General features: G+C 30.8%; 7 protein-coding genes and 1 long non-coding RNA gene across 13 annotated transcripts; 5 read left to right on the top strand and 3 right to left on the bottom strand.

The window, feature by feature from the left end:
* The first annotated feature begins 3072 nt into the window (after positions 1-3072).
* On the top strand, positions 3073-3683 carry LOC114195844. The gene is made up of 2 exons (XR_003606584.1): positions 3073-3375; positions 3491-3683. It is a non-coding gene; the product is annotated as an uncharacterized LOC114195844 (long non-coding RNA).
* A 25977-nt stretch (positions 3684-29660) lies between these two features.
* On the top strand, positions 29661-33840 carry LOC114163845 (allantoate deiminase 2). Of its 2 annotated transcripts, none has more exons than XM_028048203.1 (12): positions 29661-29978; positions 30942-30986; positions 31243-31346; positions 31418-31502; positions 31589-31705; positions 31909-32018; positions 32104-32209; positions 32315-32401; positions 32642-32884; positions 33006-33131; positions 33228-33389; positions 33479-33630. In XM_028048203.1, exons 3-12 carry the CDS (start codon positions 31294-31296, stop codon positions 33599-33601), a joined length of 1212 nt encoding a protein of 403 aa, XP_027904004.1. In that variant the 5' UTR covers positions 29661-29978; positions 30942-30986; positions 31243-31293; the 3' UTR covers positions 33602-33630. The 2 variants fall into 2 exon arrangements, with proteins under 2 accessions (XP_027904004.1, XP_027904003.1); XM_028048202.1 differs by having other exon boundaries at positions 29891-29978; positions 30895-30986; positions 33479-33840.
* A 6947-nt stretch (positions 33841-40787) lies between these two features.
* LOC114164806 (haloacid dehalogenase-like hydrolase domain-containing protein 3) lies at positions 40788-44591 on the top strand. Of its 2 annotated transcripts, none has more exons than XM_028049575.1 (4): positions 40788-41000; positions 42854-43141; positions 43434-43640; positions 44005-44591. In XM_028049575.1, the coding sequence occupies exons 2-4, from the start codon at positions 42884-42886 to the stop codon at positions 44296-44298; spliced, it is 759 nt and encodes a 252-aa protein (XP_027905376.1). In that variant the 5' UTR covers positions 40788-41000; positions 42854-42883; the 3' UTR covers positions 44299-44591. The 2 variants fall into 2 exon arrangements, with proteins under 2 accessions (XP_027905376.1, XP_027905375.1); XM_028049574.1 differs by having other exon boundaries at positions 42778-43141.
* A 3506-nt stretch (positions 44592-48097) lies between these two features.
* LOC114195945 (cationic amino acid transporter 5-like) lies at positions 48098-50066 on the top strand. Its single transcript, XM_028086397.1, has one exon. It carries the CDS (start codon positions 48174-48176, stop codon positions 49944-49946), a length of 1773 nt encoding a protein of 590 aa, XP_027942198.1. The 5' UTR covers positions 48098-48173; the 3' UTR covers positions 49947-50066.
* Positions 50067-50873: 807 nt separating this feature from the next.
* On the top strand, positions 50874-54493 carry LOC114163273 (pentatricopeptide repeat-containing protein At4g20090). Its single transcript, XM_028047487.1, has 2 exons — positions 50874-52960; positions 54083-54493. Exon 1 carries the CDS (start codon positions 51020-51022, stop codon positions 52952-52954), a length of 1935 nt encoding a protein of 644 aa, XP_027903288.1. The 5' UTR covers positions 50874-51019; the 3' UTR covers positions 52955-52960; positions 54083-54493.
* On the bottom strand, positions 52967-56237 carry LOC114163274 (cationic amino acid transporter 5-like). Its single transcript, XM_028047488.1, has one exon. The coding sequence runs from the start codon at positions 55900-55902 to the stop codon at positions 54130-54132; it is 1773 nt and encodes a 590-aa protein (XP_027903289.1). The 5' UTR covers positions 55903-56237; the 3' UTR covers positions 52967-54129.
* Positions 56238-57261: 1024 nt separating this feature from the next.
* On the bottom strand, positions 57262-60905 carry LOC114163796 (mitochondrial amidoxime reducing component 2-like). Of its 4 annotated transcripts, none has more exons than XR_003599425.1 (8): positions 60630-60905; positions 60372-60521; positions 60013-60192; positions 59095-59186; positions 58950-59014; positions 58604-58798; positions 57893-58031; positions 57262-57810 (listed from the first exon to the last, which is right to left on the bottom strand). XR_003599425.1 is itself a non-coding variant. In XM_028048121.1 (8 exons), the coding sequence occupies exons 1-8, from the start codon at positions 60745-60747 to the stop codon at positions 57679-57681; spliced, it is 951 nt and encodes a 316-aa protein (XP_027903922.1). In that variant the 5' UTR covers positions 60748-60895; the 3' UTR covers positions 57315-57678. The 4 variants fall into 4 exon arrangements, 1 of the variants encoding a protein (XP_027903922.1); XR_003599426.1 differs by having other exon boundaries at positions 58696-58798; positions 60630-60904; XM_028048121.1 differs by having other exon boundaries at positions 57315-57810; positions 57893-58003; positions 58696-58798; positions 60630-60895.
* A 990-nt stretch (positions 60906-61895) lies between these two features.
* Positions 61896-65085, bottom strand: LOC114163795 (mitochondrial amidoxime-reducing component 1-like). Its single transcript, XM_028048120.1, has 8 exons — positions 64826-65085; positions 64586-64735; positions 63518-63694; positions 63144-63232; positions 62999-63063; positions 62752-62854; positions 62333-62443; positions 61896-62260 (listed from the first exon to the last, which is right to left on the bottom strand). The coding sequence occupies exons 1-8, from the start codon at positions 64962-64964 to the stop codon at positions 62129-62131; spliced, it is 966 nt and encodes a 321-aa protein (XP_027903921.1). The 5' UTR covers positions 64965-65085; the 3' UTR covers positions 61896-62128.
* Positions 65086-65604: the final 519 nt, after the last annotated feature.

Here is a 65604-nt window from a genome sequence, read left to right as displayed (position 1 = left end):
TCAAAATACGTGGATTTAGTTCTTTTAATCAAATTTTGTTGGATTTATTTGATGTTTCGTATGCATTTCAGGATTGTTTTTAAGTTGTTTATACTATTTAACACATTTTTGCTTTAATATTAAGTCAAATATTATTATGAAACACACTTGAAATGTTAAATAAACTCAACAAAATTTGATTAAAATAACTAAATCCACATATTTCGAAAGATAAATGACTAAATTAGTTTAAAATTTTGAAATAGACTAATTTCAAAATTCCCTTAAAATTAAGGGACAAAAAATATATTTAACCTATCATTTTGATACAGTTCTTACGTAGCTTATTTGGGTTAGAAAATGTAGTTTTGATATGATGTTTGTTTGTGATAAGATGGCATCACGCGTGCATACTTTAAACAACAAACAAATACCTCTAATTCACTTTCACACTTTATTCATTATTTAGTGACTCACTTCACATCACTGTGAAAAAGAGAGAAACAAACCATAACATAAAAAGTTTTCCTTATGTCATCTCCAAATGGAAACAAACCACATAAATTTTAAGATATTTTTTATTTTAATACTTGTTTTTTTTTATGAAATATTTATCTTGAATTTATTAGTTTGAATGTAATTTATGAGTTCAAAATACTCCTCTAACTATAATATTATTATTATTTTGTAATATAACTAATTATGTTAATTGTAAGGGTAGTTCTACTAATAACCTGTTAAAAGAGATTATAACCAATCTAACGTTGTGGGTTATATGATGTATTAATTACTTCGAATTAGATAAAATCGCTTAGAAATAATCATTTGGAAACTTAGACGAAAAGCATGAATAACTTGTAAGTTCTTTGAACTAATTAAAGATAATACGAAGCTTAAAGAGATAGATGATGTTGTTTAAGAGTTTGAGTAAAAAAGAAGTTAGCTAAAGTCTATAAAATACAAGTTCCACCTGAATAAAAGTAAGAAAAAAATACTTAATTAATTTACGGACATCATAATCCTAAACATTTTCTTTCGACTTCTTATAATTATAGTCCTTCTAGATATACTTACATTCTTACCGTTCATAAATAATAGTTTAACCATCAAAGAGTAGCTTTCACGATCAAATAGTGAATAGTGATATGTGAGATTTTTTTTTCATTCTTCATGTTGCAAGAATAATGACTCTGAGTTGAAATTTGTAGGACTTCTAAAAATATGAAAGATATGACATATATGACAAATATATGAGATTTATAGAATAGCTTGTATTTTATTGATATATCTTATATATAAAATAATATATAACATAATATAAATATAAAATACTTGCAATATTTTATTTTAATTTAAAATAATAACTAATTTTTAAAATTGAAATATATATTCAAAATAAAAATATTTTCTAAAATAAAATCCTAGAATTTTGCCTTATTGTTTTATGAATTGACTACTTATTGTGTGAAAAAAAAAATCTTCTATATTTTTTCTTGGTTAAATATGTTTTTGGTTATTGAAGTTTCAGTGAATTTTAAAATTATTAAAATTAGTTCCTCTTCGAAAATTTATATCAATTTAGTCCTTCATTTTTAGAAATACGTGAATTTAGTCATTTTTACCAAATTTTGTTAAATTTATTTGATATTTTAAACGTATTTTATGATAATATTTGAGTTAACATTAAAGCGAAAATGTGTCAAATGGTGAAAACAATTCAAATACTATCCTGAAATACGTTTGTAATGTTAAATAAATTTAACAAAATTTGATTAAAAGGACTAATTTACTCATATTTAAAGATGAAAGACTAAATTGGTCAAAATTTTTGAAGAATGAGTAATTTTAAATTTCATTAAAACGTGAGAAACAAAAATATATTTATTTTCTTTTTCTTTTTCCTCTCAGATGTGAGGTGAATGATTTTTTATTTTTTTTTTTAATTTAGAAAAGGTAAAAGCAATTGTGAGAGATAGAAAGTTTCATGAGAGGACGTGCGATTGCGTAATTTTCTTTGTTTTGTGCAGCCAGCTCGCTCTTTTGACTGGGAGATAAAATAAATTTGTGCAGTATAGATATTTTCTTTAAATATTCTAATAAATGATGTGGCTTTAATCAAAATTATTTTTTATTAAAATAAATTATTTTATTAAATTTTTAAATATATATTTTTTTTAAGTTTTCTTTAATTTGATTTTACGTTTAAAATAAATTTTAAACATAATATTTAATAGCTGTGTGTGTTTTGATGTGTTTAAAGACAATGTATGAAGCAAGTAAAACTGAATATAATTAATTTACAAATATAAGATTGAAAATAATTAATTTTATTTTATCTAGTTCAATTTTTTAATTGATATTCTTGTAACATTATATATTCTAAAGTTTCCTTATAATAATTTGGTGTTTATACAGTCTATGAGTATTCATCAAATATTATATATATATATATATAACTAGAAATAAAAAGTGTATTTACATGTATTATTGCTACTAATTTTATCGTTATTGTCCTTTTTGATGCCAATGTCATTTGGTCTCTTAACTTAATCAAGGGAAGAAAATTCATTCCCTTATTTTATATTGAGTATGTGCACCTTTCTCAACAAAAGATTCTTCTTACTCCTTCAAATAAAAAAAGTAAAAAGTACCGAAGGAGAAAAACAAAACCATTTGAAGATTCTTTCTGGTTTATTTTCATCATGTATGAGACAGACACATGCCAATATATTTCTGAAGGTGACAGATGCCAATATTTGAATGACTTTGATTGTGTTTATCACATTAAAAATTCTTAAAATCTCTCGCCTCTTCGTTCATTCCAAACATTAGTATTGGAAGATTAATTAACCTCTTCTTAATCAGACCTAACTTCTAATTAAATATTCCTTCCAGATTTCAAAATCAGATCTCAAATTATGCATGTCAAACTTTACGTCTCATCTCTTAACTTTAATTACTTGGTATACCTATAATAATTTAAAAGTTTTACCACTGTCATTTTCATAAACACGACCAGTATCTATGTTTTTTACTCTGATGAACACTATAAACAACTTGATGTCGGAATTGTGTTGTATTGTGGTAAGCATCATCACCTTCCTTACTTAACTCCCTCCAAAAGCAGAAATTTGTCTTTCATATACCTGGTTTCAGCACGATGAACATTTTGTTCTTGGAAGTGAAAATCATGTTCACTTTTTTCGCAGATGTTGTGCTTGTAACAAGATAATGGTTATGTTTCTCTTTTCCTGATTCATGGCTTTCATCAGGTGGTGCTGTCCCAGGAAGCATTCCCTACAAGAGCTTTATATTTTCATGGCCAAAGGAATACTTTTCAGAATGATGAGATTGTGGTTTTGCTGAATGGTGACCACTGTTTTTGTGACTCTCATGGTATATGATTATGTTCTTGTAAAGTAGGGTAGAATATGATTCATGTATTATATGTCATAGTTTGCATTCAGAACATGCTTCTAACCCTATTTGCTTCATCGGACATGGTTCCTAGGTTGATGTTGGCAGAAGATAACTTCATCTGTGGCTTTCAGCATTTGTCATTGGCAAACTCATCAATTATCAAATCTGACAGACAATATTTGTATCTTATAAGGTAATGAACTAAAGTTAGAATCCAAAATCAATAATATATATTTTAAATCTGTTAAAGATAATATTTTTAAATATTACCCGTTTTGAAGTTTTGATAGTTTTGTCACAGTTTTACTTTTAAATTACGTATATCAATAGAAAAATATATAAATTATTTTTAACTTTTCTTCCAAATGATATGAAATATTTGGATGTACACTCAACCAATAAGTATATTCCACTGTGCACAATAATGAATGGTACACTTGCAACAACTGAACCAGCAATTCCCATGTTTTTTTTTCTCAAGTGGGTACCTCCACTTTTATATGTTGGCTAAATTAAAAAGAATAAATATAATCATATAATGATTTTTATTAATGACTCAATAGTAAACAAAAAAAGAAACACTATAGAGGAAATAAATTGTGTCAAACATCTCCAACGTGTAGCTATCTATTTGTAAATGGCTTGATAATATTTGATCAACTTTAATAATATATTAAAAAAATTAAATCTAATTTAATTTCATAAAATAAATTTATATATACACTTATTCACTGAAACTTTACCTTTTTATATGTCAAATTATTTCTTGAAATTTTGTTAATTTGTTTTCCACGTCATACATCATCAAGATAGATAATATATATCATCATCCCCGTACACTTGACATTATCTTTATTTTCTTATATGAAAACAAATTATATTCTAAATTGCACGAAAAAATGTTTAAAAATCAGGCTTTATTGTTTTATATAATAGTTTTAAAAAAATATATAAAGACAAAGATGCAACAAGTAGGAACCAAAATATATAGGTTTTGGTACATACTAAGATTAAAGTGCAGAATTGATTCCAGAATCTATGATGAACAGTTGACAATCTGATATACCAACCATCGATTATTTTAATCGAAAGAAAGGAAAATTAATTATTTTACTTATGGATGTTGCTTTTAAGTCGGCAGATATTTTTTTTCAATGGCAAAAGTTTGATGGTCACTGTTTAGAAGAATGCAGTGGACCATTGTGTTAAAAAAGATACAGAAAAAAATTATATTTAACACAGCACATGTGAATTTTATCATTATTTTTTGTTTTGTGCTTTTTGTGGGGTCCATGATGTTTTTTTATATAAAAAGTTTGAATAATAAAAAAGAAGGGAAAGTCCGTGATGAGGCACTAAGCATTCAAGTTGGATTGGACTACTTGCACAGTGAGCTCACAGACAAAAAGAAAATTTAATCTAAATTACTGACAATTTGACGAATCAAAAGGGTCCTAATTGTGTCTTCTAATCTTAAAAATTATTAACCAAAGAATTAAAGGGCATGCTGCATTTGACTATGGTCTTAGGGCTTGGACCTTTTCAATATTCTCTTGCATAATCAATGAGACAATGGAAAAAATGAAGATAGGAAATCAAATAATTATTATGAAAAGATAGTCCACTATCTATCATTCTCGTTGATCAATAATTAATTTCAACTAGAAAAAAACACACGAGTTTCCATGAATATTTACATTTTTATCGTAGAAAAAAAAATAAATGTATGAAGAAAAGGATTATATAGTATTGATGGTATATAAAATGTTATAATAGGTGTATTATATATACACAAAGTTAATCCTAGAAGTCACAAGTAGATGAATTTATGTTACATCCTCCTCAAACTCACAATATTACAACTAAATGCATTGAAAGTTTTCAAATAAAAAACGAAAGCATAAAATGGAGTGTGGCATGATAAATTTATCTGTAATCTATAGAGCCGAAGGAACAAATGATAAAGATATAGTGCCAAGTTGAAGATGATAACGACTAAAATGACGATCTGTTTCAATATGGTTGGTTTGCTCATGAAAACAGAGTTGCAAACAATACGAATAATACTTTTATTGTTAGGCGAAAAATCTTTCGCATAGACACTCATATCTGCAAGTAACCAACACAGTCAAATAATTTTACAAATAGTCAAATTCATGGTGCGATCGAGATGTAACATCTTGTTTCTTACTCTTCCATGATACAAATGAATCACTAAGAAAAATACACCACCCAGTAATGAATTTCTAATCATTAGGATTACCATTCCAATCTGCATCATAATAGATACGCAAGTCTAAAGATAACGTAGAAGAAAGCAAAAGATATTGAAACTAAGTGTCTCAAAGATATCTGAGAATACGAAGAACAACACCCCCAATGAACTGTTGTGGGAGCTAAAACAAACTAACTAAAAACATTAGTAACATGTGCAATATCTGGTCGAGTCACACTAAGATAAACCAGACTCCCAACAATAGTTTGATATAAAGTAGAATCAGTCCAAGGAACACCATTCGATAGGAAATATCGTACACTTGTCTCAAGAGGAGTATCAACAATCTTCTTATCAGTAATTAAGCTGAGCACGCACAAATAAATAAGTTATATACTTAGACTGAGATAGAAGATAACCTTTAGAAGAAGAAGTAACCTCATTACCCAAAAGTAACGTAATACACACAAATCTTTCATAGAAAAACGATATAATAATGCAGTTTTTAAAGATGCAATTCCATAAAAAATCATCACTAGTAATAATCATATCATCAACATATGAGGATGGCAAAATAAGTCATGCATTGGGTTTCCTAACAAATAATGCAAAATCATGATGATTAACAACAAAACCAAAAGATACAATTACTCTAGAAAACTTTTGAAACCAAGCACCAAGTGCTTGTTTAAGACCGTAGAGGGCTTTTTAAAGTTTGCAAACTTCACCAGATTTGTGCGAGACATGTGGTGATATGTAGACTTACTCATGTAGATCCACATTCAAAAAGGCATTCTTTAGATCCATTTGAAAAATCTTCCATTGAAAATTAGAAGCAACAACAATCAAGGTAAAAACAATAGTCATCTGTGACATGAGCAAATGTTTCATATAATCCCTGCCATACTCTTGGATATATCCTTTAGCAACAAGTTTAGCGTAATACCTTTCAACTAAGTCATCTTTTTTTGTTTTGATTTTGTATACCCAATGAGATCCAATAGGACCCTAGTGGCAATGCAACAAGATCCCATGTATGGGTCTAATATAGAGTAGTAAGTTCCTCAGTCATAACATTTAGCCAAAGTGGATCACAAATGACCTCTTTATAGGATGAAGGCTCATGAATATGAATGAATAGAAACAATAAAAGCAGCAAATGAACTGAAATAAGAGGAATAAACAAAATCTGGTAGTTAAGTAGACTTACGATTATGACTATTTAGAAAAGATAGTTTGGAAAACCTGAGTAGAATAAAACAACTATTGGTTTCACATGCTAGACATATATATATATATATATATATATATATATATATATATATATATATATATATATATATATATATATATATATATATATCTGTGTGTGTGTGTGTGTGTGTGTGTGTGTGTGTGTGTGTGTGTGTGTGGTTAATAATCATTCTTAAGCATTAACATATTGATCATTAATGCAAACATAATAGTAAAATTTGTTAGACATAGAGTTTTTATCATTTCAGTTTAAGCTTGTCTACAACAAAATCGAAACATGTTACTAACAATGTGAATGTGAGAGATAGAAATAGGAATAAATTGTTTATTGTTTTTACTTTGAGTGGAATTGTGAAATCCAATCCCGGTGAGGATTTTATCTTATATTTTCTTCAATCAAGCTATTTGTTTTCAATGTGTCAATTTTTGTTTATATTTTACATCTAAATTTTACATTTAATTTTATTTTAAACAAAAAATGTTTTGTTCTTCGTGCCTTTATCAGTAAACAATGTATTAAATTTAAATCATATTAGTCCTTGTGGGAGAAGATATTTGGACTTGTCCACTGTATTACTTGTACGATTTGGTACACTTGCCAACACGTAACATCAATTGAGCGTCAATCGAGTGTGTAACAAAATTATTGACCCAAGTGATAATTTTAGAGTTATCAACTTCCTATCCCTCTAAAGTAGTAGCATATCCATTGGCTTGGTGTCAATCAGTTTTGCCTTAACACCTGAAATATAATCCTCATGGACTTTCCACGAAAAAAGTTTTTCATAACATAACTTGAGTAGGAATACTTTTTATCATCCAATTACATACTAATAGGACTGAAGAGAATAATCTTTACACGTCGTTATAACAGATCGAATACAAAATAAAAATGTGAACCACACAACGGAAGTAACGAACAAAACATATATAATACATTCAATATTAGAGGATTGCAAATACCTTAAAATGGCATAAAGAACATGGTGTAAGACCTCCAAAAATGCCTCAAAGTAAAAAATAAAATTGTGATCGGGTGAAACCTGAAAAATTATAAAAAAGGCTTAGGGCTTAGGGGTTAAGGTTTAGGAAAGAAAAACTACAACCAAAATCTCTTATCAATAATAAAATTTGTGAAATAGACATAAGGCTTAGGGTTTAGGAAAGATGAACAACTGCATAATTCTTTCTTAATGATGGATTGTTTGAGACTCTTAATACCATGTAGAAAACAAATAAATATATGAAGAAGAGGATTATCTAGTATTGTTTGTATATAAAATATTACAAGAGTTTTGTTATATACAAATACAAAATTAACCTTAAAAGTCACAAGTAAATGAATCTAAAATATGAGCCTATGCTAACATTTACTATATTAAATTAATACAATTCAAGAAAAATAAGAAATAATATTGTAATAATGGTTAAAAAAAATACTTGACGGTTATTTTTTAAATAAATTAATTATGTACCCATAAGATTGTGAACTTATGTATTTTAGTAAATAAATAAATATTTTTATTTATTAAATTGTATTTTGTCACTCAAATATAAATTTTAAGGATCAATTTTACTATGTCATCTAGCAATCAATTTGAATATTTTTAGAAATTCAGAAATTAAATTTGTATATTTCACTTTTTTTAAGGATTAACTTAGACAGTTAAGGAATAAGGGTTTTTACCACGTCTTAAGCGTCATGTATAAATATGTTTCTCTCTTACTAAAATAAAATATAATAAAATCAGAAAAAAAACGTGTAAAATAATATGACAATACGATAACTAATATAGTTTAATGAAAACAATGTTTTGATGTAATATTTTTAATAAAATACTCTTACTAGTCCTTTTTTTTTATTTTATTCTTTATACACTATCATATTCTTTTACATGGTGAAGTAATCAATAGTCATATAATATATGACTTTAAAAACGATTGTTATAATATAAAAATTATTTTTAGATAAAAAAATTATGATTGCATAACCATAGATTAGCATTGTTCCTAGTCAAATCCCGGCTACGATTCAAGCTAGTAAACGAGAGAAAAACAGGATTCAAAAATAATTCACTAATCATGACAAATTAAGTTCTCTAATCAGATTAAGGATTCTAAATTCGGGTCAGTCAAAATTTGACCATATTTGTCTTTAAAAGTAAAAATTTATGATTGTTTCTATTTTAACACTTTGATAAATATATGATTTATATTTTATATGTATCTCTGTCTATATCAACAAAAATATTTGTATGGGTTAAATATTCATTAAAAAAATTTTATTATAATAAAACTAATATAATACTATCAGAAATTTAATATTAATCAGACATATTTGTAATTAAATAAATTTTATAATAAAATATTGAATGAACTAAATATATTTTAATAATTTAAAATATATAAGACAAATATATGTATATTTTTATTTCATATTAAAAATTACTATTAACCACCTCTCATCATACTACTAAAAAAATTCATATTTCCTACGAATTTTGTTTTGAATATTTTTTTTAGGAAATACTTATAAATTTTATTATGAAAAAATTTGTAGGAAATTGCTGCCAATTGTTTTGCAAAATATTTTGTATAAAACACTTTTCACAACAAATTTTGCAGGAAATACTTACGAATTTTATAATTTTGTAGGAAATAATTATTCACGAAAAAATTACTTGCTAATTAAGATTCTTAGCAAAAATAGCAGAAAAAAATTCCTTTTTTGCAAATTTTTTTAACAAATTTGCAAAAAAAATTAATGTAACATAAAAATTTTTAGTAGTGTCAATCCAAATACGTTGATATTGAGACAAGATAAAGTAATAAGAGCTTATTTATTTTTCAACAAGAAAGTTGATAAATATTTCTTATCAACAATAATATTGTAAAAAATAAATTTAATTTATGTTCTAAATTTTTGTATTATATTTGTTACATTTAAAAGAGCATAGATATATTTAAATTAAAATTCATCAATGATTGCACGATTGTTTAATTTAAAAATGATTAAATTAAAGAAAAAAGAGAAGGTGCTCCCCCCTTTTGGGGAGAAGTTATTTGTAGCAGCACAATCTAATCCTATGCCCCTTTTCAATAATATAATCTAATCTTTGACCATAAAAAGCTATTATGCACTAATCTAATTATTTGTCTTATTATTGGACAATCTTTGTCTAACTCCAATTACTTTCACTCAACCACCTTTTTCACTTTACAATGTTCCAAGTTACTTTTATTATTCAGCATAATTTATTAAAAATCTCAAATTTATACGAAAAAAAATATTTATAACATTTTTTATTACAAATATATTTTCATCAATAAAAACAGAAAAATATTGTTTTAGAACTCATTCAGACTTGTTTTGTCAGGTTAAATTTTAAAATTTGGATTAATTTAGTCGTTATTCAAACATCACTAACAGAAAAGAGGTCTTTTATGTCCGGTATTTTTTCTTTTCTTATCTGGTTCAGGTCATACGTAGTAACGTTAGTCGTAAATTTATGTTTGACTATAAAGTGAACGTAAATTTACGTCTGACGCAAGAGAATAGACGTAAAGTTACGTGCGATAGACTGTAACCATACGTAAAATTTGTCAAACAATCATGCGTAAAAATTTACGTCTGACGCTGTGTATCAGACGTACATTTACGTCTGTTAATGCACAATCAAATGTAAATTTACGTCTATTAATACACAATCAAATGTAAATTTGAAGTTTTTTTTTTAAATATTCGTTTTGTTTTAGCATAAAACCAACACTTGAAATCCATAAAAGGTCTAGAACAAGTTTTATCTTTTAACTTACGAAATTAATAGTACAATTACCAAAGTCAAAGTACATATAACTAATTATTAAAAACACATATAAAGTGAAGGGAAAAAACTCCTAAAAACCTAAGTTTCTTGCAATTTTGTGAGCAAATAAGATTAACACTCTTTCTTTATCTCTAACATGTCATCCTTTGTCTATGGTGAGGCATCATTGAAGGCCTAAAACAATAATTATATGTTAGTATGTGTGAAGTTCTGCAAAACATACAATTGATAAGTTATAAGTGTTTACAAATATACCTTTATCCAATCATCAACAATTAATTCTTGCCCTAATTATAGTTTTAATCCAATGCATCACATAATATCCGCATTTAAAAGAACTATTTTGCCTGTTACACTAAAATAGCAAAGAGAGAAATTATTCTAACATATAAATTGTATAAATATTAATTAACTTATAGATGTGACTCTTAACATTTGGAGTTATAAATTGAACATTTTTTGATCTCTTGTTCAGTAACTAGTTTAATGCTGCCATAACTCTGGTTAAATTGAAAAATGTTAGTCATAATTGTTATATAGTAATTGGATGTTATGGAACTTATAACATTACCCTTGTAGATAGTCCTTCATGTCATGGTTGGGTTTCTTATGAATGGAGCAAAAGCAAACAATTAGGTACTCATCAAGAATCATCACTATTAACTGCCAATGAGACCTACAATGATTCAGAATTGGTTAATTCATTAATTACCCTAACTTAAAAGTAAAATCTTATTAAGTAAGACTAACTCTTCAATGTATGAAGCCAGAAAATACTCCTTTGTGAGGTGGCAATCCAATCTACCATATATTTTCTGGATTGAACCTTGGTGTTGCTAGACAATTGAATGTTTTGGGCTCAAAAAATCCATACACTTATCGATTTTAGAATTTGTTAATTGATTTATGATGTGATTATTATATAATCAAACTAAATTCATAATCATAATTATAATTAAAAATAAAGTGAGTCTAAATTTTATATTAGATAATAAAAAATCTTTAATTCTTTTTAAGGTGTTGTGTAAAAGACTCCTACATAAATTTGATTCAAATTTAATTAGTGTTTAATCTCTGCTTAAAAAAAATCTCACAACATAACATATTTAGTATAATTTATTAAAAATCTCAAAATTAGAAAAAAATAAGATTTATTTTTTTATTACAAATATATTTTCATCACTATATTTCTAACATTTTAATGAAAATTTTCAAAATAAAATATATATTACGTAGAGGAATATAAATATATTATATGCATATACAAAATTATTTATATCACTAAACTCTTTTTAGTCATTTACAACTTAGTACTTCCACTTGCATATTATTTTATGCTCTCATGTAATGCACAATCATAACATATGAAAACTTGCAACCACACAAATCATAGTAAGGTATTGCTAAAACATCATATAAAAAGCATGTTAGGATCTCATATCTTAATTATCAACCACATAAAGTCATTCAATGAAGATAAATAAAATCACCAATAACAACATATTCTACTTTCAGAAGAGTCGGGAGTTGAATCAAATTTAAATATGCACATATTGTATGTACTCTCAGTAAATTATGGCCTATGTCTTGAGTCTACTTAACCTCATATTTCAATAGATAAGTCTTTATCATATGACACTGTAAATTCAAATAGCATCTACAACATAAGATATTTTTTCACATCCCCTCTCCAAAACATATAAACATTTATCAACTCTCATCACCTAATATCCTCATTTATGTGAGTATGATAATTAGTATAGTAAAAATATTATCTTTCAGAATTCCTATTCAATACACCTCCTATAATAATTCAATATAATGAATTATGACATAATTCATACTCTGGTGAGCTTCACATACCTATCATTAGATTATGGTATAACTTCACATCTTAAGTATTTTCATCTCAAAACAAAATAATTATATAACTTTCACAAATATTTCCTTAACGAGCATATATACTCACATAATGAATATATCATCTAAGGAGTGTATCATTCAAGGGAGTACTTAGTTCACTTAACATTTGGTTTCCTTTGAACTTTTTTTTATTTCCATAAGTATATATTTGTTTAGTGAGAATCTAACTTACCCACAACAAAGCCCTACCCAACAAAAGCCCTACAAAATTCACCCAACAAAACTTATCTTTCTAAAAATAAAGTTAAGTTACATCATAAAATATAAATTTAAAAAATTAATATTTTTAAAAAATAATTTCAATTTCAAATGTATAAATAAAAATATAAAATTAAATTTTAAACAATTAGGTAATAATTAGTATTTTTCTTACCAATAACTCTGATTATTTTTATTTTCTTAACATCTAAAAAAAATTAAAGAACAATGTTGATTTGTGAATGGTTATCATTCACAAGTTGAATATCATAAATATTATTTATCCATCGATAAACATATAATTAAAATATTTCTTGTTTGTGGGTATCTATTAATAGATTAATTCAATATTTATAAATTTTATGAGAGCGATTGAGTATCAATTTCTTTAACATCTTTAAAGTTATATGCCTTCGTATTCGTACCTGTACTACTCGATTAACAAATACATGATTAAAATACTCTTATCTATTATTTATAAATATCCATTAAAATTATTCTTTTAACATCTCTTTTATAAATATGCTAACTCTTTAAATTAAAAGAGAAAATTTTAAATACTGATTTTTAGTTTTGATGTTTCAAAGAAGTAATTAAAAACCAATAAGATATATTTTGAACCACGGAAAAACCTATTGAATGAAGTCGAAAGCATTTAAAAAAGAAAGAAAAAAAGGATTTTGATGGAAGATTATGTATGAATAGTGATAAATAAAAGCCCCAAAGAGAGTAATTAGTCCCTTTCAAATGAAGGATAATAAAAGGTGATGAGGATATGAATATGTGGAGGCAGAGGCACATGAATCAACACATGCCACTCTGTAGGTCCATTCGTATCTTTCACACCGATTCTGCTCCTAAACAACACATTACGATGCCAACAATCTTTTGCATAACTTACACATGAACAAAACTATTTTTTTTTAATTATATCATTTTTTTATGTAATAAAAAAAACAATACACTGTGAACCAGTTATGTCCTTTTTAATGGTCCACTGGTACCTTTCCTCAATAAAATATTATAAAAAAATTTCTAAGATAGCATGATAATAATAATTACTCTTTAATTGTTTTTTTCTTAATGTGACCGTCGAAGAAAATAATATATAAAAACAATACACTGTGCACCAGTTATGTCCCTTTTTCTTGGTCCGGTCTACCTTTCTACAATAAAAAGTTATAAAACAAATTCTAAGACAGCACGATGATGGTGATGATAATAATAATAATATTATTATTATTTTAATGTAAATATTGAAAAAAATAATTTTAATATACTGTGTAAACTAACTTCATATGTAATTTACGTGTGATTTGTTATATCATTATTAAAAATTATCATATTACATACAAATTTTTTTATAAATTCTTTAAAAAATTGTAAAAAAAATACTTTTATCTGTTTTTTTTTTATGAATTTTAATTGATAGGTAATTCCTTCATAGATAATTATTTTTTATAAAATTATAAAATTTATAAGTATTTTTTACAAAATTTATTGCGAAAAATTTTTTATACAAAATATTTTGTAAAAATATTTTTTTAAAAAAATTAAAATAAAATTGACAGAAAATATAAATTCTTTTAGTAATGCATATAATATAAAAAGTTTTGAATTTTTGAGTTTATAGTCATTATTTGAAAAGACGTACCAAAATAATCTTTCATGGAATAAAAAGACATTAACTACCAAAATAAACAAAATAAACGGACGAGCTTACGTTACGAACTTTGAACAGTACCACTTTAACTTATATTGATACTGATAATATTGTATGTAACACTCTATTTAATTAATAATACTAATTAAAGAAAACATCACACATAATAATATAATAGCATAGTCCTGGAGTATAAACATTACACTACTCCTTACAATATTCAAGGCACACTATGATGCCAAAAATAAGATAAGATACAAAGTTCAACAGTAATCAAAATCAAAATGAGATCTGAAAGACTAAGCAATACATGGGTCGTAGCCCTAAGAAAAGACATAATGAGTAGAGCCTAAGTCCACATGACTAAGCAGTGGAACCTCCATCACCATGTTGGCCACGAGGATTTCTCGCATCTGCTCACATTAATAAATTGATGATCATTGCAAGAAGAGAGAACCACACAAGCAAGACATACAACAAACAAAAGGGTAAGCTAGAGTAGAAAATAGGTTATCATACTGTCACATACAATTTCACAGTCCAAGATGCATATGTCAACCAATCATGTTATGACTTTCCAAACAATACACTAAGACTCAAACACGACTCATCCAGATACATATAATTAGTCGGATTCAGCGGATGCTTGCACTTGTGGTGGACTTCCCTGCTCTATCGAGCTGCTCTACCGAGCTAAGTGTTACGATGTTTCATCCCCACACACAAGGTTAGCCCTTAATGAGTTTCAGACCTCCTGCTACTTTCACCATTAGAGTCAGTACGCTTTATGTGAGACTAACTGACTCTTTAGAGTGTCAGGATGCAACCTTACCTTGAATCCTTACTAAATTATATAGATGGGGCACCAGCATGAACTCCCACTAATAGAGGTCATGGAATTACGTCCCGACCAACTGAGGCACCACCATGAGATCTCACCTAGAGATTCATGGAATTACGCCCTAAACTAATGAGGCACCACCACGAAACCATCGTGGAATTACGTCCTAACCATAACAACAACTTATTCCAACAATCCACATAACATAATTATTCATACCCATTCCATGTCACTTCCATAACCAACCATACCATACACGTCACATGCTGAGATCATGTCAAACTCATCAATCCAGTCCATACAATCAGAGATTTCATGCATATCCACATATTTCATACTTTGAATGGGACTAGTCAAGTAAATCATGCAACCAACAACTACAACAAAAGAAATATCCAATCCTCCAAACTCATTGTTGTCAACCTTGCTCAAGCCAGTAACTCTCGCTCAGGCGAGGGGATCCCTCGCTCAAGCTACCAACTCTCGCTTGGGCGAGTTTTCGAGCAGTGGGCACCTCGAGTTCTCACTCAAGCTAACCCATATCGCTCAAGCGAGATTGCTCTCGCTCAGGCGAGAGATCTTCGCTCAGGCAACCACTTGAAACAGAGGAGGGGGAGCCATTGTTATTCTCCCTTAGGCGAGATGCTCCTCGCTTAGGCGAGAGCTCCTCGTTTGGGCGAAAGACATACTCGCCTAAGCGAGTTTAACAGGCCACTCATGTTTTCCACGTGAGTACCATTCCAAAAACACGGTAGAGACATACCCAACTCAGATTTCATGCATACACAACATCAATCAAGCATTTAAAATACGATTCAACAATAAAATAAGCCTTATGCTACAAAACTTAAGGAACCCTAGCTTCCCTTACCTGAAAAAAGCTAGCAAACTACTTCGACCCTAAGCCCACAAACGCAGCAGGTCCCAAAGCATATTTGAGAGCTGGAAAAAATGATGGACAGATAGGGAACGAGGCTATACTGTTGACCCTCAGTTGGAATCACAAAAACAAGCTAGGAATGGAAAAAGGGGAGTGAGATACAACTTATGTGGAGTCGAAAGAGTTTGAGCAAACTTGACGGAGGCTAAGAATCAAACCCTAGCAGAGCTTCTGTTGAGAACAAAGGATTTGAGAACTGATGTTTTCTGTAAATGAGATGGGAGTGAGAGTGTTAGGCTGGTTTAGGGTCTTTGGCTCCTAATGGACTAGCTCTAGGCCCAACTAATTTGGGACAGTCCTTTAAAAATAAGGAGCAGAAATGATTGTATTTATTACATTGTAATGTAAGCCTCACTTTTCTTTAATAGTAATGAAATATTTATATTATAATAATTTTGTTGCACTCATATATAAATTATTTTTTCATATATATATATATATATATATATATATATAATATGTTTCATCACAAGAGTCATTTTCATTCTTGCAAGTTACTAAAAACATGTGTGCAAGATATAATACAATATTTTTGTTGATTTGAACTATGTTATTACTAATAGATACGATATCTTAAAGTATATCTAATAATTTTTAAAATAAAATAAATAAATTCATTTTTTAACCTTAATATTGTAAAGAGTATCCATAATGTCAGGATTACTAACCGGAAACGACAACTTTTGATTTAAATATACCTTACAAAAACTAAAAAGTACTTATAAAGATAAAGTAGATCTCTATTTTATATTTTTACAAAACTTTCTTGTCAAATAATGCAATTTTTTTCCTCAATGTTTCTTTCCATCAAGAAGATATTTGTGCTTAGTTTATATCTATTTTTTATTTTCTTTATATTTTAACTTTGTTTTATTCATAACACCGGAAGAATTGCAGTTTTGGTTTGTTCATTGGTAAAAGGTACAGGATTAGGTATGTTTCAAATTTAGGTGCATATTATATTGATTTATTTTATATTTATTAAATACAAAATATATTACATTTTTATTTATTACATGTATATATTTAATTAAATTATTTTGCATTTATTTAAAACTTTTATCTTTCTAATTTTTTTTTGTTATTTTTCTTTAAGATATTGATTAATCTATTTATTTTATAATTTTGAAAACTATAAATAATATATTTTCATCTTCATTATATTAAGAAGATCTTACAAAGCTCTTGTCTACATAAGTGAATCTTTTGAAAAACAAGTTAGCATTGCACCTAACAAAAATCTTTATGGGCTTATTTTGTGTTGTAAAGAAGGTTCTCATTTTCACTTCTACCAAAATATCTCATAAAACACAAGTCAATGCCAAAGATCTCTTTAAGGATGTGCTAAATATGTTCCATACCAACACAATTTTTAATGTGCTCCATGTCAACTTTAGAAAAGTTATTTGCCTCGTGTGATCTTTATGATTTTAGTGCACATAACTTCACAAGAACATTGTTCAAATACTAAGTTGTTCTAGTTAGAAATGTTTGAGGTTCAAACAATACTCACTTTGTAGAAATTGCGAGGAGATGGATGAATTGACGAGATATCGATGAAGATGATATGCTTTGATCACAAGCTCGATTTGTTGCTTCTATAGTGAAAAGTTAGTGTCAGATAACTTCTCAGATATAGCATACGAGAAGATAACCGGAGTCGAAGACAAAGAAGCCATTGGAGAAGGATGAGTCGTGAGCTTAAGACCGATGCCATAAATTAGGCTTCACACTCTAATACCATATTAGAATTAAATCTACTCTAACATAGAGAGAGGAAAGTAGGGAAAAGAAAACAAGCAGAGAATATAGGAAAGATCTTCTTATTATATTATAGACCATAATGTTATGCTTATGCTTTATATATAGAGAACATATAATAGAAAGGATAATAATCTCTAGGACTGAGTTGTCACAGTGGTTATAACCGTATAACAAATATAGAATCCAAATCAAAACAAAATTGCAAAATATAATTCTATATACTCTAACAAAACTTGACCAAGTCGGTTAATAACTTAATATATATGTATTTATAAATGAACCAATAGAAAAACAACTTGTGTAAACATTTTTTATCTTTTTATATTGCATGTTATTAATCTTCTTTTAACTTAAAAAGGAGAGCTCGATGAAAAATAAGTTTTTGAAAGGTGCGTCTAGTGATCTTTATTGGATGATACTTTTAGGAAAAATCACTAGACAAGTCATTTATTGAGTGTAAACTTTGCTTGTTAGTGCCTATAAGATAAAGCTTTACGAAGATATTTTGAAACAAATTTAAAATACAATTCATCCTACCCTTTTTTTTCAACCTTATTTTCACACAAATAATACTCAGGTTTATTAATTAAGAGTAACCAAGTTCTAAAAAAATACTTCATGATCTAACATCGCTCAACCACCTAGATAGCTTATGCCTCAACATTAAGAGCATTAAAAGATGTCTTTACACCTGCATCTTCATCTGCTCACATTAATAAGGTGATCATTGCAAAAGACGAACATAACGCATATGAACGACAAACAAGAGAATGTAAACTAATTTACAAAATGAATATCATATTAAAAGAAACATGTTCTATCACATTACAATGCACTCCAACTAATCATACATATATAAACTATATAATCAAAGACTCTTATAAACTCAATTATTCGGATTTACACATTATTGTATTATGCATTATTGTATGCTTCTTTGTGGTAATAAAAGAAGACTGCTTGACCTGAGCTGCTTTACTTGAATACACACAAGGTTAGTCTCTTTAACCGTCATAGGAACACGAGGTCGTTCTTAATGACATGATCTCCTGCCCCTCTCCCCACATAACTCATTCTACTTTATGTGAGTCTTAAATGGGTATTATAGTATCGGGATATCCAATACTAACTCCTTAAACCAATGCATACACAAAAGGAACACCACCATAAAATCTCCCTACAAGAATCCTGGAATAACGCTAAACTCATACTTTCATCCACAAACATGATTCCACATCAAATTTCAAATACCAAACATCATGTTTGTGATCAATTACAATCGCCATATATTTCCATACATGCTCATAACCAATAACAAGTCCATCATCATCATAGTTTCAAACGTCATTATACACATGCATATTTGTCAATGAATCCATCAATAATTCTATAAGCAACCATATACCTTTATTTATTAGCAAACCAAAACCACAAATAAAAAGTGTTTTTCTAAAAAGGGAAACTTAAAATAGGACAAACATAAGAAACTAATTTTTCCAACTAAAGACCTCTAATTAAAGATCTCACCGGTTAAAGTAACAATTCATGTGTCTAGGATTTGCTGTCAAAATTTTATCTCGATTAAACGGTTAACGAAATGAGAATCTCATTTTTACCAAGATGACGAAAACTAGAAAACTAAGGTAGCACCCGACGTTAGAAAAGTGGCGCCCGAGACTATAACCCCTGGAACTCACTGACTTGCTAGCGCCCTATGATCCAGAAGTGGCACCCAGTGCCCTAGGTCAGTGACATCCGACCTTATTATAAAATTTGTACTTCTCCTTTTGAGTTTGATTTGAGTAATTTAACACTTTGAGCTAAGTCTCAATGCCCAAACACTTCAATTATCACAAAACTCATATTTTTGGCGCAATTAGTGTCAAATGACCTAATTCACTCTCAAAAGGGGTATTCTCAAAGCATATTGATTAATTTCACAACATTTCACCAATTCAAATTAAAGTCATAAAGAATTCTACATATTACACATATTCAAAATCAAATCAAGCACTTACACATACAATTTAATTTACAACTTTACAATCACACATGCAGTTCATCATCACAAAGCTAGAAAATACAAATTCACAACTTAAAACACCATATTCACAGTTCATAGCACTAATTAACAAATCTCAACATGTAAAACTAAAATTAGCTTCCCTCACTTGTAAAATACAACCCAAACAACTCTTGAAACATCAAACTACCTTTAACCACACAGGATGTTCTATCTATACATAGAAAGATCTCAAGAACGACCAAGACCTACTGTTATGATCAATGATCAATAATGACTTATATAGAAGATTAACAGGACACATTTAAGCAAAAAAACCTCACATGCAACCAAAACTAGAAGAAGACCAATGAAAAAATGTTGAAACTTAACTTACGTGAATGAAGAAACTGATAGGTCCAAATTGAAAAGCTCACCGCGAGAATCACTTCTATGGTCGTAGATTTATTTTCAATCTGTGTTTTATATTACAACTTTTTAATATTAAAATAATTGAGTCTCTTTGTAACTGCTCATCTCTAAAATACTATTTCCTATAGTTTTATATTTTTAATTAATATATCTAACATTTTAAAATATTTTTAATAAAATTTAATAAAAGAAGTTACAAATAAATAAAAATATAAAATAATTAAATTTAGCCAAACCAACAAGATATTCAACCTTTTTTTTTCAACGAACGTCTGTTTTTAACATGTTTCAAAAATTTCAAACAAATATAAATAAATTTATAACCAATATAATCTATTTATTCATAAAAATATTATCTTACTTTTAATATCAAATATTCCACAACCATAATGTGTCATAGAATAAATATTATGTAGTATTACACGTAACCTCTTTCCCCTAAACACCTCCATAACCCATCGCATATCTTATCTTACACCTATTAAAAGTGAAGTTCCAAATACTAATATAAGTGCCATCGATTTTCACCGATTCAAAGGTCAGAACCAATTCGTAACCAATGATCTTCCCTAATATAAAAACATTAAATTAGTTAAAATATCATAAATATTTGTGTCCATTAATTTTACTAATATACATATATTATGTAGAATTGAAGAAAATAAAATTTATCAAACATAATAATATAAAAATTATTCGCTTAATCTAATCACCACTAACGGACAATTTTTTACACCAAATAATTAGAAAGACATGACCAGAAACATTGTTTTCAACAACCGTGCTTGGTAATAATACAAAGAGAATACAAATCACTATTTTCTTTTTCTAAACAATAATTTCAACTTTAATAGATAGCGCGTGAGAAAATAGTTAATTAATATAAGAATCTATATCATAAACATGATTAATAAGCTAAGAAATTGTAAAAAATATATTAATTGCATTCTTTATAGAAAGGTTTCCTAAAACTAAAAATTATAAAATAGTGTTATTATCATTGCATTTAGTTATTGATACATTAAAAACATATTTATTGTCGCTACATCTTATGAGTGATAATTATAAAGGATCAAATTTTATGCCCAGATTTTTTCACTTTTATTCAACTATAAATTATTTTAAACATAAGTTTTTGACGTATTTGACATAAAATTCAACAATCTTATATGCATGACCACTTCTATTGATTAATAATGTAAATATTTGTATAGTTCTTGTGATTTAGATTAAAATGATAATAAAGACCTTCGCCAACACATTCTCTTCTAGCACCGCAATACAAATTCACATGATTTATTTAATTTAGGAATGAGACTTACCAATTAATAACAAGGTGTATAAGAGTTTAATAATAACAAATACTACTCAGTCATATTATTTAATATATACTCTTTATTGTTGTCTTAAATTTGTTAAATCCTTTTTTTCCCTCCTTGTTTTAAGTCTCCATAAAAATAAACAATAATTGTTTAATAGTACAATTTATTTATGTAACTTTTTTACCATTAGTGTATCATCTAACTTCTTTTTATAGTTTTTCTTTTCCTTTTTGAGAAAAAATTGGCCAAACTTTATTAAAAAAACTCTTTGAAAAATAGCCTATTCTCGTTAAAGAAATATAAAATAATACATTTTTTTACATAATTTTATATATAAATTGGATAAAAAACCAATATATCATTGTAACTCATCTCCTAAGAATATATATATATATATATATATATATATATATATATATATATATATATAAATATATATTCTTTTTTATCCAATTTCATTTTTTCAGTTTTATTTCAAATTATTATTTTAAAAATTAATTATTTTATAAATAGTTTATTTTTAATCATTATTCTAAAAACATTTTCTATTTTTAACAATTATTTTAAAAACTTTTATTGTATACATATTTTATTTTTCTAATTTCACATTTAATAACTATTTTAAAAATTAGTTATATGTTTTTTATGATCTTAACTTAAATTTTTATGAGAAATAAAAAATGTAAACATGTTTAAGCACGATCTCGTCAGTGTATATAATTGTTTTAAGTATATAATTATTTCCTAAGACAATTAGTTTTAGATAATTGAAACTTTTTATCAAACAAAACTTAGTTATTGTAAAGAAACTTTTAGGTAAAAGCAAATTCTTTTGATCTTAAATTCTTTTTTTTTTATAAGTTAAAAACTCATTTTTATCTCTTATATGATCAATATTGTTGTGTTACTTTTATTACCTCTAAAAGGTGGCACCTAAAAAGTTATTTTAGGCTTAAGAATATAACCGTACTCACTAAAATAGGAAATGTTTTTTTTAAGGAAAATAGAAAATGTGATAGAGAGAAGGCAGAGGTAGAGAGAGAGGAGGGTTAGGAGAGAGAGAGGGGTTCAGAGTTCTTGCCCAGCATAAGGGACTTAAAGACTCTTTTATAGAAAAACTTTGAAACTTGTAACTTGTTGAACCGGTTTTCAAGTGACCGGTTACCTAGAGTCTAAGTCATCTGGTGACGTGGTCTGTATTTGAACGTTGTGTGTTTTTACCCTTCAGTCTATTACCTAGTTATGAGTAAAATTATTGTGTCACAGGTAAGAACACTTTACTGTCCTCTTTTGGAGACTACCGTGGAAATCATGTCTTCGGGATCTTCCTCAAGTATTTGGTCTGAGTCTTCATTGTCAGAAGGGAAAGAAGATCCAGGAGTTCCTTGTCCGTGGCTTCCTGTTTCTTCATAAATTTCTCTATATATCCTTTCTTTTTCAAATCTTTTAACCAGTATTGGACTGACTTCTATAGGGAAAGGATGAAATTTGTTTCCCATAAACTTTTTCCAGTATATTTTGGTATTTATGGTTTCTTTTAAAAGGATATATTCGGTATTATCCTTTCTGGAGAAATTCCAATTTGACCCTTCAACGTAAGCTTTCCAAAGTTGGTACTGGTATAGCTTTTCTTTGTTGAGTGATAAACCTTTCAAGAGATCGTGTTCTAGATGGACATGGGCCTCTGGACTTGATTCTGTGAATAGTTTTATGACATGTGTTGCCACACTATCAGGGGTTGTGGCGCTTTTTGGGGAAGAGGTGATTTGTAAACAAATATTGGTCATATATTCTGCTTGTATTTCATTTACTACCGAGTTTATCTCCTGGGTTAGAGAGTTGAATTTTTCGGTAGGTGGGATAAGAAGTGTTTGGAGACATCCTGCCTCTAATAATAGTGAAGGACATATGACTATGGCTCTATATAATTGATTTTTAAAGGTTTTTAAATCAATTTGAGCCTTTCTAAAAATGAATTTTATTTGGCATGTGCATTTTGTGGTTACTGTTTGCAATAGTCTGAAGACTCTTGGCATGGTGTTTTTGTGTCAAAATAAGTCTGGGGTTTTACAAATAATTCATTGTAATTTTGCGTTTCAGCATGAACTTCAAACAAGAACTCTTGTATGACTTCGAATTTTGCAAGGAAAATGTTTGGGTTCATTTGTGGTGAGAAACTACAAGAGGCAGCATAGGTATGTGTTTGGGTTCTTGGTTCAAATGTCAACCCTGTTTTTATTTTTTCTTCATCAATAGTTCCCAGCTTTAAAGCCATTTGGGCTTCTTCTAAAGAATTAAAGCCTTTGTAAGTAGACCAAAATTGGTCTTGTTTTGCCTCAGAAAGGTCTTTGAAGGAAGTATAAACTCCTTTATTTGGCCCTGTAATTAGGGCATAATGTGTAAATCCTTTCCTAGAGGGAGAGGATGGTGAAGTTAACAGAACTCCTTTGTTATCTGCATTGCAGAAATTGTATAGTGCGCTAATGATGCTTTGTTTCACCTTAGTGACTTGGTGTTCATTTTGGACTGTGTATTTTGGAATATTCCATATATTGTCAATTAAAACATTTAATTTGACATTTGTGTTGTCTCTACCAGGAAAATGGTAGGTATTTGTGAGTATTGGCAATTCTTGTTTGTCATACTTTGTGTATTGTTCCACCACAAAGGGGGACTTGATTGGTTTAGGACCTGAAAATCCTTTCTTTGTGTTTTGTATAAATTCCATTTTGGAATATTTGTACCTGCAATATAAAAGCAAATGAGTTAAGCAATAAAATGTCTGAGCATTTGTAGCTGATACTCCAAAACTCTGATGTTAGCTTTGTAGGAGGTAAGTGTAGAATAATATTGGAAGGGATTTTGTTGGCATAATTCTGTTTTTCATAGCCTTAGGCACGATATCCTTCTTTGAAACCTTTTTATTTGTTTAGTGATTTTAATGACAGGATTAGGGCTAAAGGCAGGACTAATCCCTAGTGGTTGTATTTGTATTCTGACCCGAAATCAAGGAGGGATTTCAGGATCTTGAATTTGAATACGCAAGATATTCATATATTATGTCTGTATAGTCTCACTTTTGTATGATGTACCTGGAAAGGATATCAGCAAACATATTGTCAGATCCTTTGATATGTTCAAAATTTATCATTTTTCCAGAATTTATGTAGTCCCTAAAAAGTAGCCATCGTCTGTGAAGTTTTTTGTCATTATTTATTTGGTTTTTTCCATAGGAAACGATTGCTTCACAATCAGTTCTAATGGTTATTTCTGGTTTATTTATCAAAAATAATTTAAATGCTTCTAAGGCGTGTATAATTGCATTGACCTCATAATTAGTGCTGGTCTGATAAACTTGTGGTTTCACAGTATATTTTCCAGAAGCATATCTGCATATTTGTTCATTATCTTTTGACAGATATTTATTTTTCTTCCTTTTTAGGATAGCTCCCCATCCTGCTTCACATCCATCACATTCAAGTACTAAGTAATCTGAATCTAATGGTAATTGTAAAGTAGGTAATTTATTTACCTTTTGTTTTATATCTTGAACCAATTTTATATCTTCAGAATTAAACTTTCTTTCTCCTTTTAGCGAAGTTTTATTGTATAAGGGGCATTGTATTTTCCCAAATTTGGGATAAAACTCCTGGCATAATTTAAGAGTCCTAAAAAATATCTTAGGGTTTTTATGTCTTCAATTTTATCAGGAAAGTCTTGAATTTTCTTAGAAATGTGAGGTTGGAGTTTTATGGTTCCATTACCTATTTCTGTTCCAAGGAATTCTATGAAATTTTTACAAATTTCCATTTTTCCTTTTGATATAATTAAGCCATATCTTTCAAGTTTGTATAATACTTGTTTCAAATGGAGATAATGATCTTCTTTTGTTTTGGAAAAAACTAGTATATCGTGTATATAGACACATGTAAAAGTTTTGCAGTCATTGAAAATGTTATTCATTTTTCTTTGAAAAATTGCAGGAGCATTTTTAAGACCAAAAGGCATTACATGCCATTCGTATAACCCTTCAAAACAGGAGAATGTTGTCCATTTTATGGATTCTGGTTCCATTTTTACTTGATGGAATCCACTTTTGAGATCAAATTTTGAAAACCATTTTGCATTTTGAATACGATTTATAAGAATTTCTTTAGACGGAATTGTATATCCATCTTCAACTGTATTATCGTTTAAACGTTTATAATTGTAAACCATTCTAGATTTACCTCTTTTTTGTTCGGAAGATTTATTTACTATGAATGCAGGACTCCTATGAGGACTTTCACTTAGAGCTATTACTTTTAGTTTCAGAAGGTGGTCAATATGCATTCGACATTCTTCCTGTTCCCAATTATTGAACTGTATATCTTTAGTCTTTATAATTAAATCAGGGTTGATTATGTTTAATTTACAAGTAATAGGATCACGATCCCAAAATTTTGTAAGATCTTCTCCTATTATACTAGTTTTATTTAACCTATCCAAAATCTGTTGGATATTATCAAAAGTGATTGTTTTGGGTATTTTTATGGATGAAAAAGAATCCATAGTGTCATCTGGATAGTAATCTATGAATTCTAAATCTTCTTTCATACAATCACATTTTTCTGAGGATTTGGTGCTTGTACATGAACATTCATCAGTGGATTGTTTTGTATAGCTGTCTCCACTAATTATGGGTGACATTTGTGTTTTATCACTAATAATGACATAATCTTTGTTTATAGTGATAGTTCTATTATGGCCTAAAATAAAATCTAAACCAATAATCATGCTTTATTTTGAAGGGACTAAATTTTCTACACGCATGGTTTTAAGGTGTATTTTTTGGCCAAATAGGTCACAATTTGTACTAAATTGAAGAGAAATATTGTTTATTTCTTCATCGTTTATCATTACTACTCCAGACATAGTTCTTGTTTTTTGTATATGTTTACTTTTAGTAATCATATATGAAGGTACTTTTGTTTTGCAGACGACTGTCTCAGAACATCCTATGTCTAAGAAGGCCTGTATAATTTCTTCTTTAGCAGGGTTTTTGTTTTGTTTTGGAAAATTTAATTTTACTAACACTTTAACAGATATTAGTTGTTTTTCATTGCAAACTAATGGGATACATTTTGTGGTTCCTATCATGTTATTTAGTATGTTTTTTGAGATGATACTTGTTCCAGAATCTTGGATTATTTGTTCTAAAAGAAGAATATTTTCTTCAAGGTTATTTATTCTGGTTTCTAAAATTGAAGTCCTAGTATCAATTATGTTTTTATCTTTTATGTTTTCTTTTTGTTCTAAAAAAATTGGTATTTCTTGTATTTTTAGATGTGTTGTAATACATTTTGTACAAAAATTTTTGTAGCATAAAGGACAATGAGCCCTTTGTGATTTATGAAAATATTTATCACAATACTGGCAGGGAATAAATGTTGGTCCTGAAAAGTATTGTAATGTATGAGGACATATATTTGTTTCAGTTATATTCATTAGATAATATCCAGAATCATCTAATATTGCGCCCAATTCATTATATTTGTCATTTAATTTGAAATCATATTCTTTAGGGTAAATTTGGATAAATTCATTATTTGTGAAATCATTTATTAAGTCATAATTTTTGGGTTGTTTTTCTAAATTAATTTCATCATTGTATTCTGTTATACTAACTACTGATAATATTTCAGAATCAGTAGATACATCTTCGTCAATTGGAAGAAGATTCATGTGGCAAGATTTGATGAGCTCTGCTTCTTTTGTATAAATATTTGCTATGTTTGGACAATCTCTTGAGAAATGTCCAGTTTGGCTACAAGCATAACATTTTAATGTTTGTTTGTAATTTTTATTTTCTCTAAATTTTCTAACGTGCCTGTCAGGGTTTAGAGTGGGTTTCCTAGAATTTGAGGATCTTATAGTATTCTTGTGAAGGCCTGGGCTGGTAAGAATTGTGTACCATAAAAGCTAATGGCTTCTTCTAATGGTCTAGTGTTTATTCTATACATAGAAGAAATATGATTACTTATTCTTCCTATGAAGGTTATGTCTAAATGTAGATTTTCACCCATCCAGTTGGGTCCAAAACCTATCGTTTGTACTTCTAAGTTTATATGATTTATAAAATCTTGTAAAGTTAATGTGAAATTTGGAGCAAGATAAATAAGGGAAAATGGTTGATTTAAATCTACTTCTAAAATCCCTATTACACTTTGTGAATCATTATTTTGAAATCTTGAATCGTGTAGAACTATCAAGGCTCTAGCTCCAATCATATGTCTGGCTAAGGATCTGACTCCAATGGTAATTAATCCCATGTGGACATATCTTCCTTGTTGATTTTGTAATTGTCTTCCTGTTTGTGGAGATATTAGAGGGATTATCTCATAGGTGTTGTCAGGGAGATGAAAATCTTCTATTCTCCTATATCGATAGAGGTTTGTTCGTTCAGAACTTAACCAACCTATGTTGTATAACTGTCTAGGATTTAGAGAATCTATCTTTGAGTTAGATCCTATATCTGTATTTTGTTGTATATCTACTAAATCTTCTAATCTTCTAATGTTAGTAGTTCTTTGTCTATTTAAAAATCTATCTAAGATTCCTGGATGTTGTATAAGATTTTGACTTCTAGTCTGATGTTCCCTTAATCTTCTGGGGGTTCCAGGGAATCTTTGTGTGCTACTAAGTTCTGTTGTACTATTCATATTAATATTATCAGTTTGTGTTTGTGTAGACGTATTGGTTTGTGTTATCATTACAAACTATTATCATTGTTTGAAGAAGGTGATGTGTTGGTACTTGCAGCTTTTGAATCTTTTTTAGTTGTAACTTTGATAAATTTCTGTGAATTTTTAGAAGTTGTTTTTATATGTGTATGTGTTCCTAAAGATAGTTTTGATACTTGCTTTATAAGACCATCTATGTCTTTGGACAAGTTCGTCCCTTTAGTAGAATCAATCATATGATTCAATTTTCTAGAAACTTCTTCTAGAAGAGCTATTATAGTGTTATTTTGTCCTATAATGACTATGTGTACAGGGTCTACTTCTGAAGTAGGTTTTTTATATCCTATCGGAGGAGAGTTTGTAATTTTTTCAACAGCAGTTAGGGCTGATTTGTAGTCGGAGCCTAGAAATGGCTGTATGTTATCCATTAAAGAAAATTTTAAAACAAAAAAACAAGAAAGCAGTGTAGTGGCAGGAAAACAACAGTAAGTAGGCAAAGCGGAAAAGCAGTAATAGGAGATAAAAGGCAGGAATCTACGGAATACACTGTAGAGTAATACTTATAAAAGAATATAAATAATCATAAGGCTCAAAAACTCTTTTTTTTTTTGACATAGTAATCTTTTGATTGTTTCTAGTCAGATCTGAGAACAAAATTTACAAAAGCATATAAACAAAAAAATATATATGCAAAGAGTGTCGCAATATGCAAAGTATTCCTCAACCCTCAGAGGCAGATCAGATGAGACTTATGGCTCTGTTGGCTCTTCTAGCCATAACCTACCCGATCTACAAAGGGTATCCTAGCGAATACAAGCCACTTCAATTACACAAATATTCAGAAGGTATCCAATGATTTCTCGCTTTCATACCATGGAAGAAGGAAATATATAAGAAGGAGATATGTAAGATTATGAGAATATAAATCTGGCAGTGGCGGTTAAATATTCTCTCATAAGTTTTAATATCGTGGAAAAGAAAATAAAAACAAAAAGATAAAATATATGGTAATTGGGATTGAACAGTTGAAGTAAATATTAGTGAAAAGAGACGAAAGAGGGAGTTACGTAAAGGATAACTGCATCTGCAACACATGGAAATGCAAAAGCAATACTAACACTTGCACTTACAGAAAGAGAGAGGAGAGAGAAGAGAAGGGTCCCACCACAATGCAACATCGCTCGTGCATGTCACGGGCTCGTTGGTGAGCCGCCAACACTTCCACCACAAATTCATATTATTCCCTGTGCTTCACTCGGTCCTTGAGATTGGGAAGCATTGGTACCTAGCTAAGCTAAAGCTAAACCCTTCAGTTTTAGCTTAGCTTATTGTGCTTTTGCTTTCTCCACCATAAACAACCACCGCCGTTACCACCACCACCCACCACCATGTTTTCCACCACCACCACTTTTCTTTACTCTTGCTTCCTTCTCGTCTGCCTCCTGTCAGCTCTTTCCTGTGTTTCCATGTTCTCTGGTAATTATTTTCTTCTCTTTACAGTTGTCTAAGCAAATAAAAAACAAAGCTTGTTGTTTTTGTTATTGTTCTTGCGATAGAGTCTTTGCATGAGGTGCAAAGACATGAGTCACCCTTTTAAGGATTCAGATTCCGTTTCCATGATGTTAGCACAAGATCTCTTTTTTTCTTTCTTTCTCTCTCTCTTTCTCTCAGATTTCGATGCAACAGAGCCCAGAAAAAGCATACTCAGCGTGGTGACGGTTGAGATTCTCCCGTTTCTGGCGTCACCTTGAATCTCTCTCAGCCAGCTTACGCAAAAAAGGGGTCTTTTTTTTTGATAAAATATTCATGTGGGTCCTTGTATTGTGATTCTCCCTTTGACCATCTCTCTTGGGTGTGCCTTTCTGGGCTTGTGTTGGGCCTGTGGATGAGTTGACACCTGATTCACATGGAGATGGCGTTTGTGTGAGGACCGAGTAGAGAGAGATCAGAAAATTTGTGTTTTGTTTGGTTGTTATATGTTGCGTGTAGCTAATGGGTCAATTCATGACTCTTGTTAGTTCACTGGAGATGTTTGTGTTGACAAGATGATTTATAGTAACTTATTATTCTGATTGGGACATCTGAGTTCAAGTTGTGTCTGGAATGGTTAGGGTGTTGGTAGGAGGGTTATGCTACTCTTGTATGGGTCAGATTTTGAAATTAAAATTAGTCCGTGTAAAAGAGAAAGAGGGTGATGCAAGTATCTTGTTTTTGGCAATTGGGATTGTTTCTTCTTCTTCACAACTAGTACTGAGAAATTGTGTATAACTGTCGCAATTTAATTTAGAAAAATGAGTAAAGGAAACGGGAAGCACAAGGTAGCTTTGTTTGTTCTTGTTGATGGATGTGATTGATTGCGTGAATGTTCTAAGTACCTATTTGAAATGATTAGGTATTGAGACAGGAGATTTAGAAAAAAGAGATGATTTGTTTCCACAGATTCTAAGAGACGAGGCAGTGGCGAGGCTTTATGAGCTTGGGAAGGTAACATATCTGAACTCAGCATTACTTTGATACTTTTTCATTTACATTTCTACTCATACATGTATGAGTTTCTGTTCTTGACCCCAATGATCCAGATCCATACAGGAAAATGCAGATAACTTCAATGTCTGTCAGTTTTAAAGTATAGCATTGAAAGACATTTGCAACATTGTGTTATCTAAATTGCTTATTTCATCATGTACACTTCACTGCAAACTGTTTATTCTTTGAATTTAATGTTGTTGTTGGATTACAGGTGAGTGATGGTAAAGGTTATTTGGAGAGGACATTCTTGAGTCCTGCATCCATGAGGGCAATTAATCTTATTCGTAGATGGATGGAGGATGCTGGTTTGAGAACGTTAGCCTTCTAACTTCTTCAACCCTGAATAGTTTTTCTGAAGACGTGACTGATGCTTTTGTTTTTTGCAGTTGGGTGGACCAAATGGGAAATGTACACGGTCGAGTCGATGGTGCAAATGCAAATGCTGGAGCTTTATTGATTGGTTCTCACATGGTGAGTCATTTGTTCCCTCAATTTGTTTAAATAAAACTGAACATTTCCTTGACAATAGTGATGATCCATTTTATGATGGATATTAGGACACTGTTGTTGATGCTGGGATGTTTGATGGATCCCTAGGAATCGTCTCTGCAATATCTGCCTTGAAGGCCATGCATGTCAATGGAAAGCTGGAAAAGCTAAAGCGCCCCGTTGAGGTTAGTCAAGTAACTGATACAAGTAACTGATACAAGTTGGCAATAAAAGAGTACAGGCTTTTGCTTGCTGCTCATTAATAATGTATTGGATCCTTTGGTAATAATGATGTGCACCTAGAAAAAAGATAGTTGAAAATGTACATCGAAATGTTGGAACTATGCTACTGTTTTATTGATGTCATCTTATCTTTCTAATGATTCAGGTGATTGCATTTAGTGATGAAGAGGGTGTCAGATTTCAAACTACTTTTTTGGGCAGTGGTGCTATAGCTGGTATTTTGCCTGCTACAACATTGGAGATATCTGATAAGAGGTTTCACCTTGCAACTTTCTAGTTACAAGTTACATTTATGATAAATTTTGCATCATCAGTATATTTATTCATATACCTCTTTCAGGGATGTAATGATAAAAGATTTTCTTAAGGAGAACTCAATAGACATCACAGAGGAAAGTCTTTTAAAGCTCAAGTATGACCCAAAATCTGTTTGGGGTTATGTTGAGGTGTGATAAACATTTTCATTGTCAATCTATTGAGCTATTTTTCTCAATAATTTCACCAATAAGCTCATAAAAATTTGCTCTGCTGTTGTTTACTACACATTGCAGGTTCACATTGAGCAGGGTCCTGTGCTAGAACAAGTTGGTTTCCCACTTGGTGTGGTTAAAGGCATAGCTGGGCAGACACGATTGAAGGTACGTTACAAATAAGATTTTCTGTCATGTGTTGTAATGCTCTTAATTACTTGGATCAGTTGTGATTGTTCCTTCTATGTGAACCCAACAAGATATAACTGATTATCTAAATCGTCTTTCAAAGAAACAAAACTTTCATCTGCACACTGATGCTGTTAGTTTACTTGTAGTTATTGCTATATTCATATGTTCTTGCCCATGCAATGCTGGTTTATAATTCGTACATAAACAACGATGCAGGTTACAGTTAGAGGATCACAAGGTCATGCTGGAACAGTCCCTATGTCGATGCGGCAGGATCCTATGGCGGCTGCTGCGGAACAAATTGTGGTCTTGGAAAGCCTCTGTAAACATCCTGAAGAATATCTTTCTTATGATGCTCATTGCAGTGATTCAACAGTGAAATCACTGTCAAGCTCACTTGTCTGTACTGTTGGAGAGATATCAACATGGCCAAGTGCCAGTAATGTCATTCCAGGCCAGGCAAGCCATGAAAATTTCTAAAATGCGCTGACCCTGGAATGTCAAAGTGGGCGTGCGTCATCATTTCATATTTTTCTGTTGTCGAGGCCCTTTATGACAGTGAATTTTTGGATTGTTGTAGGTTACATATACAGTGGACATACGAGCAATTGATGACCTTGGACGTGAGGCTGTTATCTATGATTTGTCAAAACAAATTTACCAAATATGCGACAAGCGTTCAGTTTCCTGCATCATTGAACACAAGGTTTTGTTTGGTTCTGTTTGGTTCGGTTTGGTTGTGTTTTTGTTTTTCTCAGTTTTCTGAATTGTACTAACAATGATTTTGTTGTGTTCTCTTCAGCATGATGCTGGTGCTGTGATTTGTGATTCTGATCTGAGTTCTCAGCTGAAGTCTGCAACTTATTCTGCACTAAAGAAGATGGAGGGTGACATTCAGGATGAAGTGCCAACATTAATGAGTGGAGCAGGCCATGATGCAATGGCAATATCTCACTTAACAAAGGTGACAAATTTTTGTTCCTTGTATTTTGGTTTTTTTTTTGAGATGCAATTTACTCTGCAGAATCTGACAATGAATGAGGATTTGAACAGGTGGGAATGCTGTTTGTGCGATGTCGTGGAGGAATCAGTCACTCTCCTCAAGAACATGTGCTAGATAATGATGTCTGGGCAGCTGGTTTAGCAACGTTGTCGTTTCTGGAAAATCTATCATAAGTGATATGATAACTGTGTAAAGCAATAAATAGATATTATAGCTTGTAATTATAGGTTAATTTATTGAGTTAATTCATGAGTTAACTCTTTTTTTCTTTAGTTGTTTGTGTCTTCTTATAGTTGTGTAATTGAATTTTTGGTTTTAGTTATCCTGTTATCAGGAAACGGCTCAAGTTGTTCTGCATGTTCTTTTCCACTGTCGGATAAAGCTTATGACTGATTTTACTTTTTTACTTTAATAGGTATATATATAATGTTAGTATAAATGTCATCTAATAATTTTAGAATGTTTATTGTATGGCTTGGGAAGTAGTTATCATGAAAATAAAAACAAAGTTGTTGATAATATCAAATGCATGGATTATTTGTTCCCACACAAATGCTTGGTTCTCAATCCCTGCTTTATGGAATCAAATTTGTGGCAAATGTATTATTTTGTTGTCTTCTGAGTGAAAAGAAAAAATGACATAATTTTCGATTCATTATAGTGAGTGGTTCTTTAATTGGAGGAGATTGAAAGAGACAACAAGGTAAACCATGTTTTGATTCCAAACATAGAAAACAAAATAGTAGTATTGGGAAGTAGAGTTTATCTGCAAGTGCAATTCTTGGCCATTAATTGTCTTGGTACAAAATAATTTCTGCGAATGTATTATGATATTGTTGTGTCCAATCAAGTGTGGATGACTGAACATAAAGGAATATGAATGAACGTTTGTGGTCAAAGTTCAAATGTGAGTGTTACAATAAAGAAAGGAACACGAATGTAATCATATTCGGATTCGCATTAAGTAGTTCGTATAAACTTTGGATATTCTCTCACGTTGTTTAATGTTTAAGTACAAAAGGACAGTATCCAATACACAGTTCATACCATAGTCTTGAGTTTAACTTCCGTATTTTGTTGTCATTATTATGAAAATAGTGATACGTGGTTAAAGTAAGATTGGGCCAACGTCACACAACTATTAACTTGGATTGGACTGTAGCTAATTCTGTAGGGCTATTGCTTCCTGAACCTCCAGAGTTACTAACTGTACACTGCCAATAAGATGAAAAGACTCAAAAGCCATTCACTGCACCGCACCACCATTGCTGCTGTCACCACGGTTTTCGTCGCAGTTGTCGTCACTGTCTGCGACTACAGAGGAAGAAAAAGAAAGAAAAAGAGAGAAAATATTGAAAAAAAAAAAATCATTTTGGAAATTTTTTCCAAAACATATTTTGTGTTTCAAAAAGTTGTTTTCGAAACAAATATTAGGTAGAGTTGTTCTGAAAAACTCATTTCGGATATGTATTTTGGAAAATATTTTATGTGTTTCAAAAAGTTTTCTTTTGTGTTTTTTGTAATTTAGAATTGTGCTGTTTAATTGATTATTAAATCTAAATGAATTGTGTACGTGATCATTGATAGTTCATTATTTGTAACAATGTATGTTTCGCGAACTGTTTTTTTTATTAGAAAAATGATTGTTTGATTAATCAAATATTTGTTTATGATTTGTAAAAGAGTTATGGATATGTATTTGATCAATTATTACAAGTAAATTATCAATTAAATCAAACCTGTTATACTTTAATTAATTAGTACAATAAATACTCAGTTAAAATATGCATCATATTTTTTTTAATTTCATTGTTAATTATATTTCAATTTTTATTTGTATCGTATCATCATTATATTCAATACTGAGTTTTGATAAAATGTTGTTAGGGTAAGATAAATTTGTTTGAGATTTGAGTTATAAAATATGAAAAATCAATAAGATTTGTAAGACATTATATATCTAGAGAAGAAGTGAAAATTGAAATATATAAATTGAAAGTCTATTTCGAAAAGTTATACTTAAAATAAGTTCAAATAATCTTGAGAAGAAATAATTTTGATGAAAATTTGAATGAAAAGAATGACAAAATAGTTATGGAAGAAAATGAGTCTATAAACACATTTTAATGAAAGTGTCGAAAAATTCTGCACGGGAAGTGAAGGTTATTAGAAGTTTATTAAAGGTAAACCTATAAATAAGATATATCTTGAAATCTATGAATACTGTTGGTTGGGTTAATTTTGCCAATTTTTTTATTACTACGTTTAAAAAAGATCGAGTTACGATTAAATTGATTTTAAATATAATTTAGCCTGACTGGTATATATATATATATATATATATATATATATATATATATATATATGAGTTTGGTTAGATTATTATAAATATAATGACATTATTCTTAAAATCAATTTAATCAGAACATAATTAATTATAAATAATTATGACATTAATTGGATCATTTTTAAATATAATGAGTTCTAAAGATGTTAAAGTTCTCATATTAACCGATTAGGTTGTTAATCTAATCAATTAGATTAATTTTGGATAATGACTATTAATTTTGTTGTCATATTAATTAATTAGGATATTAACTTAATCTAATTAGATTAAGTATGGAGAATCAACCTTGACATTACAATTAAATTAATTGATTACCTAATCAATTAATTATGTCAGAAAACTATCTTGCTTACAAATTAAACTTCTGCTTCAGTTTTAAACTAACGTTTTGTTGAGAAATCAAAGATCAGAGAGACAATACTAGAGAGTTTTTGGAGAAAATCTGCATTATTCTTCATTGTTTTTCAAGTTTCCATCAAGACTTAAAGAAGATTAAATTGGTTCTAAGGTTTCCTTGGCATAGGATTCTGATGTAAAGTTCTATATAGTTTTTAGGTATATTCGTTTTAGATCTTTCTGCTGTTGTCTTCTGTATTTCCTTCCCTATGGAAACTACAGGTATAGGTAATTGTATGTAGTATTACTCTGGTTGAAATTTTTGAAGTGTATTTCAAGTCCTTGTATATCTAGACTATATGTTTTATATAGGTGGATATTGTAATCCTAACTCTTGATGTTTTAGTAAAAAGTCTAGCTGAGATTACTAAAGACTAGATGTAAGTTCATTTGATTCGAACAGGTAACTAGACTTCTTACTCAAACAATATACCATTGTTTGAATTAGAAAAATGTCGTATTAATTATTTCTTATTGAATAATGTTTCTCAAACACAATTCCTCACTCAAATGATACCTTGTGTAACTTAACTTTTATTTTGCTGATCTAGTTTGTATTTACATGACATACATATATTTTGTGATGAAACTGGTTTAAATGTATCATATACTATTTCATTGTGATTAAATAAAATTAAATAACAAAGAGCAGTTAATTATAATGAGTTGGTTATGGTATGATTTGAAAACGGGTAGTTATCATTTGTGAAATATAATGAAAATATTAAATAAGTTTTGCCCAAGTAATATAAATAAAGATATTGGATGGAGAGAATTTATGACGGTTTTTTGTCACCTTGTTAAGGATGAAATAGTCATTAACATTCAATAAACATGAAGAAAATCACCATACTTAATATATTTTTATAAAATTGATAATTAATAAATACGTATGAAGTTATTATCTTGTATGAGAATTATTATCTATACTACTATTAATTTACTTAGTTTATTTTTGTTTTACAACGATGTCAAATGATATTCTCTAACACGACTTTTATTTTGCTTATTTAGTTTGTATTTCATGACATATATATTTTGTGTATGAAATTGGTTTAAAGGTATCCTATATTATTTTATTGTGCTTAAATAAGATTAAATAACTAAGAGTGAATATTTGTAATGAATTAGTTATGGTATGATTTGAAATCTAATAGTTATCATTTGGAAAATATAATGTGAATATTCAGTAGGTTTTGTCCAAATAATATAAATAAAAAAATTGGATGGTGAACTTCTGAATGTCTTATTTTTTGCCATATTGTTAAGAATGAAAAAGGCATTGACATTTAATAGAAATGGAGGAAATCACCATACCTAATATACTTTTATGAAATTAATAATTAATACATACGTATGAAATTGTGATCTTATACGAGATTTATTATTAGATAAAATTAACATACAATACTATTCTTAATAGTCTATATAAATATATTATTATACGAAATATATTAATTAAAATCTCATTGAACTTCTGAAACACAATTTACAATTAAATATTCATTTAATATAATTATTATGAAATATTTTAATTATTAATTCACTATTTTTTTGCAACTACAATGATAATATGTTCACATATAAAACGTTTTAAGACATTAGTTCTCTAAGAAGTTCTTTATACATTCTTATAAATATGTAATCCTTCTAAACTACCTATTATATGTTTATATTTAACATCTTTTATTTGTAATAAATAATAGTATGTTACACATTCAAGTGTATTTCTATATTATCTTATTAAAAACAACAGTCTATATACAAATAAAATATATATACAATTCTATCATACAGATACGATTATATATTAAATATAACATGTGTCCAAATATATTAATATGTTTATTTTGAAAATAATAAAATATAATATATAATATATGTATATTAAAAAATCATGATAAATTCTTAAAAACATAAATACATATTATTGACATTGTGTGATACTTTACCTATAAGTACTAATGAAGTATCCTGAAATACTATACACAAATACTTGTCAGACACAGATATTTCAGATCGAAGTATCGTAGATATATTAAATATTTTAGGGTTAAATATGTTTCTGGTCCTTAAAGTTTCAGTGAAAATTGAAATTAGTCCATTTTCAAAATTTTTGACCAATTTAGTCTTTCATCTTTAAAAATGCCTGAATTTAGTTCTTTAAACCAATTTTTGTTAAGTTTATCTGACGTTCAATATAGTATTTGAATTATTTACATCGTTTAACACATTTTCGTTTTAATGTTAATTCAAATATTATCGTAAAATGCATTTAAAATGTCAAATAAAGAACAAAATTTGGTAAGAAGGACTAAATCCATATATTTCTAAAGATGAAAAATTAAATTGGTATAAAATTTCAAAGAAAAACTAATTTCAAAATTGACTGAAACTTTAGAGATAAAAACATATTTAACACAATATTTTAATATAACTTCAATATAAAATTTTATAAAAAATATTCATTAATGAAAAACTGTTTAGGTGGGTATAACCTTTAATTTCTATGGAATCATTTGTCCCAAAACAATGATTGAATCCAATGAGAACCAATTTGGTTAAACATTTGGAAATTGGGAAAGAAATGACATTTTGAGAATCGGATAATGCAGAATCTGAAGTGATGAAACTGTCATAGAATTTCAAAGCAATCACGAGAAAACATAAGAAAAAGCGATTTCTATGTCCAAACATTGCATAGGGTTTGTCTCCCTTAACACGTGTAATGGTAGTTACGGCCATGGTTTTGGCTCTTAGCAAACGGTTTCATTCATTCTCATTCTGCTTTTCACTCAGTACTGAACCAAAACCGCGACTACAATCCATGGTTTTCTTTCATGCACAGTTCATGTTTTATTCTTTGGTCCCTCATCTTTTACCTATTTACACCATTTTTATTACTTTTTTTTTCCTGTCTGACCATTGCATTTTGAATGATATTGCTAATGTACTTTCAAAATTAATAAGACTCAATTTAATGGTATATCACAATTAATTTATTGGAAAAAAATTGAAAATAATATATTTTTTGGTATCCATAGTATTGGTACCATTTGTACCAATAAGTACAAAATGAAAATAATATAAGAGAATAAAAATAAAATAAATTGTAATACATCCAGTAACATTAATTATTTATTTTTTATAATCATGTAGGAAAGTGTTTTTATAATAAAAATAATAATAAAATTAAAGTACTAATAAAATAATAGATAAATTAAATATATATTTTTTATTTTATCACTTTTTTCTTAAAAATAATTTTATCCTTTTCACATGTGCATACAAAAAAAAATAGTATGCATTGAATGATCTTTATTCAAAACTAAATTATAATGTCTTTTATAGGATTTTGGTTTTAGTTTTTTTTTTTTTAATGTTTAATCAGTTTTTTGATAATTCATTATTCGATGTTATATTCAGTTTTATATATTTTGATGAATTTAATTAGACCAAATTAAAAAATGTCCGAATTTCATAATTTAATTGAAAGACTAAAATGAGATAAATTCAAATGAACATTATGGGTAGGAAAAAAACTTGTTTTAAAAAAATAAATAATACAATGAAAATTTTAAAGTAAGTTAATGAAAATAATAACATCAATGCACATAATGTTCAGAACATTAAATCTCATTAAATAAAGTAGAGGTATACCAATATTTGTTATAATAGCAAATATTACACCTTTAATAAGAAGATAAAATCATTATTTTAATAGTTATATCACGATATCTTATTTTATTTTCTTAATTTTGTTTTTTTGTAAAATCTGCATTCTAAGTTTATGATAGCACCCTTTACTATAGCAAATTGCAGAGTGAAACAGGCTATGGAGGGTGACATTCTAAGTTAAATTTTCATTATAAGTCGGAATTTTATATTATTGTTATATGAGGAATATTATCAGTATATTCTCAATAATCTATTAATTAATCCTATCATACTTAATTAACTATTATAAAGTAAAAAAAAAAATCATAAATAGAACTATTTAATTGAGACTTATACAGTTTTCCTAATAAAGTTTAGTATATTAAAAAAATGCATTAAAAGGTGTTACAAAAATAATATTTGTATATATTTTACATTTTTTTTAATAACACTACACTTATTTAACTGCAAACAATAATATACATATTAATTATATAAATTAAATATACATAAATAGATATTTAATTTTAAGTTTCTATATATAAAAATTTATTGTTTTTTACATTAAATACTTTATAACACTTACCTTAATAGTTTTTTTAATGTTTTTTATACTATAAATTTTATTTTAATTATTAAATTCAATTAAATGTTACATAGATATATTTACTCTATTTCTGTTTAAGTATAAGTATAGGAGTTTTGGAAGTTTTCTTAAATTCAGTGTCAGAAGTACAGATAACATTAATTATATTTATTATTTACATTCATCTATTTCATTTAATTTATAGTTAATGTACATGCATACATACATTGATTGATTTATGATGAAAAACATTAGACAACACCTCATTTCTTACACATAATTTTGGTAATATCAAAAGTAGTCATGCTTAAAAAAGTAAAAAGAAAATAAAATGAAGAAACTTTTATTAAGTGATAAATATATGATTTGATGATTTTCCTTTCCTTTATGCATACATAACCATCCTCTGGTTTGAGAAGGAGGAAACAGCATCACCGTTCAATGCTTCTCTCTCTTTTGTTTCCCACCAATAAAAACCATATGGAAATGTGCACAATGTTTCTCGCGATAGTGTAGCTCCGCCATCTTCTGCAGCATTTATGATTTAGACACAAAGTTCCTAACTTTTCAGTTTTCTGAGTTTCTGGTAAGAATTTTATTGGTTCTGTGTATGATTGTCTAAATTTACTCTTTTGTGTGTTCTGATTGCGAAGATATGATCTTTTTGTAACATGTTTTGTGGGTGTTGACCTAACCACACTCTGGTTTGCATGTGTTCTCTTGAAATCTTTTCTTTTCGATGGTGGGTATCTGTTCATTGGATCTTGTCTTTGTTATTGTTCTATAAGGCTTTGTTTTTGAATCTATGTCTTATTTAGCATTTTCACAAATGAGAAATCTAATACTTGTGAGTACTCTGCCTCTCATTCTAACCTCTGAGCTGGTTTGACCTCACTGTTTACCCCATGTTCAATTTAAGACATTCGCACTTGTGATTTTGCTTTTGTTTTTGCGAGACAAGTCTAAGCAAGAATTTTGTTTTTTATTGTATCCATTGATTTAGATTCAGAAGTGAATCATCTTTTTTGGTGTGTGTTTTAAGATTGTTCCGCCAAATGAATCAGAGGGTTGTTTGATTCAAATTTAAAATTGTGTTGATTTCAAGATTGTACTTGTTTAGTGATCGGTAATTGTTATGACAATCTTGTACATGCATTGATACAATCTTGACATTTCCTTATGGATCTTGGCTAATCGAACAGACTAGGGAGGAATCTGGCTTGGTATGTGTGAGATATTCTTCATGCGTTTGGGATAAATAATGATTATTTTTTGACTTGGGTTGGATGATTGTAGATTGTAACAAGAGATTTTAAGTTTACAATTTGTTTTTTGGAAGCTGTGTAAATATTATCTTCATCACGGGAGTTGTATCTCAAATCAAGACTTTACTTAGATGGCCAACCATAAAGAAGTTCATGAATGAAGTGTCTGATAATTTTTTGAGATGAAATGAACTTGTTAACTTCCTGAAAGCTGGGTTTTACTACCGTTTTTCAGGAGTCGAACTTATTACTATCATTATTTTTGTGAAACTATGACCAACATACTACTGTCGTTATTTTGTGAAATTATGACCAAATTATACGTCACTGCTAGGAATGATTGATCTGAAGATCCTGTTTGGGTTGGTACTTGTGGTGGTTGCTTGAAATGGAACATTGAAGTAATGTGATTTACTTTCAAAGACTAAATTCAGTTTTTTTGTTATTGTTTTACCTCATTAGCAAATAATTGAATGTCCTCCTAAATCATTTCCACCTGCAAAAAGCTTCAATCCTACATCTTTTTAATATCCTTGAATCTGTACGTTCCTCTTTCATTCTAAATTATGTTAGAAAGTTCTGCTTGAGTGGTTTCCTTATATTTTCTTTGCATGTATAATAGATTTTGCAACAGAGATATGAGAGTAATTCCATTTGCCTTCATAAACACGGTATCTTTCAAGGATAGCATAGTGTAACTTTGCTGCTTTCATATTTATTTTAAATACTTGCTAATTTAAATTGCTTTTCCTTCCTGAGAAAATGCTTACTTGCTGATATTCACGTCTTATATTCACTTGTAGCCAATTGAATACATTTCTTTATGTTTTCTGGCTGCTCTGTATACATCCCTGACTTTGTTCATATTTAATATCAGACTAGGTTTTTATCTTGTAGATCTCAAGTTTAATAGTTATTTGAAAATTCCTTGTTGCTCTATAATATCATTTATAGTACCAACTTTTCCCCCTTGCTCTTGTCCCCTCCCTTTTATAAACAACCAAACAACTTACAAACTCTTATGATCTTGTAAGCTCTTTCATCTGTACTTAATTTTCTTTTAAATTTAACAAGGTAATTTTGGAATCACATATGCAGGCTTATCAATTTTGAAGAAGTTCTCTACTTTACCGAATTAGGTTCAGTGTAATTTATATTGCCATTGTTGTATCAGAAATTCTTCTGAACAATCCCGTAACGAAACATGACATTGTTGGCTAAGCTACGCTGTGTCACAATAGATGTTACCGGTACCCTGATGGCTTACAAAGGGGAGCTTGGTGACTATTATTGCATGGCAGCCAAAGCTGCAGGGCAGCCTTGCCCAGACTACAAACGTATGCACGAGGGCTTTAAGCTTGCATATAAGGACATGGCAAAGAACTATCCCTGTTTTGGGTATGCAGCCAAAATGCCAAACATCGTATGGTGGAAAACCTGTGTGCGAGATTCTTTTGTCAGGGTAAGACATCGGTAAAGTCATTACTTTGGTTGTATGATGTATTAAATGTCATAATATAATAGCTAAGTTTTTGGTATTTACATCGGTACACAAGGAAAGGTAGCGTATGTAGTTTGGTTCTAAATTTGTCTTCTGAAACAATTAATGCACTGAACTACGAAAGGTTTAAATCCAATCTTTATTGATGTGTTCAGCTTCATTTAAGCTACCAGAATTGAGCATTGAGTTACAAGCTCATAATATCTGCAATCCCACATGTGAAAATTCATGGAAAAAGTTTGTTTTCTGGCAGGCTGGATATGTTTATGATGAGGAGACATTTGAGAAAATCTTCAGACGCATATATGCATCCTTTGGTTCATCTGCCCCATATTCTGTCTTTCCAGACTCTCAACCATTTCTTAGATGGCTTCGTGAACAGGGTCTCAAAGTTGGTATTGTGAGCAATGCTGAGTATCGCTATCAAGATGTGATTCTTCCAGCTTTGGGATTAAACGAGGTTAGTTTCCTTTGTTTTGTCTAAAAGTTTGCTATGTCAGACTTGTAAATGACATCGAAAGATACGTTTAGAATTGTTTCGAAAACTACTTATATACTTAACCACAAGTGGCATAATTTCACATTCTTAAATTTCTGTGAGTGCCCTTGTTGGAAATAATAGTAGAGAATGGTTGAAATTGTTTAGAGCTATCAATGAAACTGATATTACTTAATGGGACAAGGTTTTTTTTTGGTTGTTGACATCATGATGGTCTTTTCAGATCTAAGACTTGCTAATCACTACAGGTCTTTTTGTTGTCTTGTACACCTACCCAAAGACAAGAATGTCTGATTGCTATGTATGATGATGTTTAATGATGCAGGGATCTGAGTGGGACTTTGGTGTGTTTTCTGGTCTTGAAGGCGTTGAGAAACCAAACCCAAAAATTTATGAGATTGCACTTGAGAGGTCTGGAAACATTGCACCTGAACAAACTTTGCATATTGGAGACAGCATACGGAAAGACTATGAGCCAGCTAAGAGCTTAGGGATGCATGCACTATTGGTGGACAGATTTAAGACTCCAGAAGCTGAGGAATGGAGGAAGTCTGGTGCAGTTGTTCTCCCTGATCTACTTGCAGTACAAAAATGGCTTTGTTCAGCTGAGTCAGATTGAGAGAGGCTCTAACTTTTCTGAACTAGTACTTCTGTTATCACCCCCTTCCCTAATGATAATACTATTTACTTTGTCTTGTGACATTCAACCAAATGCATGTGGCTGAATATTTCTCTAGAGCCATGCTTGAGAATCTAAAGGCTAAGAGTTAGATGTAGCTCAAACTCAAATGTAACTCTGCTATACCATATATTCATATGTTACATTCTCTTCCATAGGGTTCTGTGGTTTTCCCCGGTTACATGTATGGTAGAAGTTTGTAGGGAGAATGGTATATTTGGCCCTTAAAAGGACATATCAGATTTACTGTAGTATCTAAGAATATTAGTAAACTACCAAAACTCTGAAAATAGTTTCTGTATTTCATATTCTACATTCTTTCATGTATAAAAAAAGTGTTCTACACTATTCAAGAAAATGCAATCTAGTTTTAAGGGGTTAAATTATATTTTAATGGTAACACATAATGATTAAATTCATTGTGTCAAAGTTTTTCTGTTTATCTTTCTCAGTGACATGAATCTGTGAAGCAGGTATGCAATGGATTGTAGTAATCATGATGCCAAAGTTTTTCAGCTCTGATCGACTACACTCTTGACATTTTATATTTTTATTTTGGTTCATCGTGACAAATTTTGCTATTTTTTAGTACAAATAAACCCAAAACTAAAAGAAAATATCTCAGCAGACCCTTCAAATTTTATTTAACTCATTGGAAGCTTTTCCAGTTAATAGAAGGAAATCACTTCCCAGAACATGATTTCTGTGTTTAATATTTTTGCATCCCTCCTTCAAATTATATTTAAAACTTAATTTAAATTATATATTCAAAATTTAATTTAAATTATAATTTTAAAATGAATATTTTGAAAATTAAACTTTTGTACTCACTTAATATATAATTAATTTAAAATATATTTATAAAATAGTAAATAATGTACTATAATGTAATGAAATAAAAGTATTATTATTAATTTACAAGATTCTGTAAGAAAATAAAAACTATTATTTTTTCATATAAACCTTTTTTAGTTATGACAATTTGTTTACAGAAGTTGTTAATGGTTGTTTCTGCATTAAAGATTAAAGTGATGTAAAATTATTTAAAATTGATTTTTTAACTCAAAGTATATATTTGGTTTCCAAAATTAATTAAAGTGTAAGAAATTCATCTTGATAGTGAAGTCACTAATTATTATTTCTGTGTCAAATTAATTAAAGTGTAAGAAATTCATCTTGATAGTGAAGTCACTAATTATTATTTCTGTGTTGAATGATTGATTCCACGCTAATGCTAGAAATTGATTTTTGAGTGGTCAAATTTTAGTAATTATTAATTACCGTTGGGATTGAAAAATCGGCTGATATTCAATTATTGAGAAATTATATTCTGTTATAATTTTTTCCTTTAAAAAATAGAAAAAAAGAAATTATTTAAGTAATTAATAAGATTAAAAATAACCAATAAAAAGTATATTTTTAATTGATTTCTTCATTTACAATGAATAAATTAAAAATAAACTAAATGTTTAGTTTCACTTTTAATATAAATTGGTGTTATTAATAATAAATAATATAAAATTTACCCTTGAATTTCGGGTGGTTCTTTTTTTATTAAAAATTTCAATTAGGTTATCAGATTTTTATTGGTTTCAACTGGGTTCTTATTTTTAGAATGTGCAATAATTATGTCATTCATACCAATTCATGGTATTTTTAATTTTTAATTTCTTTTAAAATTATCATGTGTCAAATTAGCATTATGTCACGTGGTAATTATAATATGATTTGACAGGAAAATGACCATTTGTTATCATTTGTACCATATCATTGACTTAATCTTAATTTAGCCATCGTATTTGTTATTGACTTAATCTCAATCTAATTTCAATTTTTATTAAAATAAACCAATTTCATCCTATTCAAATAACAAATTTAATTTTTATATAAATATTATATTGATATTTTTATTAAATTTAATAACATCGTTGATTCAAACAATGCCTTAAATAAGAGCAACTTTCTTTTTTTGGAATATGCATACTCACTTTTAGTTTTATTAGTATCACTCACTAAGACATTACATTAATAAATAAGACGCTAGTATTTTAACATTACTCTTTTTTTCTTTGTTATCATTCAATACTACTTCTCACTACTATTCACTTTCCCTTCTCCGTACAAATATAAAAGTTAATTTTTATTAAAATTATTTTATCTTTACAAAAATTGTGTTAAACAAACATTTTTTTTAATAAATAAAGGGTTGATGAAGATTTCAAGGTTGTAAAGAACAAGGAGTATCAACAAAAATGGAAGAGAAAATAAGGAATGACATATATAAAACACAATTATAACAAAAAGTAAAAATTAAATTAAAAGTTCTTGCTTTAGAATATTTTCGTTTTAAAGAGATTCGAGACAAAAGTAAAAAACGAATTAATTAGCCATAAAAATACTATAAATAATAATCATATTATCTCGTTGACATAAAAGTAAATGAGATAATAAACATTACAAAAATTAAACGGTCAATAAAACATAAATTCATAATAAAAACTCAATTAAAATACTTAAATTTACAAAAAAAGGTTTGAAACTTAATTAAACTTAAACATCATGCATTCTTTATAAAGAACCTTGAACACCTTAACTTGAAAAAAGTATGATATTTTAATGCAGTAAACAACCGGTACATTTTAGGATAGTTTTTCTGTATCCCTTATAGCTTTCTAATCCTATTTAAGATAAATAACAATAATCAGAAAATGTCCTTTATCTACCTCTGTTTTTGTTTTTTGTTTTTTGTTTACCACCGCTTGTTTTCTTTGCATTGCACCTCTTTGTGGCTCAGAGTAGAACTTCCAGCTCTCTGACGCGCTTGCCGCATGACTCAAAGGAGAGCTTCCACACTATACCATATTCAATAGATCATGTAGTATATAAAATGTGTATACTTATTTTCTCCACCACACTCTTACTGTTTTAGTTAGACAAACATTTATAACTATAATTTCCTTAGATTAAAACCATCTAAACAAGATTTTCCTTGGCAAAATCTCATAGTTTTCATAAAGCAAACACCACGTATATTCAATGTGAACAAATAGACAACACAATTTATCCAATAATGCACATGGAAATGGAAGGGATATGGGTTTATCTTTTGATGGTGTTGACTTGTGCAATGGACAGTGATTGATAATTCAGTGATAAGAAAAGAATGAATAGAATTTTCATATCAGTTAATGTATATGTCACTTATATGAGTCTATGTTAATGCTCTCTGAATTTAGAGATAAACAACAGTTAGTTCTAGATTAGGATGAAATTTGTGATAAATCATGGAATCTTCATGTTAGTCGGCACAGTGTGACGACAACTTCATTGTTTTTTCCAAAGACATCGTGCCTTCATTTCTAATTTGATAACAACGTGCCGAGAATTCCAACATGCTGACGCTTTTACTCTCAGTAAGAACAAAACTATGAAACCTATAAGGAAAGTCTTACATGCTCTATTTCAATTATTGGGAAGCAATTTAAACACTTGTTGGATATGTCTGTGTTTTATCTGCTGAAAAAGTCTCACACAAGGGTAAAAAAATGTCTACACTTTCAAGCTGTTTCTGAAGAAAGTTCAGTTTTTTTATTTTTCTGATAGATCACCATCATGTGATGTGGCCCTTCTGCTATTGAATGTACACCAAAAGACAAATGATGGAGAGTGAAATTTCCACATAAACCGACAAGAATTTAAGACATTTGGAAGGACTCAATCCCATGCTTCTAAATATCTTCTTAAACTTGTTTTCTTCCTTAGTCTCCCACCCAAATCAATAGCTTCAGAAAAAAAGAAAAAGAACAATATTTTGAATGGCTACTAGCTCAAGAGACAACGATGAGGCAGAACCTCAAAGAGGGTATTGGAGATGGAGCAAACAAGATTTCTTGCCAGAAGAGTCCTTCCAAAGCTGGAACAACTACGTTTCTGCGCTCTCACAAACATGGCTAAGGTTCAAAGATCGTCTTTTCAGCAGATCGGATGATGCCACTGAGACAGAAGAGCTCAAGAAACAAAGTGAGCATGACATGAAACGTTGCCTCAACTGGTGGGATCTCATATGGTTCGGTTTTGGTGCAGTGATTGGAGCAGGAATCTTTGTGCTCACTGGTCAAGAGGCTCATGACCATGCTGGAGCAGCAATTGTTTTATCCTATGTTGCCTCAGGCTTCTCAGCAATGCTTTCTGTTTTCTGCTACACTGAGTTTGCTGTAGAAGTTCCATCAGCAGGAGGGTCATTTGCTTATCTGAGAGTTGAATTAGGAGACTTTGTTGCTTTCATTACAGCTGGGAACATTCTTCTTGAAAGTGTTATCGGAAGTGCAGCAGTGGCCAGATCATGGACTTCTTACTTCACAAACCTTTTGAACCGTCCAAAGAATTCATTGCGCATCAAAACAAATCTCAAAGAAGGGTACAACTTGTTGGACCCTATAGCTTCTGGGGTTCTGGTGATTGCCTCAGTGATCACAATAATCAGCACAAGAAAAACTTCATTCCTCAATTGGATAGCTTCTGCCATCAACACTGCTGTTATTATATTTGTGATTATTGCAGGGTTTCTTCATGCAGACACATCAAATCTGTCACCCTTTTTACCTTACGGTGCTAAGGGGGTGTTTCAGGCTGCAGCAATCATTTATTTTGCATATGGAGGGTTTGACAGTATTGCAACCATGGCTGAAGAAACCAAGAAACCATCAAGGGACATTCCAATAGGTTTGGTGGGGTCAATGTCCATGATCACAGTGATTTATTGCTTGATGGCACTCTCACTGAGCATGATGCAGAAGTACACAGAGATAGACACTGGTGCAGCTTTCTCAATTGCATTTCAGAGTGTGGGAATGAAGTGGGCAAAGTATGTGGTTGCTTTTGGTGCATTGAAGGGTATGACCACAGTGCTTCTGGTGGCAAGATTGTCACAGGCACGTTATATTACTCATATTGCACGGTGCCACATGATCCCACCATGGTTTGCTCTTGTGCATCCTAAGACAGGAACCCCCATAAATGCTACACTCTTGATCACTGTTGCAAGTGCCATCATAGCTTTTTTCACAGGCTTGGATGTGTTGTCAAGCTTGATATCTGTGAGCACACTCTTTGTGTTCATGATGATATCTGCAGCACTTTTGGTGAGGAGGTACTATGTGAGAGGGGTGACACCAAGAGAGAACCTGGTAAAGCTGGTAATGTTCTTGGTGGTCATTATTGGTTCCTCAATAGGAATTTCAGCGTTCTGGGGACTGAACCCTAATGGTTGGTTAGGATACACTGTGGCTGTTCCTGTTTGGTTCTTGGGAACATTAGGTATGTCACTGTTTTTGAATCAGCAAAGGGTGCCAAGAGTTTGGGGTGTTCCATTTGTGCCATGGTTGCCATCTTTGTCAATTGCAACAAATGTGTTCTTGATGGGGTCTTTGGAGTATGATGCTTTCATAAGATTTGGAGTGTGCACTGTGGTGATGCTGATCTACTATTTTCTGTTTGGTCTGCATGCAACTTATGATATGGCTCACCAACAACAGAAGCTGCCATCAAAAGTTGAGCACACAGAAACCATCAAGAATGAAGGGCCTTAGATAAAGTGTATCCTCATCTGTTTGTATTCTGAATCAGATTTGGTACTGGATTCAGACTATTGGAAACATAATAATTTGTAAAGTTGTTTCATAAAACTTAAGAAAAATGTTTATTTTGTATGTGGCAAGACAATCTTGTAATAAAACTTCAAAGTCCCAATTATCAACAAAACAAAATTTTAAAATAAAAAATCAAAGCTGTTTAATTTAAAAAAAAAAAGTCTTGTTTATTTATTTGTAAAAAATTAATGTAATATATCCAAAAGCATTTATATAAATTGTTTATAACACAAATACAAAAATTAATTCTTGAAGTAGGAACTATATGTTTAATTTTTTTTGTTAAAATAGTTATATATTCAATTGATTCTAAGATATCTATGCCTAAAAAAGATGTGAACAATAAATAAATAAGTGACACACCAACACATGACCTAATAAAAACAAATTCATCTCTCTTTACATAATTATTTTTAATATTCAATTATTAGTTTATATTATTTTTTTAAGACTACACAAGCAAACATAACAGTATTACATGTAATAATTATGTACGAATTAATCACCACCTTAAATCGAGAGATTATTTTATCACATTCGGAAAATGAAATATTAACATAAAATGTAATTATATTTAAAATAGTTTTTTTTTTCCTTTTTGTATTAAATTTTAATTAAACAATCAACTAAAATTGTACTTGAATTTAACTGGTTCACAAAAATTAACAACATAAACCTAACTCAATTTAATTATATTCATTATTCAACTCAATATAATGAGTTTCTCTAATAATTTTATTATATAATTAAATAGTTCTCATTTTTAAAATACAAGATCTTATACATAATATATACTTTTTTACTATGGCAAAGCAAAATAGTTTAATGATTTTCTTTTAATTATAGTTAGGTCTTACAATGGTTTGTTCTTGTTCCCGCATCGTATTCTTGAAAATGCAAAACCTGAAGAAGATAATCGCGCTCCATCTCCGACAAGACGACATTAACATTCTCAAAACTCTGAACTCAACTCACTGACACTACCCATTACATCAAAACCTCACCATTTTGGAATGATCCATGCTATGCCCAAGTGCTCCACAACAAACCTTCTCAAACATCTTCCAACAACACTCCATCGCTATTTCTCCCTAACCCTAGCATTCCCCTTTCACTCTTTCTCTACCCATGGCCCTCAGCCTCACCCTTCGGCTGAAATCTTCAAATCAGGTACCAAAATGGGTTCTTACAAATTGGGTGATTTGTCTTTCTATTCCCTCATTCAGAACCACGCCTCTACCCTCGATTTTGGGTCCCTGGAAGTGGTCCTTGATCAAATGAAGCGCGAAAGAAGGGCTTTTCTAGAGAATAATTTCATTGTTATGTTCAAAGCTTATGGGAAGGCTCATTTGCCTGAGAAAGCTGTGGACTTGTTCCTCAGAATGAGGGGTGAGTTTCAGTGTAAACAAACAGTGAAATCATTCAATTCGGTTCTCAATGTGGTTATTCAAGAGGGTCTTTTCAATCGTGCCTTGGAGTTTTACTCACATGTTGTTGCTTCCAAGAATTTCAACATACACCCAAATGCACTCACTTTTAACTTGGTCATTAAGGCCATGTGTAGGCTTGGTTTGGTTGATCAAGCAGTTGAGGTTTTTAGAGAGATTCCGCTAAGGAATTGTGCTCCCGATTTATACACGTATTCTACCTTGATGCATGGGTTGTGTCAGGAGGGTAGAATCGACGAGGCGATTTCGTTGTTGGATGAAATGCAAGTTGAGGGCACCTTCCCTAACCCCGTTGCGTTTAATGTGTTGATCAGTGCATTGTGCAAGAACGGTGACTTGGCACGTGCGGCTAAGCTTGTTGATAATATGTTTCTCAAGGGTTGTGTCCCGAATGAAGTGACCTATAATGCACTTGTTCATGGCTTGTGCCTCAAGGGAAAGTTGGAGAAAGCGGTGAGTATGTTGAATAAGATGGTGATGAGTAAATGTGTGCCTAATGATGTTACTTTTGGAACACTTATTAATGGGTTTGTTAAACAAGGTAGAGCCTCTGATGGGGCTCGAGTTTTGGTCTCCTTGGAAGAGAGAGGCCATCGTGGGAACGAATTTGTGTACTCGTCCCTTATCAGTGGCCTGTGCAAGGAGGGAAAATTCAATCATGCAATGCAGTTGTGGAAGGAAATGGTTGGAAAGGGATGTGAACCAAATACTATAGTTTATAGTGCCCTTATTGATGGGCTTTGCCGAGAAGGGAAATTAGATGAAGCAAGGGAGATCTTATCTGAAATGAAAAGTAAAGGTTACTTGCCCAATTCCTTCACTTACAGTTCCCTCATGAGGGGTTATTTTAAAGCAGGCATTAGCCATAAAGCTATTCTTGTTTGGAAAGAGATGGCAACCAATAATTGTAATCATAATGAGGTTTGTTACAGTATACTCATTAATGGCTTGTGCAAGGATGGGAAGGTTAAGGAGGCTTTAATGGTGTGGAAGCAAATGCTGAGTAGAGGAATTAAATTAGATGTTGTGGCTTACAGCTCAATGATTCATTGCTTCTGTAATGCTAACTTAATGGAACAGGGCTTGAAACTTTTCAATCAGATGCTTTGTCAGGGGCCGGAGGTACAGCCGGATGTGATAACGTATAACATAATTTTAAATGCTTTTTGCATGCATAATAACATCTCTCGAGCCATTGATATTCTAAATATTATGCTAGATCAAGGTTGTGATCCTGATTTTATTACGTGCGACGTTTTCTTGAAAACTTTAAGAGAAAATGTGAATCCACCTCAAGATGGTAGGGATTTTCTAGATGAGCTTGTAGTAAGGCTAGTTAAGCGACAGAGAACAATAGGTGCTTCCAAAATCATCGAAGTGATGCTGCATAAATTTTTGCTGCCAAAAGCTTCTACATGGGCAATGGTTGTTCAACAGCTCTGCAAACCTAAAAATGTTCGAAAAGTCATCAGTGAATGTTGGAGCAAGCTAAGTTGCTGAAATCTGGTAAGATATGTTATTCAATTACAATTCTTCTTGGATGTTAGGAACTTTGGATACAGGGAGCTTGATTGAGGTCCTCAAGCCAAACGCCTTGAACTTTCATAAAGCCAGATGGTGTTATACACTTCAATACCGACCTTTTCTGCTATCCTATATTCATTTTGCCTGTTTGGAGATGTGCAGAATGCATAGTTCGTATTTTGTTTTGTCTTAGGTGCAAAGAAACAGAACGAAAGACTCATGTTTTGATAATGGTTGTCTACAGGACCCAGAATTGTCTTTCTATGCAAGCTACTTGTTTTCCTTGCTCTTTTCCTTTTTAAATTTGTCTAAGATGCTTGATCTATAAAAATACGATAGTTCCATAATTAACTATCACAGTCGTAGATGATGATTGAGTGAGAAAAATTGTGGGGTTATAAGGAATGAAACGAATAGTCAAAGTATCAACAATTGTTGTTTATCCGGTCATTTCATGTGTATGTTAAGTTTCTTAAACTTTCTCTATTCTTGTTGTATAATGCGTAATAAGCAACTTTGTTTTGGTAATTTATTCTTGATTTCTAAAAGGTTTGTTAGCTGATTATAGCTTTCGGTTTTTTCCACAGTACAATGTACTCTGTCAAAAATATGCTCTGGTAATTGGTATGATGATTTTATAATGGTATGCAAAGCTTTAGAGAGAATTATGCATGTTATTGAAGCATTGTTTCTGAGCCATTCAGTAAATACAGTAATTTGTTCAAAGTGCTACCGTTTTCGGGCTGTGATATATTTGGTATCAAATGTTTGCAATTTGTTTATGAAGCGGAGAAAGCATTTCTTAGTGATATTAACCGTGTGTGAGCTGAAATGTTGAATATTGATATAGTAAACATTTTTATTAAAAAACCTTATATCTATTTTCAGCTATTTCTGTAGAATTGTTTTGTTTATTGGCCACCTTGCACCTTGCATTGGATAACCTTCAGAGAAAATACACTGTGCAAGTAGGAATGAATTGAAACATGATTCTGCTATATTTATTCAATTCTTCTATTCTTGTTGAGTAATATGACCTGCATTTTTTTATTCAACTATTCAAGGGTTACTAGCATGAATAATATCATGTAAATTGTGGAACAGGTTTGCGTGAGGGAAATCTAATTCTGCTCAAAACAAATATGCAATGTCTATGGCCCTTCATTCTTGATGGTTTCTCTGTGATCAACTTTCGATTGCAGCTTTTCTTGTTGGTGAGCCATATCATAAGTTGCATGGAGTCCAAAGAGAAAATAGTAGATTAGCATTGCCACTGTGCACGCTCCAAATCTTATGAAGGCTTCATACTCCAAAGACCCCATAAGGAAGACATTTGTTGCAATTGACAAAGATGGAAACCACGGGACAAGTGGAACCCCCCAAACTCTTGGCGCCCTCTGCTGAGTCAAAAACAACGACATCCCTAGAGTTGCCAAGAACCAAAAAGGAACAGTCACAATGTATCCAAACCAACCGTTAGACCTCAGCCCCCAGTAGGCTGAAATTCCCATCGAAGAAGCAATGATAAGTCCCAAGAAGATGACTAGCTTTAACAGGTTCTCCTTTGGTGTGACCCCTCTGACGTAGTACCTCCTCACCACAAGGGCAATAGATATCATCATGAAGACGAAGAGTGTGCTCACAGATATCAAGCTTGACAGCACCTTCAAGCCTGTGAAAAAAGCTATGATGGCACTTGCAATGGTGATCAACAATGTAGCATTTATTGGGGTTCCGGTCTTATGGTGCACAAGAGCAAACCATGGTGGGATCATGTGGCATCGTGCAATGTGAGTAATATAACGTGCCTGCGCCAATCTCCCCACCAGAAGCACTGTAGTCATTCCCTTTAGGGCTCCAAAAGCCACCACATACTTTGCCCACTTCATCCCCACATGCTGAAATGCAACTGAGAATGCAGCACCAGTGTCTATTTCTGTGTATTTCTGCATCATACTCAGCGAGAGTGCCATCAAGCAATAAATCACTGTGATCATGGACATTGACCCAACCAAACCTATAGGAATGTCCCTTGATGGCTTCTTGGTTTCTTCAGCCATGGTTGCAATATGGTCAAATCCTCCGTATGCAAAATAAATAATTGCTGCAGCTTGAAACACACCCTTAGCCCCATAAGGTAAAAAGGGTGACAAGTTTGATGTGTCTGCATGAAGAAACCCTGCTACAATCACAAATATAATAACAGCAGTGTTAATGGCAGAAGCTATCCAATTGAGAAATGAAGTTTTTCTTGTGCTGATTATTGTGATCACTGAAGCAATCACCAGAACCCCAGAAGCTATAGGGTCCAACAAGTTGTAACCCTCTTTGAGATTTGTTTTGATGCGCAATGAATTCTTTGGACGGTTCAAAAGGTTTGTGAAGTAAGAAGTCCATGATCTGGCCACTGCTGCACTTCCAATAACACTTTCAAGAAGAATGTTGCCAGCTGTTATGAAAGCAACAAAGTCTCCTAATTCAACTCTCAGATAAGCAAATGACCCTCCTGCTGATGGAACTTCTACAGCAAACTCAGTGTAGCAGAAAACAGAAAGCATTGCTGAGAAACCTGAGGCAACATAAGATAAAACAATTGCTGCTCCAGCATGGTCATGAGCCTCTTGACCAGTGAGCACAAAGATTCCTGCTCCAATCACTGCACCAAAACCGAACCATATGAGATCCCACCAGTTGAGGCAACGTTTCATGTCATGCTCACTTTGTTTCTTGAGCTCTTCTGTCTCAGTGGCATCATCCGATCTGCTGAAGAGACGATCCTTGAACCTTAGCCATGTTTGTGAGAGCGCAGAAACGTAGTTGTTCCAGCTTTGGAAGGACTCCTCTGGCAAGAAATCTTGTTTGCTCCATCTCCAATACCCTCTTTGAGGTTCTGCCTCATCATTGACTCTTGAGCTAGTAGCCATTCAAAATATTGCTTTTTTTTTTCTGAAGCTATTGAGTAGATTTGAGTGGAGGACTGAGGAGGAAAACAAGCATAAGCAGATATTTAGAAGTCCTTAATAGAGTCGTTCCAACTGTCTTAAATTCTTGTCAGTTTGTGTGGAAATTTCACTCCTCATCCTTGTCTCTTGAAGCCATTTAAAATATTGCTTCTTGCATGAGCTCCTCGAGACTAGAAGACTTGAGAGGAAAACAAGCATAAGTAGATATCTTTGTAGTACAGACGTGTACAAGAGCATCATTACATGATATAAAAGAGGATGTTATATATTTATAAAATTAAAAAAATTGATTTTTGTTATAACTATTATTTTAAAGTAGCAGGTGAATTTTGAACTGACTTTTAATATATAAATCTTATCAAAATCAAACTCTATTATCCAGTATATATAAATAAGTGGATCTTGGAATGAGTATTTGACAGTGGAACAATACAAAAATTCTCTTTTATGCGGTATATCTGATATATATAGTAATTGAACCATGGAATGAGTATTTGGTATTAGATCAGCACATAAATTTTGGATGGATAAACTTCTTTTCATCAATGATAAAGAAATTCATAAACCGAGGTAGTTTATGTATTTAACTTTATAAAACGATTGTATTCAAGATTTTTAAAATTTCAGATGCATTTTAACTTGTAACAAAAATCAGTTTACTCTATTCTTTTCTCTTATCAAGTATTTTCTTAAAAACTTGTCCACACATGGTTGCAATAATTGTGAAAGCAGCATGCTGAAGCTAAGTTGGCATTATCATGACTTTATCAGATCAGCGGTCAAGACACGCATACCTTCGGAAAAACAACGGAAGTTTTCACATATGTCTCCTAAGGTTAAGATTCCATGAATTGTCATAATTTTCGTCCAAATTAAGGACTAACCATTGTTTATTTTCAGATTAACAGTGCATGGACGTAGACAAATTGGTGTGCCAGATGCACAGAGGTCAATGAGAGTACTGTAGATGCTGTCAGTGTAAGTGATCACCATTTGGGCCATATAATTTGAAAATTCTTATCATTCATTGTTCAATTATTGTAAGATTGATAGTCAACACCATCATAGCATAGACGACTAAATCCTTTCATGGTTAGATAGTTGAACACATTTACCTTTCAGGATTAACTTGCAAAACATTACTGTTTTGGTCAGACAAAATTAAGAGTTTTAAACAACTGAAGTGATTAAGTGGTGCTACTCTGTACTATCTTCAAAACAAGTAAGTGCTAGTACTTGCAAGTAGTAACATTGGAACGCCTCCAAACAACATCTCACATTCACTGTCAGGGAAAAACTAAAATGAAAAATCAAACAAAATTTAACATTTTCAATACTATTTTATTGGATGGTTAAACGATAGAATCCACTCATTCATCAACGAATAACACTGCTGCCAATTCATTCGGTGGATATTTTTGGAGACAATTTTAGCTCTGTTCTTGATAGAATACACGGGTGGATTCATGAAACTAATGAGTAACCAATCACATTTCAACCAGTTTGTGCGTGCAACTATATCTTTGGCACCACTTACCATTATTGAAATAGAAAAATAAAACCTCTTTATTCATTGCACAAGCCTTATCACAGGCCCCAGCTTGCATTCATTTGTATATCCAGTTACAACTACGCAAAGCAAACTTCATTGGAGTAGGTACTATGGTTGATCATTTTTATGTCATTTTAGCTCTTTAATTTCTCATAAAGCACCGATATAGATTCCACATACACAGTTCAAGCAGCTGCTTCAGCTGAAGAAGAAACCTTCCGAAGAACATAAACAGGATCCCCCACTTCAATGATTTTACCACTCCTTTCAGCTGAAAATTCCGTCCAGTTCCAGGTCATATACTGACCAAAGTAAACCTGCAGAAGCAGTTCACACGTCATTTCACATCATTAAACAAAAGTAACTTTATTGAAAGCTTGATGACTCAACGTCTTATACCTTTTTTTTATTTTTATCATTTGGTCTTATGATTTCTCCAGACCTAGTTTTCATGAGAATTTCATTTGTTTCAGGCTCTGCTATTCCGGTCCCTTGATTGATTGTAGGCATCTGCTCATACAACAATCAATCAAGCCAGCTGGATAAACAAGAAAACTAGGAAATTACAGGAAAAATTAGAGTGGCAAGTGCATTTTAGAATCTAGCTCCTCTAAAGTGAACAAGGCACTTCAATTCAAATCAACATTATATGCCCCCCAATATAAATGTTTGCTCACTTTAGAAGAGTCAAATCCATGTGATAGATATCTATGTCAGAAAAGCATTACAGAGAAGTGAGTAGATGAGTCATAGATGGATGATGGGTTTATATATATATATATATATATATATATATATATATATATATATATTTTTTTTTTTTCTCATATGATTTGGTTACGTGGTCGGTCATTCCGAATCATCAGTTCTGATATCATTAATAGGTTATATTTTTATGTCATATGTTTTGGTTATATATGGGTTATGGTTATAATCATTGGTTATTGAGAGATTGTGGTTTCATATGATTATACGACATTAATTTTACATATATAAGATATTTGACAACAATTTGACACAAAAACCTTAAGACAATAATGTTATGGGTCTTTATTTTTATATAATATTTAATTTTGTCTATTTTATTCCACGTGAGACTTTTTGACTCACTTGAATTATTCCCAACAATGGACGGTGTCGGGGTAAGTCATGTGCTCCACGTTCTTGAGTCGCATAATGATGAATGGGACATTATAAAGTACCTTACAGCGGTAGCAGAGTTTTACTCCAAAAAATGAAAACTTGCTTATCTTGATTTCTGTCCAAATGTCCTCAGAAAATGGTTCACAACCTTCAACGAGTATACTGCACAATGAAACACCATAAAACTCAATTGTGTGAGTTAAGAATCTGCTTAGATCAATTCAGCACCTTCCTGGTCTATCTATGTAAATAACAAATATTAGGAGACAATACAGTTTCAGGAGTAAACAAAAACACATGGAGAAATCAATACTTGGGTCTAAAACGATTAATAGAAATGGTCTCCTTCAGATGCTCGTTTAGTGCATTCAATGATTCCTGAAGTCATAAATGACAAATACTGAGTAAGAGATTCAGCAAATAAGTAAAATATAGACTTCATTCCCAGCTAGAATGACCTGAGATGCGAGTAAGAATGGATAACCATCAGTAAATAAGGTATCATGTTGTCCCTTGACATAATCAGGATCCACTTTTCTAACTTCTGAAGCTGCATTTGGAAACATTAAATAAATTTGTCAGTCTCAAAGTAAATACCTCGAACTCTGTATGTATTACCACTGTAAGTAATTTTGTTCTCAAGTCAACTTTGCTGCGCAAGATAATTCAGGCCTAATGCTGGTCTCGTGTATGCTTCTTTCTCCTTCAACTCTCCAAGGCTTGTTAATATTCTTTGGTTACAGTTTGGAAAATTAACACTGGAGTGTTATCATAACCATTAAGGCCATTCAAAGCACTGATAAGACATTGGGTTCACAGGTAACATGGCATGCAACGGGAAAACAATGTAATTTGGTTCATGTTATAATATTGCATGCATTTAGCATCGCGTAAAATAACAGTAATATATGAATAAAACAACAGATTTATTTGAAAAGCTTTAATCCCACTTAAAACATAAAACATAGTCTCTCATTGATTCCTAGAATCATCCTAAGTTTCAAATATATTAAGCATAAACACAATGGATATGAAATCTGTAGTATATGAAACTTTCATAGGCCAAAAAGAAACTTTCAATGGATAGTATATGAAATCTGCATCTTGATTGTTGGGTTACTTGTTCAAGATAACAAGGCTGATCAGCATTCTCATTCAAAGCAAAATGAGAGAGACAACATTATACGTTTTGTTTCCATGGACCATGCTAGCAACTAAGAGAGTTCCAGACAATTAATAATGTGGACTCATTGTAATGAATCATTGCATATGTTCTGAACTTAACAATTAATTACGTGCCTAAAGTAACACCACTGTAAACATTTTTTTGTTCTTCTTATCTTATTCTCTAAGGCTTCATACTTTCAAAGACCTACCAGTGTTGAAGCGGACCAGTTGACAGGGTTTTCCTAAATAATCTGAGAACCACTGAGATGCTTCAGCTCCCTCATCCCAGGCAGATCCCGTCCATTCCCATACTGTGACAGCATCTGCTACTTCCTGCTCTTGTTTACTCAAACAAACTTTGAGAGCTTGCATCCCAGGTGCTTTCACCACTGTAATATCAAGTGGCACTTAACATTAAACTAGGAAGAAAACAACAATGATTATGAAGAATGTGAAATTCCCATCTTTTCTCAACAACACAAATACGTGCTATGTAAAAACTGTTTAAGACCATAAGCCAATGATGTTTACTATTTATTATGCTATGGTTCTGGAAAATGCAATATACCCATATAGGATTCTTGAGTTGGTTCCCAGTTTTCAAGAAAGGCCTCAGATGGCAGTTCAACCTCAACCAAAGCAAGCCTTGGTTCAACTCTCTGGGTGTACATCCTTCCATGAGGATTCACCACCATCCATTTTCTATCCCATCGAAATCCTGTCACATAACTCAAAACTACTAGTAAACCTGTGTATACACTGTACCATAAACAAAGAAAGAAACAAAATTGTTACGGAAAAAAGAAAAGAAAGGAAAATTTCTTACCAGTATGAATGAGTGGAGCATGGGAAACAGAAATTCCACGGCATGATTTAATTGGGTAAATGAAGATGGCTGATACTTTGGCAGAAGGTGTTGGTGTTGTTGATGCTCCACCACCCATTCTTCCTCTTCTAAGTAACTCACCACTCTCAACAGGTTACTCTTATTATAGCAACATTCACCATCAAACAGAATCCAAACTCATTAACTCATTACGTTTTGATATAATTAGTAGGTGAAATCAAGTTTTTCAATATGATTTGCTTGAATTAAACTCAAACAACTTAATTAAGAAACGCGCGTGACTATCAAGTGTAAACATCACAAAATATAAAATTTACTGACAAAGTTACATGTTTATTTATGGTTGAAAATGAGACAGTTTTAAACTCGTTGCATGGTTTTTTCTCATAAAAAGTGAGTATATTCTGGTTCATATTTAGTAAATGAAAAGGAATACAATTTGAATTTCATAATAAAATAGATTAATTTATTTTATGATATATCATTTTGTTTCACTTGCTTTTAAGAAATTTAACCTGTAAAAGATATCACATTTTCGTACATCTCAGTTCATTTGTGACTTTCAACCAAGCAATCTAAAATATCTTTTGACAACTGACACGACATCACATCATAGATCAAATAATTTGACAGAAAAAACTGTTTTCCTTAAAGGTTAATTTTTTTTTTCTAAAAATTTGGTGAAATGATCAGGGTGATAAAAGTTTTCTTCTAAATGTAAACAAAACTTCAAACTAATAATTAAAAGAATTAATTATGCTTTTTTTTCTCTACAAAGTATTAAACACTGTACTTAATATTTAACTAATATTTCTGTGTCACTCGTTCCACTGACTTGGAAGTGAATTATGCCTAGTATCCTGATTTCATACATAAATTAAAAATTAAATCGCAAACGTTCATAGAAGAATTTAAATATCAACTACTTATACTAACTACTAACATACCATCTCCCTGACATACCATTTCCGTTTCTTTTCAATAGTTAGTTTTTTAGTAAAAATATGTTCTTTTATGTTGTTTTTGAAATTTTAGGATAACATTATTTTTTTCAATTATATCCCTAATATAATTAATATAGAAAGAGAATAATAGTTGTGATAACTCAAGAAAAATATAATAACACAGAAATATACTTTGAAATAAGAAAATTGAAAGAAGTATAATAAGTAATTCACTTAAGATGAGACAGAATACACCACATGTGGCTCCGGAACACAGGAAAAAGAAAACATTTCTGTAAACTACATTCCAGGACATTTTTTTCCATAGCATCAAACTTTAATTTTAAAAGTTAATTTGCTTTTCAGGAATATGGAAACAAACACACGGACAAAGATATTTATTGAATTAGACATACAAAACTAAAGTTTATATTATATTTTTAAGAATGGTGGAAATTTAATAGACTAATGTTTGATAAAGTTTGTAATTGCAGCACTTCAATTTCTGGTATTAGAATCTTGCAGATTCACAGTTCAGGCAGCTGCTTCGGCTGCAGAAGAGACCTTTCTAAGAACAAAAACAGGATCTCCAACTTGAATGATTTTTCCACTCCGTTTAGCAGAAGAATCCATCCAGTTCCATACCATGTTCTGACCAAAGTACACCTGCATAAGCAATAAACATGTCAATAAAACATAAGGAATGTTCAATGACAACTTGGTGACTAAGTGCCTCACCTTGTTTTTATTTTTTGCATCTGGTCTGATGACTTTGCCAGACCTAGTTTTCATAAGAGTCTCAGTTGGCTCAGATCCAGCTATCCCAGTCTCCTGATTGATTGTGGGTACCTGAACATGATCATGCAAGTTAGACACAACCAATTAGTGATAAGTATATGATCCTGGGTATTAATCTATGGGGACAAGAGTAATTACATACATATTAAAAAATTATGAAGTTCTATAAAGTCATGACTGGTTTAGAATCTGGTGATAACAGCAACTGAGCCCTAATTGAAAGTGATATTCATTCCTTGCTTTCTAATATATGCTTATCATGTTGGTACATGTTAGAAACTAAAGTTGTTAGCACAAGTCACTAGGTAAATGTTCCAATGAGCATAAGATAGATGGGAAATTATAGAAGAACTCTTCACCTTACAACGGGAGCACAGCTTGACTCCCTCAAATGAAAACCCACTGATCTTTATCTCAGTCCACAAGTCCTCAGAATATGGATCACAACCTTCAACAAGAATACTGCATCATGAAGGAGCTGAAAAACTCAATTATGTGGTTTAGTAATCCACTTAGATAAAACAGTACCTCAGGTATAAACTAGCAACAAATTTATGAAACAATAGAATTGCAGTACTAAAACAACAGAAATTGAAAAATGAATACTTGGGTCTGAAGCGATTAATAGGTACGGGTTCCTTTAGATGCTCATTGAGTGCATCTAATGATTCCTGAAAATCATAAATGACACATACTGAATAGAAAATCAGAGTTTAAGTAAAATAAAACTTCATTTCTACACTGGACTGACCTGAGATAAAAGTAAGAATGGATAACCATCAGAGAAATAGGTCCGATGTCCCCCAACATAATTAGGATCCACTCGTCTAACTTCCGAAGCTTCATTTGGAAACATTGAAGAGGTTCATATTAATGGGTTTTTCATTCTTTCTGTGAGCTATGCTAGATGAATCATCTTTCTTTCTCCAGACAATGTAACATGTATTCATCTTAATGAATCAACGCAATGCAAGTTAATAGTTCTTTCAAGTAATGTTGCAGGTATATTCCTTAAACGGTTATAGTTCGGTACCAATTCATTACGAGTCTAAGGAAACATACCCTTCTTGTTAATTTTGTGCTCATTATCGTAATATTTAAGGTTTCATAGTTTCAATGACCTACCAGCATTGAAGCGGACCAGTCGACAGGGTTTTCCTAAAAAATCTGAAAACCACTGTGAGGCTTCTGTTCCTTCATCCCAGGCAGATCCAGTCCATTCCCAGACTGTGATAGCTTCTGTTACTTCATGTTGTTTACTCAAACAAATCTTGAGAGATTCCATCCCAGGTGCTTTCAATACTGAAATATGAAGGTAGCGACATTAATTTATATACTGAAATATATTAAAACAATCATGATAATGAAGACTGTGAAAAGGCAAAGTCCATCATCAATTCAACTACTACAATTTTATTTTTCAAAATAAAGAACACAGGGAAAGCATTTGTCAAATGAGGAATCAACAAAAAGTGAATCTATTAACGAAGTATAGGAGGATTGATGTCATGGTATCCTTGCTGTCTCAACCATTCCACAATGCTACAATTTGACCTACAGGTACAACGTTCTTAAGTAAAATCTGAATTAAAAAGTGTCTGTCAGAAAAATGCTACAGTTTCAGGATGGTCACGAGACAACACTCCAACAAATTGGTGCCAGGAATCATACAGAAAGAAGAGACAGATACCAATCCAAAGGATAAGAAATTATAAAGTGTGAAAGAGAATAACATAGAGACCAAAAGAGACCAGTATTTCCAGTCAAACTATTGGGTATGTATCAGTATCAAAGTATAGTCAAAATCTACTTCGACAAACTTCTCCATTAGCATTTATAAGATAAGAAAATATGAAGGTAAAAGCATTGAGCACCCCCATAAGAAAAAAATCAACTTATCCTTATCCATCTTAACTTTTAAATAAGTTAAATGAAAATAATTTCTATAAAGGCAAGTTCAGTAGATAGCCTAACTTCCTATTTTTGAAGGAGAGAGCCTCACTTCCTTTAAAGTATCTTAATCTTATCCTCTAGCTAGTTCTAATTTCCATTATTCCTCATTCATCATTCATCATTCATACAATACTATTTTTATTGTGAAGAGGTTAAATATAGGTGCCACTGGCATGTCAATCCATCAAATTTGAAATAAACAAAGAACCAGAAAATCATCACATGTTGTGAAGAGGTTACCCATGTAGGAATTGTTCGTAGGTTGATAGTCCTCAACAAGTGCATCTGGTGGCAGCTGAACCTCAACCAAAGCAAGCTTTGGATCAACTCTTTGGGTGCATGCCCTCCCTTTGGAATTCACCACCACCCATTGCCGATCCCATCTAAGTCCTGTCACACAACATAATATAATATGAATAATATTAGTAAAGTTGTGTGTATATTGATTCAACCAGAAACAAGGAGAGAAAGAAGAGTTACCAGTGGGAGTAAGAGGAGCATGGGAAACAGAAATTCCACGGCATGACTTGATTGGGTATATGAAGAGGCTTGAAACTTTGGCTGCAGAAATTGTTGGTGCCAACAATTCAGACTCCATTCTCACTTTGTCACCCACCATCACAAAGGAACTACCTTTATACAACTCTCACTCGGCATAATAACAACGCACGAGACATTTCTAGCACACACCAACCCACGTTTTCCTTGCAGAACGAGACTAATTTAGTTGGAAACTTTTACACAAACACTTCATAAAAAAATAATATTTATACTTTTTTAAAGTAAAAAATGTTATTTTTATTAATTGAAAGCGTGTTAAATGAAAAGTTAAGTATTTGTATTCATCTTTAAAGTTGATAGTTTGTTTTGTTTTATGTTTGTGGTAATGATCAAATTGAAAACATTAGACTAAACAAAGAAACTTCATAACATGAAACAAAAAGAGTTGTTGAGCCCCAATTTAATTAACAATTAATAAATATGCATATTTGTATCTATTTGTTTAGCATTATTCACTCGCTCATATACCTTAACGCACTTAAATATATTTTTTCATAGTTAGCAAATTATCTTATTTTTGTTTTTATCATTATACATTTTTAATTCAAAAGTGGAATCTTTTGAATTATGAGATCAAGTTATTTAAATAACATTTCTAGAATAAAAACAAGATTCAATAGTTTATGAAAGATAGAAGAATATATTTCAGTCTTCTTAGTATTATTTGTTTAGATAGAATACATTACCTTTCTCTTTAT

The sequence above is a fragment of the Vigna unguiculata genome, chromosome 9, assembly GCF_004118075.2.
Source record: "Vigna unguiculata cultivar IT97K-499-35 chromosome 9, ASM411807v1, whole genome shotgun sequence".
Lineage (NCBI taxonomy): Eukaryota > Viridiplantae > Streptophyta > Magnoliopsida > Fabales > Fabaceae > Vigna > Vigna unguiculata.
The sequence above is the reverse complement of the archived record's forward strand: the minus strand, read 5'-3'. Positions and strand labels throughout refer to the sequence as shown.

Coding starts and splice junctions, on each gene's coding strand:
- LOC114163845 (XM_028048202.1), top strand. CDS start 29,891: ATGTTTTCCACCACCACCACTTTTCTTTACTCTTGCTTCCTTCTCGTC. Junction 29,979..30,894: donor CTGTGTTTCCATGTTCTCTG/GTAATTATTTTC, acceptor TGAAATGATTAG/GTATTGAGACAGGAGATTTA. Junction 33,132..33,227: donor CCTGCATCATTGAACACAAG/GTTTTGTTTGGT, acceptor TGTTCTCTTCAG/CATGATGCTGGTGCTGTGAT.
- LOC114164806 (XM_028049575.1), top strand. CDS start 42,884: ATGACATTGTTGGCTAAGCTACGCTGTGTCACAATAGATGTTACCGGT. Junction 43,142..43,433: donor TGCGAGATTCTTTTGTCAGG/GTAAGACATCGG, acceptor GTTTTCTGGCAG/GCTGGATATGTTTATGATGA. Junction 43,641..44,004: donor CAGCTTTGGGATTAAACGAG/GTTAGTTTCCTT, acceptor TTAATGATGCAG/GGATCTGAGTGGGACTTTGG.
- LOC114195945 (XM_028086397.1), top strand. CDS start 48,174: ATGGCTACTAGCTCAAGAGACAACGATGAGGCAGAACCTCAAAGAGGG.
- LOC114163273 (XM_028047487.1), top strand. CDS start 51,020: ATGATCCATGCTATGCCCAAGTGCTCCACAACAAACCTTCTCAAACAT.
- LOC114163274 (XM_028047488.1), bottom strand. CDS start 55,902: ATGGCTACTAGCTCAAGAGTCAATGATGAGGCAGAACCTCAAAGAGGG.
- LOC114163796 (XM_028048121.1), bottom strand. CDS start 60,747: ATGGGTGGTGGAGCATCAACAACACCAACACCTTCTGCCAAAGTATCA. Junction 59,015..59,094: donor CATTCTTACTCGCATCTCAG/GTCATTCTAGCT, acceptor TTATGACTTCAG/GAATCATTGAATGCACTAAA. Junction 58,004..58,695: donor AACTCTGCTACCGCTGTAAG/GTACTTTATAAT, acceptor TTGTATGAGCAG/ATGCCTACAATCAATCAAGG.
- LOC114163795 (XM_028048120.1), bottom strand. CDS start 64,964: ATGGTGGGTGACAAAGTGAGAATGGAGTCTGAATTGTTGGCACCAACA. Junction 62,855..62,998: donor ATTAATCGCTTCAGACCCAA/GTATTCATTTTT, acceptor TTCATGATGCAG/TATTCTTGTTGAAGGTTGTG. Junction 62,261..62,332: donor ATGCAAAAAATAAAAACAAG/GTGAGGCACTTA, acceptor TTGCTTATGCAG/GTGTACTTTGGTCAGAACAT.